The sequence below is a fragment of the Pogona vitticeps genome, chromosome 1 (genome assembly GCF_051106095.1).
Source record: "Pogona vitticeps strain Pit_001003342236 chromosome 1, PviZW2.1, whole genome shotgun sequence".
Classification (NCBI taxonomy): Eukaryota; Metazoa; Chordata; class Lepidosauria; order Squamata; family Agamidae; genus Pogona; species Pogona vitticeps.
Genome location: NC_135783.1, coordinates 357,277,617 through 357,348,756, shown reverse-complemented (window position 1 = coordinate 357,348,756; position 71,140 = coordinate 357,277,617). Strand labels below are relative to the sequence as shown.

General features: G+C 44.3%; 2 protein-coding genes and 1 long non-coding RNA gene across 3 annotated transcripts in view; 2 read left to right on the top strand and 1 right to left on the bottom strand.

Annotated features, from left to right (window-relative positions):
- Positions 1-19,660, top strand: part of LOC110071298 (cytochrome P450 2C18-like) — a 23,852-nt gene extending 4,192 nt beyond the window's left edge. The window contains exons 3-9 of the mRNA XM_078384617.1: positions 294-443; positions 9,956-10,116; positions 10,731-10,907; positions 15,540-15,681; positions 16,383-16,570; positions 17,844-17,985; positions 18,846-19,660. Of these exons, the coding sequence (XP_078240743.1) occupies positions 294-443; positions 9,956-10,116; positions 10,731-10,907; positions 15,540-15,681; positions 16,383-16,570; positions 17,844-17,985; positions 18,846-19,027 (1,142 nt within the window). The 3' untranslated portion in view covers positions 19,028-19,660. The remainder of the gene's footprint in view (positions 1-293; positions 444-9,955; positions 10,117-10,730; positions 10,908-15,539; positions 15,682-16,382; positions 16,571-17,843; positions 17,986-18,845) is intronic.
- On the bottom strand, positions 12,506-14,103 carry LOC144586421 (uncharacterized). The gene is made up of 2 exons (XR_013541242.1): positions 13,990-14,103; positions 12,506-13,878 (listed from the first exon to the last, which is right to left on the bottom strand). It is a non-coding gene; the product is annotated as an uncharacterized LOC144586421 (long non-coding RNA).
- A 21,334-nt stretch (positions 19,661-40,994) lies between the features above and the next one.
- LOC110071042 (cytochrome P450 2H2-like) lies at positions 40,995-69,382 on the top strand. The gene is made up of 9 exons (XM_072986975.2): positions 40,995-41,203; positions 45,579-45,741; positions 46,410-46,559; positions 50,582-50,742; positions 51,362-51,538; positions 54,267-54,408; positions 55,602-55,789; positions 61,459-61,600; positions 62,419-69,382. The coding sequence occupies exons 1-9, from the start codon at positions 41,021-41,023 to the stop codon at positions 62,598-62,600; spliced, it is 1,488 nt and encodes a 495-aa protein (XP_072843076.2). The 5' UTR covers positions 40,995-41,020; the 3' UTR covers positions 62,601-69,382.
- The last annotated feature ends 1,758 nt before the right edge of the window (positions 69,383-71,140 follow it).

Sequence of the window (71,140 nt, the reverse complement as noted above, 5' to 3'; positions counted from 1 at the left end):
TGTTAAGATGAAGTAAGAGGAATATATCCAGAAAAGCTAGTCTGTAAGGTGTCACTCTGTCTTATTTTTTGTTGTTGTTTGGTCTAGAGATGTTTGCATGATTAACGTGGTATTGTTTTTGATCATTCTGGAGACGTCTGGCACAGTAGGAGAGCAGGTTCTCCATAAAGCCAGTTTGGGGGAAATATGGCCTTCCAAGATAAAAGGAGTGACCGTATTGGCAGATAATACAGGAAATGGGACTCGGACATCCAGATCCGCATGCTTAGTGTGGTCTTTCTCCCTGGTTCCAGGGATTATCGCCAGCAATGGGGAAAGATGGAAGGTGCTCCGGCGCTTTGCCCTCACCACCCTGCGCAACTTTGGGATGGGAAAGAAGAGCATCGAGGAGAGGATCCAGGAGGAAGCCCAGTATCTGCTGGAAAAGTTCCAGGACACGAAAGGTAGGTCAGGACCGTTGACTCTTCCCCTCAGTCATTTTCTTGAGAAGGGGTCTGCCTAAAACCTAGGAGATCAGTGCTGCTTTGTTTGTTTTTTTCAAAAAAATTATTTTTTTAACATAAGGGATGACAGAAAGGAAAAAGGGAATTGGAATTGATGAGGAAGAGGGGAGACAATAACATACTTTCATCCATTCTATACCTATTGCCATATCAAGATTTTAAGTTATTCTATTTACTCTTTTCTGCCTTCTATTTTATTTATTTATTTATTTATTTATTTATTTATTTATTTATTTATTTATTTATTTATTTATTTATTTATTTATTTATTTAATTTATATGCCGCCCACTCTACCCAAAGGTCTCTAGATTGAGTTCTCATTTCAGTATACAGTGGTGCCCTGCGTAGCGAGGTTAATCCGTTCCGGATTAACCGTCGCTATGGGGAAACATCGCTATACGGAACGGAAAACGCCATAGAAACACATTAAACTTAGTTTAATGTGTTCCTATGGCTCCTAAACTCACCGTTCTGCAAAGTTTCTCCATAGCGCCGCCATTTTCGCACCCTCGGTAAGCGAGGGCAAGGCGCGAAAACAATGTGGGCGGCCATTTTGGGCGTCCAGCGGCCATTTTGGAACCGCTGAACAGCTGTTAAAAAACCAGCGCAATGCGAAAATCGGTAAGCGAAACGCTTACCGATCGTCGCAATGCGATGTTTGCCATATTCAAACATCGCAATGCGATCGCATTAGCGATCTGAAAAAACAGATCACTATGCGAATTCATCGTTAAATGGTGCACTCGTTAAGCGAGGCACCACTGTATGCTATTCACAAATTGCCTGTTGATTCAGTCCACTTGTTAAATAGATCCCATCTTTCTGTTGCCTTTTGCAAGGGATAGTCCTTCATGACTTCTGATAGAACGTCCATTTCGGCTATTTACCGTATTTTTTCAATAAGATCTTCTTGTTTCGGTACCGTTGGTCTTTTCCAATTTTTAGCCTATAGAATTCTGGCTGCCATAACTATGTATATAACTATATGTTCCTTTGACTTATCTATATTTTCAGGTATCAAACTCAATAAAAACAATTCTGGGGTTAATGGCACCTTACAGAGCAATATTTGTTCCAACATAACATGTACCCTTTTCCAATATTGTTTCGCTACTCCACATGACCACCACATATGATAATAGCTTCCCACTTGTGCTTCACATTTCCAACACTTATTTGATACATCTGTATACATCTTTGACAATTTTTCTGGGGTCATGTGCCACCTATAAAACATCTTATATATATTATCTTTAAAGTTCACCGATCTTGTAAGCTTTATGTTATTTTGCCATATTTTCAGCCATTGATCAATATCAATGTTATGCCCTATATTTTGTGCCCACTTAATCATACATTCCTTAACCATTTCATCTTGCATTTTAATTTCCAACATATAATTATACATTTTCTTAATAATTTGTTCTTTTGAACCTAACAAAAGTTTATCAAAAATTGTTTGCTCTGAGTAGAAACCTTCTATTTTATCTTTTGTATATCTAGATTATTTAAAATCTTAAAGGATGATGCTGTTAAGGTGCTACATTCAATACACCAGCAAGTTTGGAAAACTCAACAGTGGCCAGAGGACTGGAAAAGATCAGTCTACATCCCAATCCCAAAGAAAGGCAGTGCCAAAGAATGCTCCAACTACCGTACAATTGCACTCATTTCACACGCTAGCAAGGTTATGCTCAAAATCCTACAAGGTAGGCTTCAGCAGTATGTGGACCGAGAACTCCCAGAAGTACAAGCTGGATTCCGAAGAGGCAGAGGAACTCGAGACCAAATTGCTAACTTGCGCTGGATTATGGAGAAAGCCAGAGAGTTCCAGAAAAATATCTACTTCTGCTTCATTGACTATGCGAAAGCCTTTGACTGTGTGGACCACAGCAAACTATGGCAAGTTCTTAAAGAAATGGGAGTGCCTGACCACCTTATCCATCTCCTGAGAAACCTATATGTGGGACAGGAAGCAACAGTTAGAACTGGTCATGGAACAACTGAGTGGTTCAAAATTGGGAAAGGAGTACGGCAGGGCTGTATATTGTCCCCCAGCTTATTTAACTTATATGCAGAATACATCATGCGGAAGGCTGGACTGGAAGAAACCCAAGCCGGAATTAAGATTGCCGGAAGAAATATCAACAACCTCCGATATGCAGATGATACCACTCTGATGGCAGAAAGTGAGGAGGAATTAAAGAACCTTGTAATGAGAGTGAAAGAGGAGAGTGCAAAAAACGGTCTGAAACTCAACATCAAAAAAACTAAGATCATGGCCACTGGTCCCATCACCTCCTGGGAAATAGAAGGGGAAGATATGGAGGCAGTGTCAAATTTTATCTTCCTGGGCTCCATGATCACTGCAGATGGAGACAGCAGCCCTGAAATTAAAAGGCGCCTTCTTCTTGGGAGGAAAGCGATGACAAATCTTGATAGCATCTTAAAAAGCAGAGACATCACCTTGCCAACAAAAGTCCGAATAGTCAAAGCTATGGTTTTTCCTGTCATGATGTATGGAAGTGAGAGCTGGACCATAAAGAAAGCAGACCGCCGAAGAATTGATGCCTTTGAATTGTGGTGCTGGAGGAGGCTCTTGAGAATCCCCTGGACTGCAAGGAGAACAAACCTATCAGTTCTAAAGGAAATCAACCCTGAATGCTCACTTGAAGGACAGATCCTGAAGCTGAGGCTCCAGTACTTTGGCCATCTCATGAGAAGAAAAGAGTCCTTGGAAAAAACCTTGATGTTAGGAAGGTGTGATGGCAAGAGGAGAAGGGGACGACCGAGGATGAGATGGCTGGACAGTGTCTGCGAAGCAACCAACATGAACCTGACACAACTCCGGGAGGCAGTAGAAGACAGGAGGGCCTGGCGTGCTCTGGTCCATGGGGTCACGAAGAGTCGGACACGACTAAACGACTAAACACACACATATCTAGATTATAACTGTGCTCTAGGCCACTAATCAATATATACATTCTATGACCCCAGCTCTTCTTTAGACTTTAGTTCACCATCCTTTTTTTAATAAATCTTGATATCTTAAAAAGTTTGCTTTTGTCATAAGATTAGGTTGAGTAAACGCCTCTATTGGTGACACCCATACAGGTATTTTGTAATAATTTTGTTGTATAATCTTTCTCCACATTCCCAGTAAAGCTTTCCTTATCATATGTGAGTTAAAATTCTTTTGTTCTTTGTCCTTTTTATACCATAAATAGGCATGCCAGCCTAATTGCAAATCATGTCCCTCCGAGCTAAGTAATCTATCGTTTTCTAGAGTTATCCATTATTTTATCCAATCTAAAATACAAGATCTATAATACAGAACCCAATCTGGAAGGCCAAACCCGCCCCTCTGCTTAGCATCTTGCATTGCCTTAATTTTAATTCTTGTTTTTTTTCCTTGACATATAAATCTCATGATTATCCTATTAAATTATTTTAAAAAGGACTGTTTTAGCATGATAGGAATTGACTGAAATAAAAATAAGATTTTTGGCAAGATGCTCATTTTGATCGTCGCAATTCTCCCCAGCAACGAAAATTGTAATTTGTCCCATTTCTCCAAATTGTTCTGTATTTCCTTCATTAGTTTCATGTTTCGTTTTGTTTAGTCGTGTCCGACTCTTTGTGACCCCATGGACCAGAGCATGCCAGGCCCTCCTATCTTCCACTGCCTCTCGGAGTTGTGTCAAATCCATTCTGATAGCTTCGATGACATTGTCCAACCATCTCATCCTCTGTCGTCCCCTTCTCCTCTTGCCTTCACACTTTCCCAACATCAAGGTCTTTTCCAAGGAGTCTTCTCTTCTCATGAGATGGCCAAAGTACTGGAGCCTCAGCTTCAGGATCTGTCCTTCCAGGGAGCAGTCAGGGTTGATTTCCTTTAGAATTGATAGATTTTGTTCTCCTTGCAGTCCAGGGGACTCTCAAGAGTCTCCTCCAGCACCACAATTCAAAAGCATCCATTCTTCGGTGGTCAGCCTTCTTTATGGTCCAGCTCTCACTTCCATACATCACAACAGGAAAAACCATAGCTTTGACTATACGGACTTTCGTTGCCAATGTGATGTCTCTGCTTTTTAGGATACTGTCAAGGTTTGTAATCGCTTTCCTCCCAAGAAACAAGCATCTTTTAATTTCGTGGCTGCTGTCTCCATCTGCAGTGATTATGGAGCCCAAGAAAGTAAAATTTGTCACTGCCTCCATGTCTTCCCCTTCTATTTCCCAGGAGGTGATGGGACCAGTGGCCATGATCTTAGTTTTTCTGATGTTGAGCTTCAGACCATTTTTTGCACTCTCCTCTTTCACCCTCATTACAAGGTTCCTTAATTCCGCCTCACTTTCTGCCATCAGAGTGGTATCATCTGCATATCGGAGGTTGTTGATATTTCTTCCGGCAATCTTAATTCCATTTTGGGATTCCTCCAGTCCAGCCTTCCACATGATGTATTCCGCATATAAGTTGAATAAGCTGGGGGACAATATACAGCCTTGTTGTACTCCTTTCCCAATTTTGAACCAATCAATTGTTCCATATCCAGTTCTAACTGTTGCTTCCTGTCCCACGTATAGGTTTCTCAGGAGACAGATAAGGTGGTGAGGCACCCCCATTTCTTTAAGGACTTACCATAGTTTGTTGTGGTCCACACAGTCAAAGGCTTTTGCATAGTCAATGAAGCAGATGTAGATGTTTTTCTGGAACTCTCTGGCTTTCTCTATAATCCAGCGCATGTTAGCAATTTGGTCTGTAGTTCCTCTGCCCTTTGGAATCCAGCTTGTACCTCTGGGAGTTCTCGGTCCGCATACTGTTGAAGCCTACCTTGGAGGATTTTGAGCATAACCTTGCTAGCGTGTGAGATGAGTGCAATTGTGCGGTAGTTGGAGCATTCTTTGGCACTTCCCTTCTTTGGCATTGGGATGTAAACTGATCTTTTCCAGTCTTCTGGCCACTGTTGAGTTTTTCAAACTTGCTGGCATATTGAATGTAGCACCTTAACAGCATCATCTTTTAAGATTTTAAATAGTTCAACTGGAATGCCATCACCTCCACTGGCCTTGTTGTTAGCCAGGCTTTCTAAGGCCCACTTGACTTCACTCTCCAGGATGTCTGGCTCAAGGTCTACAACCACATTATCTGGGTTGTCTGGGATATCCAAATCTTTCTGGTATATTTCCTCTGTGTATTCTTGCCACCTCTTCTTGATGTCTTCTGCTTCTGTGAGGTCTCTCCCATTTTTGTCCTTTGTCATGTTCACCTTTGCACAAAACGTTCCTCTAATATCTCCAATTTTCCTGAACAGATCTCTGCTTTTTCCTTTTCTGTTATTTTCCTCTACTTCTTTACATTGTTCATTTAAGAAGGCCCTCTTGTCTTTCCTTGCTATTCTTTGGAAGCCTGCATTCAATTTTCTGTAACTTTCCCTATCTCCCTTGCATTTTGTTTCCCTTCTCTCTGCTATTTCTAAGGCCTCGTTGGACAGCCACTTTGCTTTCTTGCATTTCTATTTCTTTGGGATGGTTTTTGTTGCTGCCTCCTGTACAATGTTATGAGCCTCTATCTAAAGTTCTTCAGGCACTCTGTCCACCAAATCGAGTTCCTTAAATCTGTTCTTCACTTCCACTGTGTATTCATAAGGGATTTGGTTTAGATTATACCTGAGTGGCCCAGTGGTTCTTCCTACTCTCTTCAATTTAAGCTTGAATTTTGCTATGAGAAGCTGATGATCAGAGCCACAATCAGCTCCAGGCCTTGTTTTTGCTGACTGTATTGAGCTTCTCCATCTTTGGCTGCAGAGAAATGTAGTTTCATGTAGTTATCTTTAAACAATGTGCTTGTCTTCTTTGTAATTTGTATCCCTAGATATCGGATTTTCTTTTCCTCTGGAAGTTCGTCTTCTCTATTAACTCCTGTCGTTCTTGTTCTCTCATGTTTTTAGTAAGTATTTTGGTCTTCTTTTGATTTATTCTCATACCTGCCATGTCACCAAAGTTTTTTAACGTTGCCATCAAGGCTTCTATTGAATACGGTGGATCTTCCAGTATAATGACTGAATCATCTGCAAAAGCCTGCAGTTTATAGACTTGGCCTTTTACTTTTAATCCTTTCAATTCCTTTTTATCTCTAATTTGTTCATTTAGTAAATCTAGAGTCAAAATAAATAATAGTGGGGACAGTGGACACCCCTGTCTAGTACCTTTCTGTATTTGGATTTCTTTTGATAACTCGCCGTTAATTCTCACTTTTGCCTTTTGTTCAATATATATTGCTTTAATTAATTTCATAAATCTTTCTCCAACCTGTAGTGTTTCCAACGTATATATCAAAAAATTCCAATCAAGATTATCAAAGGCTTTCTCTGCATCCAAGAATATCATGGCCATCTGTTTCTCCGGGTGTGCTTTATAATATTCCAAGGAATTTAGAACTATCCTTATATTATTCTTCATCTGCCTTTTTGGAAGGAACCCAGATTGATCTTGATGTATCAAGTGGATTAAAATTCTGTTCATTCTAGTTGCCAAGATGGTCACATATATTTTGTAGTCCACATTCAACAATGAAATCGGCCTATAATTTTGTATTTGTTTACCTTCCGTGTTTTCCTTATGTATAAGAGAAATTATCGCTTCAGTCCATGTTGCTGGTATATTCCCTTCTTCGACACGTTCTAGCAGCTTCTTGAATGGCTGGAGTAGCACCTCTTCCAGTCCTTTGTAATATTTCGCTGGTAGCCCGTCCGGGCCTGGTGCTTTCCCATTTTTTTGTTTTTTAAGGGCTTCTATAATTTCTGCATATGTTATAGGCTCATTTAAGGACTGAATTTGTTCTTTAGTCGATTTCATTTTGTTACGCTTTAATATATATTCTTCCTGGGTTCCTCTATCCACTTCTTTTTTCTCGTATAGCTTCTGATAAAAATCTTCAGCAATTTTTTTATTTCTTCCTGTTTGAATTTGTCTATTCCCTTTTCATCTTTCAAAGTTCAGATTGTTGTCTTCTCCTTCTCTTTCCTTAATTTATATGCTAACCATCTTCCCGGTTTATTTGCATTTTCGAAAAATTTTTGCTTTGCATATTTAAACTTCTTTGCGGTTTCTTCGGTGAGCAATATATTTATCTGGTGTTGTATAAATTTTATCTTCTCTATCAGTTCTTTATTTGTTGGATTTTGTTTCAACTGCCTCTCCTATGTAACTAGTCTGCTTTCCAGAGTCTTGTATTTTTTCTGTCTTTCTCTTTTTTTGTTTTGCTGCAAATCTTATGGCTATTCCTCTAAAAAAAGCCTTACTTGCCTCCGAAACCATAAACATTGAGATGTCAGGTCTCATATTCTGTTTAAAGAAAAAGTCCATTTCTTCTTTTGCTTGTTTCTTAAATTTTTCTGCTGCTTTGAAAGGTTCTTTAAAGTCCTGTCAAAGCATCAGTGATGCGCTGTGTCAGTCAGCAACCACGAAAAAGAAATGGAGAGCTATGTCTCCCTTCCCATCCGAAGGAAAGCCGAGCAGATGTTTTTCATTTATGGTCAATGGAATCTCCAAAGAGCCAACTGGCTGGCCATCCACCCACTGAATGATCTTGACAAATCTTTACCTTTAGAAAGGAAAGAAGCTCTTGATTGTGCTAAGCAAAGTCTCTTGATGTGCAGTGTGCTTTTTGGACCTGAAACCACCCAGTCTCGGCTTGTGGGATCTAAGCGACTGTAAGGGACACTCTTCACACAGAATCAGCCAGCTCTAACTCAGCGATCTAGCCAAGCCCTTAGTTGCCAGGAAGGTTTATTACCGGTTGATCTCTCTTTCTTCAGTGGTGTGTTCTGTGACCGTAGTGGAATGTGCAACAATTCAGAGAATGCTGGCTGCCAAAGAGTAAACTGCTAAGGAAATTGAATGAATATTATTCCTATAATATACAGAGAATTGCTTACAAAACAATTTAGGTTTGAAATTATGCTATATGCATGCTTGCTTTGTTGTTGTTGTTGTTGTTTAGTCAGGGTTTCTTCCAAGGAAACATGCTTGCTAGTATTTATTTTAGGGGGGCAAGGTCTATGGATTGGGGAGGTTCCATCAAATTTTGCAAGGTTTCTGCAGAATACTGTTCTTGCTTTCTGCAAAAATTCCTTATTTTCTGTTGCTTCTGGTAGGTTGCCCGACACCTGTCAGGGATCTCTGCCCTTGACTTTGGGATGGTTTTTCTTCCTGTTCAAAAGACTGTCACAGTCTTCAGGGTCACGTTCATGGTCAAATAGACCTTTTCCAACTTACTTTTCTAAGCATTCTCTTCCCGATTATGTGACATCTCGGTTTCTCCATACAAGGTGTTTGTGGTCTGCTTTGTTTTGTTCTATCAAAGCATTCTTGATGCACATCTCTGGAAGCTGCACCTAAGCGTTTGTCTCCAGGCCTGTTTTTGGTTGTTGTTCTTTTGTTTTTTGACAGTTTGTTGCCCCCGCCTTACCTGCCCCCGAAGCGCCCACGTGCCCTCTGCTGTCAAGAGTTTTTTTAAAAAGCCTTGCCTCACTCGCTGGTTCTCTCCCAAGCTTTTCCCAGAGCGCCCGAGCCGCCACCCAGCAGAGCTCGCTCCCGGCCTGTCCTCAAAGAGAGCCTCCAAGCTGCCAACAGCAGCTGCCACCACTGATGCCTCTTCCAGAGAAGCAGCTCTCTGGCTCTCTTTCTCTCTCAGGGAGGAAAGACAGACAGACAGCCAGACAGCCAGACAGCCAGCCAGACAGACAGACAGACAAAGAAAGAAAGAAAGAAAGAAAGAAAGAAAGAAAGAAAGAAAGAAAGAAAGAAAGAAAGAAAGAAAGAAAGAAAGAAAGAAAGAAAGAAAGAAAGAAACTGTTATGTGTCCCCCCCCCCTTTTTTTGGAGCTCCTGGCTCTGAAAGGTCCGGATGGGTTGCTCACATCTCAGCTTGACTGCTGGTGGGGGCTTTCGTCTACAGTATGGCTGTGTTACGGTTCCGTGGCAATAGGCATTTCACAGGGAGAATGCAGCTGACCTTTTGCCCACGGGAAAAGGTCATCTTGGATGTGACCACCGAAGGGGTATTTGAAAAGTTAGCCATTGCTGTCAGTGGTCAGTCGGGGTTTTCCTTCCCTGAACCTTGGGGGACTCCACCGCCACCCACATGGCATGGAGTTCAAAGTGTGTGACTAGAATCAATTTTGGGCCATAAACTGGAAACCATGCAAGCAGCGTGCGCAGCCTCTCATGCGCAGGGGTGTCCTTGGACTGGGCAGTCAGTCACACCCTCAGCCACACACCTTGGCACAAGAGAGCCTGGAAAAAGCAAGCACCGCTTACACAGCTGCCCTTGTGTGCATGGCATTGTGTGTTAAGGTTCGGCCAGTTGTTTCACCCTTTCCAGGGAGGAGCTGGCTGTGGTTTCTGGCTGGCTGGGCGAGGAGGCTAGTGGAGTCTTTTTGTTCTTCCAGGGAAGCCCTTCGACCCCACCTTCCTGCTCAGCTGCGCTACGTCCAACATCATCTGCTCCATCGTCTTTGGTGCCCATTTTGATTATGATGATGAGAGGTTTCTAGCCCTCCTCAACACATTCAATGACAACTTCAAGATTTTTAGCTCTCCTTGGGTACAGGTAAGACCCCTTGTCTGCTTGGTCCATGAGAAGCACCACGTAAACTTTTATTGGCCTTACACCTAGAGGGCTCCCCTGTGGGCCAACACATAGGTGGTCCTGAGTGATGGGGAGGGGCTCCTGCCCCCAAAGGGTTGACAGTCTACCTGGACATCATGAGAAGAACGACAGAGAAGAAGACAGAAGGGTCTTCAGTTGGAGGCCAAGGGTCTTCTGTTGAGATCCGACATCTCCAGCTGCCAGGCCCCTCACAAAGGCCAGGCACGCGGGAAGAGGCTGGCAAGTTCCCTGTCACGCAGGATTTGCGTTTTCACCACCCGGTTTTTGAGTTCAACGTATATTGGGCAGATCTGTGTGCCTTCTCGCTGGACAAAGGAGACTTTGTGGAACTTCCTTCCCTGTCCCTTCCGTGAGACCTAGAAAAGACGTAGCCACGCTTAAGGGGGCCACCAAAATGGGCACAAAGCCACTGGACCTTGTTTGGCCTTGGGATGTTCCAGTCAGTTTCTCACTGAGCTGAAGCAGGTGCTCTCTTTGCCCGCAAGCATCCCGGAGGGGAAAAGGGACGGTTGACACCAGTGACCAGGACGGGTCTCTTCTGCCTTGCCTTTCAGATGGCCAATCTCTTCCCATCTCTCATGGACCTCATTCCTGGGCCTCACCAGAGAATAACCAAAAACGTTGAAAGATTAAAAGAGTTTGTTTCCAAAGCGGTGAAACAGCACAAGGAGACTCTGGATCCCAGTACCACCCGAGATTTTATCGACTGCTTCCTTATTAGAATGGAGCAGGTAAGTTTAAAGGCATAGCCCATGGTCCAAGGGAGTGAGAAGCTCGCCCGTGGGCTCACGCGTTGGAGGGGAGCTCCTTGGTCTGAGGGGAAGCTAAGAGGACTGGTCGTCAGTGGACCGAGTGCCCAGGCTGGGAGGCTGGCCCTGCAGCCTCGGTGGCACCACCAAACACTCGGAATGCAGCCCAGCAGCCTTGGCACCAGGGAGGGAAATGCCAGGGGCTGGTGGGCTAAATGCACCTCACACACACAGAAACCCAGCCTCCTCCTCCACCACCACCAGCATGGCTTGCCCTGACATCAGGAGGCCTGGAGAAGCTCCCCGAGGATCAGCTGGTGCCTGGAGAACCAGCCAACCCCATTTGCCAGCCTGGCACAGATCTCTACTCACCTGGCATCTTTGGGAGAAAGAAAAGGAGACATCCATTCTGTTCATAGATGGCCAGGATTTGTCTCCTTCCTCTCGCCTGAATCTGAGTGTAGCCCCAGATGCCATTTTCAGTCAGGAACACTTACATTTACTCTTGTGTGCACTCACTACATGAGGTGGAAGCATGAGAGGACATGCTGTGGTGGATCAGCGGGTGGGGAGTCTCTTGGGAAACAGGAACGGAAGTTGGAATGACAATGAGAATATACAGCCTTGTCATACTCCTTTCCCAATTTTGAACCAATCAGTTATTCCATATCCAGTTCTAACTGTTCTTTCTTTCCCACATATAGATTTCTAAGTAGATAGACAAGGTGGTCAGGCACTCCCGTTTCTTGAAGGACTTGCCATAGTTTGCTGTGGTCTACACAGTCAAAGACTTTTGTGTAGTCTTTTCTGGAACTCTCCGGCTTTCTCCATAATCCAGCCCATATTAGTAATTTGGTCCCTAGTTCCTCTGCCTCTTCGGAATCCAGCTTGTACTTCTGGGACTTCTCAGTCCACACACTGCTGAAGCCTGCCTTGGAGGATTTTGAGCATAACCTTGCTGTGTTTGTGTGTTTAGTCGTTTAGTCGTGTCCGACTCTTCGTGACCCCATGGACCAGAGCACGCCAGGCCCTCCTGTCTTCTACTGCCTCCCGGAGTTGTGTCAGGTTCATGTTGGTTGCTTCGCAGACACTGTCCAGCCATCTCATCTCATAACCTTGCTAGTGTGTGAAATGAGTGCAATTGTAGGTAGTTGGAGCATTCTTTGGCACTGCCTTTCTTTGGGATTGGGATGTAGACTGATCTTTTCCAGTCCTCTGGCCACTGCTGAGTTTTCCAAACTTGCTGGCATATTGAGTGTAGCACCTTAACAGCATAATCTTTTAAGATTTTAAATAGTTCGACTGGAATGCCATCACCTCCACTGGCCTTGTTGTTAGTCAGGCTTTCTAAGGCCCACTTGACTTCACTCTCCAGGATGTCTGGCTCTAGGTCAGCAACCACATGATCTCGGTTGTCCGGGATATCCAAATCTTTCTGATATAATTCCTCTGTGTATTCTTGCCACCTCTTCTTTACCATTTTTGTCCTTTATCATGTCCATATTTGCACAAAATGTTCCTTTAACATCTCCAATTTTCTTGAACAGATCTCTGGTTTTTCCCTATTATTTTCCTCTATATCTTTGCAGTGTTCATTTAAGAAGGCCCTCTTGTCTCTCCTTGCTATTCTTTCGAAGTCTGCTTTCCATTTTCTGTAACTTTCCCTTTCTCCCTTGCATTTTGTTTCTCTGACTAGCCCAGTGGTTTTTCCTACTCTCTTCAGTTTAAGCTTGAATTTTTCTATGAGAAGCTGATGATCAAAGTCACAATCAGCTCCACGTCTTGCTTTTGCTGACTGTACAGAGCTTCTCCATCTTTGGCTGCAAAGAATATAATCAATATGAATTCAGTATTGCCCATCTGGTGATGTTCATGTGTCGAGTCGCCTCTTGTGTTGTTGGAAAGGAGCATTTGTGATGACCAGCTTGTTCTCTTGACAAAACTCTGTTAGCCTTTGACCCGCTTCGTTTTGAAGTCCAAGGCCAAATTTACATGTGATTCCTTTTATCTCTTGACTCCCTACTTTAGCTTTCCAATCTCCTAGAATGACAAGAACATCTTTCTTTGGTGTCAGTTCTAGAACGTGTTGTAAGTCTTCATGGAAGTGGTCAATTTCAGCCTCTTCAGCATTGGTGGTTGGTGCATAAACTTGCATTACTGTACCTTAGGAAAATTTCAAAAAGCCAAACACATGAGCTTTGTAGTCCTTAGACTCAATATGCTCAACAGGTTAGGACTCAGTAGCAAAAAGTGGCCTAAATTCCCCCTCAGGTGACACTATGACAGTTTTACTGTTCAAGAGACCAATTGATTTTTATGGTTATTATTTTATTAAAGAAAATAGAAAATTCCATGAAGAAAAGTCAGTTTATGCATAAGCAAGCAAAAGATCATTTTCCAGGTTGGTTATAAAATAGCAATGAAGCAATAAATCCATAAAAACACAAAAACACTGAAAACACTAAAAATCCCAAAAATCCATGGAAATATATAAAAAGCTATTTAAGGGAAGGCAAAAAGGCAATAGCCCTCCTCCTTCTAGAATTCCCTACATTTTGCACTACATCTCTCCTCTGTCTTTCACCCGCACTGAGTAGCAAGCAAACAGACCTAGAAAAACTACATAGTCCAAAAAGGTAATCCACAGGAAAGAATTCAAGAATGAATCAAAGTATGTCCCAAAGTATGTCCATAGTAAAAATGAATAAATCCAAGCGAGAAAAAGAATGAATAATGAATCCTGAACCCCGAATCAATGAATCCCCCTCCATAGTAAAAAAGTTCCTTTTTCAAGCTTCGTTGGCACATCCCTTATCTCCCGTCTCTCATGCTGTCAACCAATCACGGCAGGCAGTCAGGTAAACAGTCCCTCTTTATCGTCTCTCTGCTCGGCTGTGTTCTCTTCCCATGGGTAACAGGTGTTGTTGTCATAGTCCGCCAAAGTATGATGTGGCTGCAAAAAAATAAAAAGGCACCTGCAATTTTAGGATGCATTAAGAGAACTGTACTCTCCAAATCCCATGAGATGTTCATTCCACTTTATTCAGCACTGGTGAGGCCTCACCTTGAATTCTGTTCTGGACACCACACTTCAAGAAGGATGCTGACAAACTGGAATAATTTCAGAGGAGGGCGACAAGGATGATCAGGAGACTGGAAACCAAAACCTAGGAGGAAAGAATAAATGAACTGGGCAGGTTTAGCCTTGAGAAAAGAAGACGGAGGGGAGACAGGACAGCACTTTTCAGATACTTAATAGGTAGTCCTACAAAAGAGGGGCAGAATCTGTCTTTCATCATTCCAGAGTGCAGGACACGCAGCCATGGGTCCAAGTTACGGGAAGCCAGATTCCGGTGGAATAGCAGGAAAAACTTCCTAACTGTTAAAGAAAGGAATTTAATTTATTTTTTAAAAGAGAATATTTTGACCTCAGTAATAAAAATTCTAAGCTACTAGCAAAAAATACTCAATTAAAAAAAAATTAAGGTAATATAGAAGTGATAGAGCACCAGGAGAAGGTGTAACAAAGTGAAATAAAAGTTTGAAGTAATCCAAGGCTTTTATTTAAAAGAGACAAACTATATACTAGTAAAAATCCATTTATAGATAAAATTTAAGAAACTGTTGGAAGATGATGGGGTAGAATGGAACAATTAATTACTGATGAGGAAATAGGGGGAATAATAAGTAAATTGAGGCAGGGAAAACACCTGGAACAGAATTAGGTTCACAATACTATGAAATATATTTTTGGTTGTTGTAGGTTTTTCGGGCTGTTTGGCTGTGTTCTGAAGGTTTTTCTTCCCCATTCTCTGTGGCCGGCACATCCTTCAGAGGATCCCACAGTTACAAATACTCAACAATCCCACCCACTATAGCAGAACACAGACAGAAATCTAGCTCCTATCCTCTGAAGATGCTGGCTCCCTGATTAGGCATCCTTCAGGCTTGAGAGACTAGGGTAACGTGCACTGTATCCATACTTGGAGTGTCCTCTCCAGGGCATGAAGCCTGGGTAAAATAATATGGAGGATAGGCTATTAGCTACCTGAGCAGCAGATCCCCCCTCTCCACATTGCTGAAATGGTCCAATGGAAAGGCAAGAGTCAATACAACTGGTTCTAGCAACGTCGCAGGAGTTGCCAGAATGACACAAACTCTTAAGGTTAGCTCCTGAAGCCTTTTCCATCAGTGGATATAGCCACAAGGCAGTGGAGGTTTGAAATCGGAGTTTTCCTTCTCCTAGATGGGCTTCTTTCCAAGGCTGACGAGCCCCACCTACCCACCTACAGAGACTGGCAAAATGTTAGAGAAAAACCTCCAAACAGCCCAAAACAACCTAAAACAACCATCAGATCCCGGCCGTGAAAGCCTTTGAGAATACAAATATATTTTTATTAGTTGAATTTTTTTTCTTATGTAAACACCATTTGATTCCTGGTTTTGTCTTCTGTTGTCTGCAAGCCAAGTGCTGGTACATATTTTATTTTATTTTATTATGGGCTTCATTTGAAAGTCTCTGTCCTCTCCTATTTATTAAATGGTTTCATATATTATATTTTTTATAAAGCTCAGTTAAGTTGGTGGCACTGATTATGCCTCATGTTTCTTCAGGAAAAAAAGAACGGTGCGTCAGAGTTCACCCCTGAAAACCTGGTGGCCTCCGTACTTGATTTGTTTGCAGCTGGAACAGAAACAACCAGCACGACCATCAGATACGGGCTCTTGATTCTCCAGAAATACCCGGAGGTAGAAGGTAAAACAGGCCCTTCAACTACCTGCCAGCATCTCAACTCCGTTCCCTCCCCTCCGTGGTCTCCCCTTTCAGGTTCTCCGTGTCTGATCACAGCCCCATGGAATTCCTGCCTTGCTCCCTTGGTGATTCCAGGCTGAACTGTACGGCAGGATTTTGGGTGATCATGGAAATTAGTATAGGTGCCAGAGGGTAAAGAAGGATAGTAAAAACGCAAGCCAAACCAGGAAGGATCCACCACAACCACCACCAAAAAAACAGGTGGGAACCTGGAAGCTGTTGTGTTTCGGGCAAAAGGCTTTCTTCACGGGAGCTAACTGTCCAGAAATAATCTTCCAGAATACTCATAGAGAGTTCTGCTTCCAGGATTCAAAAGCAGAGAGCATGTATCTGTTTTCCCCTTCAATAAAAGTAGGCACCCAACACCTCTGAAGAACACCTGTCATCTGAAATGTGTTGGGCCATGAATAAATAATGGCTTGGATCTCGGGGTGCAGCCTCCTTGTAGGGGGTGATCATGGAATAGAGCTGGAGAACAAAGACTAACCAGAAGAAGAATAAAGTCACATAGAGGAGGCCAAGCCACCCAATCCATCATCCAGCCTGTAGGTCAATCGGCCGCCGGGTCAACCATCCTGGCAAGATTTCAGGGCTTCCATAGCATGTCGGGGTACTGGTGCTGAGCCTTTCCCATCCCTTTCCAGAGAAAGTGCAGGAAGAGATTGATCGCGTGGTTGGCCGAGCCAGGGCGCCGTGCGTAGCTGACCGCGGGCAGATGCCTTACACGGACGCCGTCATCCACGAAATCCAGAGGTTCATCACCCTCGTACCACTGAGTGCCCCCCACTCAGTGGCCAAAGACACCCCCTTCCGACAATACGTCATCCCAAAGGTACCGGCTCTGCTTCTACTGCTTCTGTACTGCTAAGGCGACGGATGCAGCCCAGGGATACATGGATCTTGGCCGGGCTGAGGAGGGTCTTGGGGAGCTGAAGAGAGAGGGATGGGGCTGTAAAAGTTGGGGTACATTTCTGTTGCCCTCGTGGCTTCTATTGTAGCAGTGGCTACTTTTGTGTTTTTGGTCATTGACAAGTCAGTTTTTTAAAAAAAAAATAGGTTGTTTTTAACTGGAAATGTTCCCTTATGTCCTCTAGTGACCAAAAGTATCTTTAAATGTTTTTACCTCTCTTTTTTCTCTCCCTCAATATGGGGTGTGGGGCTCATGGCCCCCTAAAAAGTCCATAAAGAGCACCCTAAAGAGCCCCTCCTTCAAATCCAAGAGGAAATTTGGAATGGAAATGGAAACCCGAACATTTTTCCTACCTTCCAGTGGCTTGGATTGGGAATCATAAAGAGGCAGGGGCACACTTGGGTTTCGGTTTTCAAGCATATATGCATAAAATTTGGAAGCCTGGAAACCCTCTGAAAGGCAAGCCAGCCTGCTAGATTTCAGAGGATCTCCCCTGTGATGCAGTGGACAGAGTGACAGGCGAGGACTTCAGAGGACAGGGTTTGAATCCCTGCTCCACCGTGAAAAAACACATGGGGGGGGGAATGGAACTGGTAAAGCCACTCCTTAAACATTTCACTATGAAATGGGGGGGGATGGGAGGGTGAAGGAAGGAAGGAAGGAAGGAAGGAAGGAAGGAAGGAAGGAAGGAAGGAAGGAAGGAAGGATTGGAAGGAAGGGAGGGAGGGAGGAAGAACAGAAGGAAGGAAGGAAAGACTTTTCAGAGACTGAATACAAAATCAGACCCTAATAAAAAAATCTGGGGCCCAACCATTGAGGGCAGGGAGAGAGATGGGAAGAGCCACTGCCTGACACTGAATCAGGACTCAAAGTCCATACACTCATCCAAAGGAACGACAAACATAAAGGCTTGAATGCAACAGCGGGTCGCAGGGAGAGTAGATTCCTTGCACCAGAGGGGAAACGGATAAGTCCCAACTGAGCTCAGTTTCACTGATTTTAAGAGGTCCAAACTCATTTAAAACACTGGATTTGGACAGAAAAGCCAAGAGGAAAAGGAAAGGGGTTAAGAAGGGGGCCTGGAAACCTGGCTCCTGGTCGGGTGAAGGGATGGGAAGCAGAAGCTACATCAGAAGCATCTTAGCTCAAACACAGACAGCAAATGGTATAATCGACTTCTTTTTCCTCTCCTCAGGGCACCGTCATCTTCCCTGCCCTGAACTCTGCATTGTACAACAGCAAAGAGTTTCCAAACCCCACAGAATTTGACCCACAGCATTTCTTGAACAAAGACGGGACCTTCAGGAAGAGTGACCACTTCATGCCCTTCTCAGCAGGTAAAAGGGCTCTTCCCTCAATGGCCAGTCTCCCAGCCAACGGCGCTCTTGACCAGCTCTTTGGAGGCTCCCTCGTCTCCCACCACTCGGGCAGGGAGGGGTCACTGATAGGGGTCAACATCAAACCATTCCTGACTTATCCTTACCAATGAGGGCGAATAGTCACACAAAATGATGGTGGCGGCTGCTTCCTCATGTTGACTTCTAAGGATGTTGAACATCAGAGAGAGTGTTTAAACCTTCTTGTTTAATCCATTCCTTCTGGCCTCTCTCTCTCACTCTTTGTGTGTGTGTTTCCAACTGGTGGAGAGCTTGAGGGAAGTGCTCCATCTCCCCCTCTTGCTTGGAGGTGAGGCCACTCATTCCAAATAGAATGACAGCAGCATCTTCTTCTTAGTTTCTTAGCCCTTTAAGGTCTCAAAGCAGCGGATTGGGTGCTTGCATATTTTTCAACTATCAGCCCTTTCTGCTAGGCTTGCTACGAATGTGCATGCTACTGAAAGGGAAACGGGCATGAGATTGTGCAAATTAAGAAGAAAGAGTGGCTGTTTTCCTCCCTCTTGCCAAGAGGTCAGGCATGTATCAGGCCTGAGGGGTTTGCCGAGTCACATCAGCCTGAAATTTAGCTCCTCGTTGGGTGAGAATGAAGGAAAGCAAGCCCACAGTCTGGGTTTCACCTCTCCTACCCTGCCTTGCCCTTCCCCACCACAATGACCAGAAATGAGGCTGCAGATAATGTTCCCAGGAGGTGTTCCTGGAAGGCCACATTCCCCTTGACCTTGTTGTGAGGTTCCCCCCTCCCCCAGCTGTTGAGGAAGACTCTCTTCTTGCTTACCTTCCCGCCTTGGTTTCCCTTGCAGGTAAACGGATCTGCGCAGGGGAGGGCCTCGCCCGCATGGAGCTGTTCCTCTTCTTGGCCAGTATCCTGCAGCACTTCAAACTGAAACCCCTCAAGGATCCCAAGGAAATCGACATCAGTCCCCTCATGAGTGGCACCGTCACCTTCCCTCGGCCTTATCAGCTCTGCGTTCTCCCTCGCTGAAGAGAAGGAGGCCTCGGGCCCACCGGATGCCGTCTGGCGGTTGACCAGTTCAGACCTTGGGACTGAGCCTGTCTACATTTTCCAGCCTACCTTGTCTGAGCAGCAAAACTGTAAATTTTTAAACCCCTGAGAGCCCTTTGCTTAGATGCAGGGAATCTGTTTTCCTAGAAGAGGGGGCCTGGATTTTAGAACATGCAGCAGCCTGCTTGAATTTGATTTCATCAAATGACCGATATTTCAGTTTTATTCCTTCTTGTTCACCACCAGATGTTCTTTTTTTACTGCTATAAGCTTTTGTATTTTTGGACTGAGATAAGATTGAACTTCATGTTTGTAACCTTCCTAGCTAAAAATGTACAATTTATATATATTTGTCTGACTTATAAGTATTTACCTTTAACTTAAGTTCAGTCTTTATGCATTTTTAAGCATTGATATCTACCGCTTTACCTGCTTTATCTACTACGTTCCCATAGTCTCTCGAGACTGAAGGATGCCTACGTCATATCTACTGCTTTTGTTCACGGCTTTAAAAATTTTATATTGGATCATATGTCTTTGACCTTTTAGGTCTTCGTGTTTTTTTGGATTTTTTGTACATAGAAGTAATTAAAACTAGAAGATATAGACTAATGCTGCCAGGACTCATTTCTCTATTTATTTCACCATGAGTAGAAATCACGGTTTACTCTTATCCTCTGAAGTGGGACTTGCTTGGAAGGTACTTTTCTCATGAACCAGGCAGGAGCAAGTAAATAACGTATACCTTGATCACACATTAGAATGTTGATATGCTTGCCATGATTGTCTGGTTCCCAATGGTATTCAACCCTATCAGAGATAAATGTTCTGGTGCTACAGACCACGACAGACTCCAACTACTATTTAATAACCACGTGCCATGAAATAAATCCTGACTTATGGCAGCTCTATTCAGGCTTTTCCTTCCCTTCTTCTGGAGGCATCCCGGGACTATGCAGCTTGCCCAAGGCCACACGAGGTGGCTTTACTTGGAGGAAGGCCCAGCGGAGCGGGGGGGAATTGAAACCCCAGCCTCTGGTTCTGCAGTCAGATACCTAAACCACTGAGCTAGCCAGACAGCTCAAACAACTCAGAGGTGTTATAAAGTTCTGTAGCGCTCTGAGGGTTTTTCTTGAGTGTCTTCTACTTTTGACCATGACAAAACAGGGATATCAAATCGTCCATGACATGAAGAAAGGAGACAAGGAAGTTTTGTAGAAACGTCCAGTCACCATCAGAAGGAAGGAAGGAAGAGAAACAGCCTCCCTGTCTTGCAAACACCCTTTGGGGTTCCCTCCCGGGATGCTGAATTTGCAGGACTGCTAACCAGAAGGCTGCCGATGTGCCACAAGGGGAGCAGAGAGTTTGGGGAATCTCCAGAACTACAGTTTGGAGACTCTTTCTCAGCTCTTCTGAAGCAGCCCCTGTGGTGACCATCAGGCTCTCAATGCCATGTCCAGTTGCAGTGGGACAACCTAGCCAAGGCTGTCTCTCCTTAGATGTACGCACAAGACAAGCAGGAAAAGACCCCAGGCACTTGTGAAAGGGTCAAGCAGCTTCTTAAGGACAAAGAAGCACAAAGGAATAGCTGCCCAGCTTCACAAAACCAGGCATCTGCCTGAATGGTATGTGCTGTTTTGTGGTGATGATGATAAGTAGAGTTGTAGCTCTTCCCGTCTACGGGCATGTCCTTCAGGTTCATTTCGGAAAGAGAACTGGGAATAGTGTCCCCTTTCGAAAGGGATAAGCAGTGAACCAAAGGTACCCAAAGCAGCTCTGAAATCAAAGCAGGGCTCTCCGAACTCCGAAATACTGACTTGGCGATTCAGAGGGGTTAAATGAGCTGACTTTTTTTAAAAAGTTGGTAAACAGAAGTAATGCATAAGGTGACAAGAAAGTAGAGAGAGACTGACAGCTCAAGCACCAATGAAAAGTCCAGTCACTGAGCTGCTGGGAAGGAATTCTTCTGCCAGCTTGCCAGGTTCAGAATATTTATTTTATTTGTTAGTTTGTTTTATAGGCTTTCTTCCAATAAGGAGATCCAAGGCAGCTCGCAGTATTAAAAAGAATATAATCAAAAACTTAATAAGTGAAACATTTTTTAAAAAAATGTTTAAACTATATGCTAATTAAAATACAATTGAATAATTAAAAGGAAGTGAAGGATAAAAAATTCCTTAGCTGTCAGAAGGCATTTAGGGACTCAGTGATGGTTGTTAAGAGCCTGCCTGAAGAATTGAGTTTTCAGCTGCTGGTGGAAGTATAAAAGGGAGGGGGGCCTCTTGAACTCCCCAGGGAGAGCTTCCCATCCCCTGGGAGCTACAGTAAAGAAGGCCCTCTCCGGTGTCCCCATCAGCCTTGCCTGTGCTGGCCATGGGACTGACAGAGGGAAGTCCTCCAAGGATCCTAAGCACCGTGAAGACCCACATGGGGAGAGACGGTCCTTCAGTTCCCATTGCTTTCCCTTTCTGGGCAGAGGGAGAACTGGAGGATTTCTGCAGGTACACATCTCAGTCTAACCAGTTGGACGCTGGGGTTGCAGGAGCGTGAGGGTCAGGAGGACCGAGATTTCTGCCTCCTTGAGGACCACCAAGGGTTGATGGCAGTGAGTTTCAGCCCCAGCAAGTCAGAGCTTCCCCGTTTTCATCCCCACCCCCACATTCAGATGTATACAAGTATGTATGAATACTTTGCCCAATTAATTGTCACTCTTCTCCCCATCAAGGACAATTTTAGATCCTGCCATTTTTTGAGATCCTTCTGGATATCATCTAGTAGTTTCATGTAATTATCTTCTACTAATGTACTAGTTTTTTTTTGTAATTTTTATTCCTAAATGTTTAATCTTTTTCTCATATTAGAAATCTGTTTTTTCCATTAATTCCATTCGTGTCTCTTCTTTGATGTTCTTGATTATTATTCCCCCCTTTATTTACTTTAATCCCAGCTAACTCTCCAAAGGTTGCTAATATTTACATCAATGGTATTATTGATTTAGTTGGTTCTTCTAATATAAACACCAGGTCTTCCTCAAATGCTTGTAATTTGTATTCTTCCCTCTTATTTTTAATCATTTTATCAACTCATTACTTCTAATTTGATTGTTAATCACTTCCAACGTAAGAATGAAAAGCAGAGGAGATAGAGGGGGCATCCTTCTCTCGTTCCTTTTTGCAACTGTATTTCTTTAGTTAATTCCCCATTGACTTTTATTTTAGTGCTTTGTTGTGTATAAATGGCTCTTGCTAGTTTTGTAAATCTTTCCCCAGCTTCTATTACTTCTAGATGTTGTAGCATGAAGTTCCAATTGATGTTGTCGAAAGCTTTCTCGGCGTCAAGGAAGATCACAGCCATTTGTTTTTCCGTATGTGTTTCATAGTATTCTAAGGTGTTTAATATTATTCTTATATTGTTTCTCAACAGTCTTTTTGGTAAAAAAAAAAAACCCGATTGGTCTTAGTGCATTATTTGGATGAAGATTTTTTTCAATCTGGTTGCCAATATTGTTGCGTATATTTTATAATCTAAATTTAGAAGTGTGTCAGCCTCCTCACACGACACAAAGGAGCTGCCACGTCACTCTCTCTCACACACTTTAATCACGCTGCCACCAACCATTCCTTCAACTGAGACTTCAGGCAAATGTATGATTTTTAAAATAAAAACTTGTGTTTATTGAACATAACAAAAGGAATGGTAAATCACTGTATTAACTAAAATAATAAGGCAATCAATATAAAGTATCACACACACATACACTCTCTCACAGACCTTCAATATATATATATATATAGCACAGTACTACACAACAGGTACAAGCCCTAACTCCTATCCACCCTATCCAGTCCCTAACCAGACCCTATCTCAAACCCTATCTGACTCACACCTCATTCACTCCCCCTTAAATACCTTAGCTCCACCCTCTTAAGTCCCACCTCCCGTCACGCTATTGGCAGATGACATACAGCCGCAGCTATGACGGGCAGATGATGTCACCACTACTGTAACAAGAAGTGAGATTGGTCTATAATTCTTTATTTCTTTCTCATCTGGTTTTTCTTTTACCTATGAGAGTGGTCAACACCTCTGTCCATGTTGAAGATATTTCTCCTTTTTCTTCAATATTTTCCAATAGTCTCTTATATGGTTTTAGTAATGTAGTTTCTAATGATTTGTAGTGTTCTGCCGACAATCCATCTGGACTTGGCGTCTTCCCTGTTTTCTCTCTCTCTTTTAAAGGCTTCAACAATCTCTTTAGATGTCAATGATTTGTTCAATAGCTGATTTTGTTCTTTCGTTAATCTCATTTTACTGTGTTTTCCCAGGAATTTTTACTGTAGATCTTTAGCTATGTCTTTTTCGGTGTATAGATTTTGATAGAAATTTTCTATAATTTTTAAAATTTCCTCCTTGTGTTAATTTTCTATTCCTGTACCGTCTTCCTGGCGTGCACTGGTCCATAGGGTCATGAAGAGCCAGACACAACTTAACAACTAAACAACAGCAACAATCGTCTTTCAAGGTTTGTATTATTGATTTTTCTTTTTTTTCTTAATTTTTAAGCCCACCATTTCCCCGGTATATTTGCATTTTTTAAAAAATTGTTTCACACTTTTTATCTTCCTTGATAACTCTTCTGTATATTTATTTATTTATTTATTTATTTATTTATTTATTTACAATATTTTTTAGCCGCACCATTGCCAGTGGCTTCTGGGCGACGTACAACATTAAAACTTAAAAACATTAAAAACATTTTAAAAGACAATATAAAATAGCATATATTAAAATATTTCTTAAAACATTAAAATTAATAAATCCTGCTGCTCATATGGCCAGCTAGGGAATATTGTTTAATTAAAATGCTGGCTGAACAGAAAGGTCTTTGCCTGGCGCCGAAAAGCAAAGAGTGTTAGAGCCAGGCGGATCTCTCTAGGGAGGACATTCCAATGTTGGGGGGCAACAACCGAGAAGACCCTATTCCAACATGCCATCCCCCTCACCTCTTTCAGGGATGGCACCTTCAGAAGGGCCTCCTGGCCTGATCTTAGAGGACAGGCAGGCACATATGGAAGAAGGCAGTCCTTTAAGTAACCAGGTCCAAAGCCGTTTAGGGCTTTATATGTCAAAGTAAGTGTTACATACAGCACTGATGTTACCTGTCTGTCATGGGTTTGGAGGGAAAGTTCCATCCTATGGGGAGTGGAAGGCGGGACATCAGGAGGAGGGGCTGTACTGTATATATATGTGGAGTTTGTGTGGAGAGCTGGAGAAGAAGCTGAAGAAGAGCTGAGAGAAGAAGCTTGAGTGGGAGTCTGTGTGTCAGACAGGGTACTACTGTGTGTCAGTCAGTACCAACCTGATAGGTTCAGGTGTCTGTATGGTTAGCCAGAACTGATAGGTTCAGGGTCTGTGCTTCAAGTTAAGTGTTCTGTGTGAACCAAACTGTGTGTATGTATGATTGAGACTAAGCCACGTTACTGTATCTTATTCACCTGATCATTTTATTTTCCCTGTGTGTCATTTAAATAAACCTTGTTCTTTTATTTGTTAAAAATCCATCCCTGGTCTGTGTGACTTCTTATAGGGAATGGTTGGTGGCAGCTTAGTGAAACTGTGGCATATCCCAGTAGGTCTGGGTTTGTCACAGTAAGCACTTTGAATTGAGCCTGAGCAGCAACCGGCAGCCAGTGTAAATTTTTCAGAACCGGCGTGATATGAGTCCGTGCGGTGGCACCACTTACCAGCCGCGCAGCCTGGTTCTGTGCCAGTTGCAGTCGCCGGACCGTCTTCAAAGGCTGCCCCACGTATAGCGCATTGCAGTAGTCCAGTCTGGTTGTTACCAGTGCATGAGTGACTGCTGCCAGGCTCCGCTCATCCAGGTAAGGGCAAAGTTGATATATTCTCCGCAGCTGTAAGAAGGCACCCCTGGACACCGAGTCCACCTGGGCTTCCAAGGTCAGACTGGGGTCAAGGAGCACCCCCAAGCTGTGGACCCTGTCCTTTAGGGGGAGTGTAATCCCATCTAAGGTAGGGAAATGGCCCTTTAACCTATCTGGCAGGGCACCTACCAGCAGCACTTCAGACTTGTCTGGATTGAGTCTCAGTTTATTGACCCTCATCCGGACCATTATCGAGTCCAGGCACGAGTTCAGAACGGTGACTGCCACACCTGGATTGGTAGAGAATGAGAGGTAGAGCTGAGTGTCGTCAGCATATTGCTGACTCCTCAGCCCAAACCTCCTAACGACCTCCCCCAGCAGTTTCATGTAGATATTGAACAGCATGGGGGACAGTATAGAGCCCTGAGGAACCCCATGACGCAACCGCCATGGGTCAGAGCTACTGTCCCCCAGCACCACCTTCTGGACTCGATCAGCCAGGTAGGAACGGAACCACTGTAAAACAGTGCCTCCAATTCCCATCCCAGCCAGTCTGTCCAGAAGGACACCATGGTTGATGGTGTTGAAAGCCACTGAGAGGTCCAGGAGAATCAACCGGGGTGCATTACCCCTGTCTTTCTCCCAGCAAAGGTTGTCAAACAGGGCGACCAAGGCAGTTTCCATCCCATAACCTGGCCTGAAACGCGATTGAAATGGATCTAGATAATCCGTTTCATCCAGGAGAGCCTGGAGCTGCTCAGCCACCACACGTTCCAACACCTTGCCCAGAAAAGGGAGGTTTGCTATTGGACGATAGTTGTTCACTAGACCTGGATCCAGATTAGGTTTTTTTAGGAGTGGGCGAATCACTGCCTCCTTTAATGGGCAGGAACCACTCCCTCTCTTAATGAGGAGTTGATGACCTCCAGGATCCAGGTGCAAACTCCCCTGGCAGATTTCTTTATTAGCCATGATGGGCAAGGGTCGAGTTGTGTAGTGGTGGCATGAACCGATCCAAGCACCCTGTCCACATCCTCAGGTCGCAACAACTGAAACTCATCCAATAAATTATGACATAAGTCCGGAGCACTGGACACAACCATGGGCTCTGCATCAACAGTGGAGTCCATATCTTTGCAAATCTGAGCTCAATTTTTCCCTCAAAGTGTGTAACAAATTTGTTACAGTGAGCCACTGAGGAGTCCAGGACCTCCACCGAACCATTAGGTTGAAGAAGGTCCCGGACCACTCGAAATAGCTCTACTGGACAACACACCGAGGAAGCAATACAGCTGGAGAAATACTGGCGTTTCGCCAGCCGGATTGCCACAGAGTAGGCCCGATAATTGGCTCTAAGCTGTGTTTGGTCATAGTCGCAGCAATATTTCCTCCAGCTGCACTCAAGCCGTCTCCCCAACCCTTTCATGGCTAAAAGCTCCTCTGTGTACCATGGAGCCTTATAGGCTCTGCGGGCAGGGAGAGGGCACCTAGGTGCGATCGTGTCAACCGCGCAGGCCATTTCCTTGTACCACAAGGCGACCTGGGCTTCGACAGGAGCACCAACCATATCAGCTGGAAACTCCCCTAGAGCATTCAGGAATCCTTCAGGATCCATAAGTATCCGGGGGTGGATCATTTTAATTGATAGCCCACCACTGCAGAGGTAGTAGTGGCAGAGAGTCTAAACTTTACCAGGAAATGGTCCGACCATGACAACGGGGTCAAAGATAAATCCACCACATCCGGACCACCATCCCCCCGTCCCGTAGGGAATACTAGGTCAAGTGTATGGCCTTTCTCATGAGTCGGGCCGATGACATGTTGAGACAGCCCCATGGTTGTCATGGTGGTCATGAAGTCCTGAGCTGCCCCTGATAAAGTGGCCTCGGCATGGAGGTTGAGGTCCTCACCACCAGGTCCGAGATCACCTCCGTCAGCTCAGGTAGGGAGACTGTTGGTAAGCAGCAGGGTGGGCGGTACACCAGCAGAATCCCTAATCTGTCTCGCAGGCCCAAACATTCAGTTGAAGTTGTGCTGATTTTATTTTCGTTTTCAACTGTGTCATTGTTGGATTTTGTTTTAAGTGTGCTTTCGATGCCTTCAGGAAGTCTTCCAAATCTTTATATTTTCTTTCTCTTTCTCTTCTTTATTTTATTGTATATCTAATTGCCAATCCTTGGAAGGAGGCCTTCCCTGGCTCCCATACCATAGGTATTAGTGTTTCTTTTAGATATGGTCTAGATGGGCGGGGTATAAATTTAATAAATAAATAAATAAATAAATAAAATAAATAAAATAAATTCTACCATATCTTGTCTAAAGAACCAATCCATATATACTTTTGTATGTTTCATAAAGTCTTCATTTTTCAAGAGCAGTGTATTGAGTCTCCATTGGAAGGGTTTTGCTCTAGTTTCCAATTGTAACAACACCGTGCTGTGATCTACAAAAGTATTGGGTAGACTTTCTGTCTCAAGAACCTCTTTCATCAAAGCTGAGCATATCCAGCAGCCATCTATTCTTGACCATGATTTATGGCTATTTGAATAGAAGATGTAGTCTCTTGTCACTGGGTATCCTGCTCTCCAAGGATCTGTCTAGTTTTTCTGCCATTTGTAAAAAATGTTTTTGGGGATTTTTGTTCTTTTCTTTTTCATTGTTTTTTTTTCTGATTTTGTGTCTAAGTCATTATTGAAAACTGCACTGAAGTCTCCCATCACACAGTATTCTTCATCATTTCTATTTGTCAAGATTTGTTGAAGTTCCTTATAGAAATTCTGTTGATTTCCATTGGGTGCATACAAGTTTAGAATCAGCATTTTCTTTGGTTGTTGTGGGTTTTTTGGGCTTCTTGGCCATGTTCTGAAGGTGGTTCTTCCTAACATTTCGCCAGTCTCTGTGGCCGGCATCTTCGGAGGACAGCAAACTCAGCAGAGTTTGCTGTCCTCTGAAGATGCCCATGGCCACAGAGACTGGCGAAACGTTAGGAAGAACCACCTTCAGAACATGGCCAAGAAGCCCAAAAAACCCACAACAACCATTAGATCCCGGCCGTGAAAGCCTTCGCGAATACAGCATTTTCTTTGTTTCTCTGAATTTCTACCGTCACTATTCTCCCTTCTTTTGAGAATACAGTGGGGTCTCTACTTAAGAACTTAATCCGTATTGGAAGGTGGTTCTCAAGTGGAAAAGTTCTTATGTAGAATCTGCATTTCCCATAGGAATGCATTGAAAACCATTTAATCCGTATCTGCTCTTTTCCGTCCATAGAAACTAATGGGAAGCTGCTATTCGGCGTTTTACCACTAGAGGGGGATTTTTTTCTTTTTTCCCCCTTAGGTCAGGGAACAGTGTTAAAAGCACTTCTGACGAAGCTAATTTTGAAGCAATGGACTGAAAACCAATTAATCTGTTCTGGCTGTTTTTTTTATGTAGAGGTGCGTTCGTACATTGAAGCATTAGTTCCCATAGGAATTAATGCAAAGCTGGTTAATACGTACTCTACCACTAGGGGGAGAACTTTTTTTAACCTAAGATGACCTAAGGTTAAAAAAAGAGCAGGAAAGTTTTTTTTCCTGTTCTTATCTGGATTTTTGTTCTCAAGTAGAAGCAAAATTTAGCAAATGGAGCTGTTCTTAAGTGGAATTGTTCTTAAGTAGGGACGTTCTTAAGTAGAGACCCCACTGTACACATTTTGGGTGTACTTCTTTTCTTACAAATACAGCTACTCCTCTTTTTTTTAATTTTCATCTGCTGCCACAAATAATTTACCGAGTTTTGGATATTCTAATAAATGTTGATCTATCTTCCTCACATATGCTTCTTGTAGACAGATAATGTCTAGTTTTTGTTTTTGCAATTGTAGAAATATCCTTTTCCACTTCTGAGGTGAGTTTAATGTAATCCATTTACGTTAACTGAGATAATTTTAAGTTGTTTTTTCTTCATTTTATCCAACTTTATTATCACTCTGTTTTTCCCCCTAGTCCTTCTCATTTCCATAGGTAGTGATGCCAATGCTCCTTGTAATTCTTCTTCTGAATCTACACTCGATTTTGTTGTTGTTGCAATAGTTCCTTTCATTTGTTCTTCTTCTGTTGTCTCTATCTGATTATTTCCCTCTTGCAGACCCAACTCAAACAAGGACAAAGATAAGCACACTGGGTTGACCCTTGTTTTATCTTGATTTATCATTCCTCCTCCATTAATCAGGCAGGCTCCTCCCCTTGTGGAAATTGAACTCTGGTAAACAGAGTTGGCTTGTGTACCTGGAAGAGCAGTCAGGAGGCCCAGAGTGGCTGAACTCTGGTGAACTGCACAGAGGCTTTGATGACAAAGTTGCATTGCTGGGCTTTGTTTTATAATTAGTTATATAACAGAGGTTTTCTGAGTTTAGTATACAGTGGTGCCCTGCATAGCGATGATAATCCGTGCAGCAAAAATCGCTGCAAAGCGATTTCGTTGCTATGCGAAAATAAAAAGCCCATAGGAATGCATTAAAACCCATTTAATGCGTTCCTATGGGCTTAAAACTCACCTTAAAGGGAAACTCCTCCATACGGTGGCCATTTTCGCTGCCTGGCAAGCAGGGAATCCGGGCAAAAACACAGTGGGCGGCAATTTTTTTTACCCGGCGGCCATTTGGAACTGCTGATCAGCTGTTAAAAAATCATCGCTATGCGATAATCAGTGTGCGAAACAGCACACTGATCATCGCAAAAGCGATCGCAAAATCTTCATTGCTATGTGGATTCGTTGTTAAATGGGACGCCCATTAAGCGAGGCACCACTATATACAGTTGATGCATTGCCATCAGCTGGTCTTTGGAAGGCTGGCAGCAGCACGCAAAGACGAACCTGTGTCATTGGCCTGACGCATGAGATAGGCCATTCCTTGGACCTGGTTTTCTCAATGGGACTGGTGGTTTGGATGTGTAGGGGCTGGTTGTGACCCCATTGTCATGGTCAGACCACTTCCTGGTCAAGTTTAGTCTATTAGTTTTTCTTCCCTCTGCAAGGGTGGAGGATCCATTAAGATGATCTGCCCTTGGAGACTAATGGATCCAGATGGTTTCCTGAATGCTCTGGGGGATTATCCATCTGATATGGTCGGTGTTCCTGTCGAAGCTCAGGTCACCCTACAGGATAGGGTGATGACCCAGGCGGATGACACGATTGTGCCTAAGCGTCCTCTCCCTGCACGCAGAACCCAGACAGCTCCTTGGCATGCTTCTGAACTGAGGGCAATGATGTGAGAGGGGAGATGGCTGGAGCACAGGTGGAGGAAATCCCACTGGGAGTCTGATCGAATATGACTTAGAGCCCATTATCGGGCCTATTTTGTGGCAATACGGCTGGTGAAATGGCAAGATTTCTCCAGCCGTATTGCTTCCTCAGAATGTTGTCCAGCAGAGCTGTTTCAGGTGGTCCAGGATATTATTCAACCAGGAAATCCGGTGGAGGTCCCAGACTGCTCATCAGCTCGCTGTGATGAGTTTGCCATTCATTTTGAGGGGGAAATTGCTCAGATTCGCAGTGGGTTGGACTCCACTGATACTGAAGGATCAGAGGATGTGTCCAGTGTGTCATGCTTAGGTCAGGTATTAATGGATTAGTTTCAATTGTTGAGACCTGCGGATGTGGACAGGGTGCTTGGATCTGTCTGTTCTACCACCACTCTGCTTGATCCTTGCCCACCTCGGCTAATTGGGAAATCTGCTGAGGGTTTCATACATGGGTCCAGGAAGCCATCTATGCCTCCTTGAGAGAGGGAATGGTCTCTGCTGCCTTAAAAGAGGCGATGATTCAACCACTGCTTAAAAACCCTACTCTGTACCCACTGCCACTGGCTAACTATCGGTTTTGATGTCTAAAGCCCTAAACGGCTTGGGCCCTGGATACCTGAAGGACCGTCTCCTTCTATAGAAACCTACACGGCCGTTAAGATCCAGCCTTTTGAAAGAGCCATCCCTCAAGGAGGTAAGAGGGATGGCTTGTAGACAAAGGGCCTTTTCAGCAGCTGCCCCCAGACTATGGAATGCCTTCCCAACTGAGATTTGTCTGGTAGCCACACTGATGACATTTCGGCACCAGGTCAAAACCTTCCTGTTCCAGAAGGCTTTTAATTGAAATCACATCAACTGTGGGTCCTGATGGCAATTTTTAGAGTATATATTTGAAGTGTTGGATCTCCAGGGGACAGGACCTTCCCTAGAACTGGCTTGCTCACTCCCCCTCCTTTGGAACACCTGCAGAGACTCTCTGCCCCTGCACACGGTGGGGGTAGGGCCAGTGACTGAAACAGCTTGGCTCACCCTCATGATCAGGACTAAGAACTCTGAGTTAAACTCCACGAGTAACATTCTCACTCCACCTCAAGCATCAGTTTTTACAACACCTAAACTGACACTATTGAATGGACAAGGTTGTGTGGAGAAGAAGGAAGGACCAGGATTATATGTGGGGCTTTATCACGTGATTTGTCTAAAAATTAATTTTAATTTTATACACATGGGGTTTATAATTTTGGGATTCTTATTGTTTTTGTACTTCCTTTTATTTTTATAGGATATATTTGTTCTTATTAATTTAGGGATTGAATTTCTTTTCTTTCTCTTTTTCTTTCTTTTTTCTTTTCCTGGATATGGAGTGGAAGGCCTGTTCGCCCAGCCAGGGGCCTTTTAACATTCCTGTGATCGTGGGTAGAGGAAGATATGGTGTTGGTTCCATCCCTACTCGTGCCAGAAGAATGGTGGACAGATGTTTAAAGGCTGTTCATTGTTCTGAGATGGTGACTGTGACGGTAGCGATGATGTCATCTGCCTGTCATTGCTGTGGCTGGAGTTCATCTGCCTATAGCATGACGGGAGGTGGGACTTCAGAGGGTGGAGCCATGGTATTTAAGGGGGGAGTGAATGAGGTGTGAGTCAGATAGGGCTTAAATAGGGTCCAAGATAGGGACATGATATAAACCAGATAGGGACTTGGTTAGGGTCTGGTTAGGGACTTAGGGAGTTAGTGCTTATACCCGTCGTGTAGTACTGTGCTATATTTTGAGAGAAGGTCTGAAAGAGAGTGTGTGTGTGATACTTTATATTGATTACCTTATTATTTTGTTGATACAGTGATTTACCATTTCTTCTGTTATTATAAATAAACACAAGTTTTTATTTTTAAAATCATACATTTGTCTGAAGAGTCTTATGAAGGAGTGGTTGGTGGCAGCGTGATTATAGTGTGTGTGTGAGAGTGACGTGGCAGCTCCTCTGTGACGTGTGAGGAGGCTGTCACAATAAAACTGGTGTCCAGCGGTTGGGATACGAGTGTCCAGTAAAGCCTTGGCCAAAGTGACCAGAGCAAAAGGATTTCAGTTAGCGTCACATGAAGTGGAGAGCGTGGGTAACTCTCTAGGATTTGACTCACGGAGAGCAAATCTAGTGGAGAGGCGCTTAAGCTTCAGTGTGAGAGAACTGAGGTATGAGCTCTGTGGTGTCCATTTTGTGAGGGAGAGTGGCCCAAAAGCAGAGGCTTTGGTGGTTTGGTCAGCGTGTCCAGAGTTAGGAGAACTCTGTGGGGACACAGACCAAGGGCAGCAAAGCTGAGGGATCTCCCTTTTAAACAGCAGAACCTAAGTGTGTGGGTAGAGCTGTATTAAAATTAAAGTGGTGCCAAAGGCAGAAATATAAAATAAAGTAGCCTTAGTTTGGCAAGGGGCCCAGTGTAAGGGGAAAAGCCAAAGAAGCATAGTTACAGTTACAGCTAGCTGTGTGCTGCTGAAGGCTGCAACTAAATATCAGACCTTAGCACAGGAAAGAAAAAAAAAGTGATTTTAAACAGAAGCTTGAAATTAGAATCTTTTTTGTGAATAAAAATGCCCTTAACTCGCAGTAAGACATCTGAAATTGAGCCAAAATTTCCAGAGATGTCTGATAGTTCTGGAGATAAGTTAAATGGTGAACAGGAAAGATTTTCCTTAGCGCAAGAGGATGAGTCCTCTGGTGAACATATATACAGAATGAAACAAATAGAAATAGAAATGGAGAACTCAAAGGGGGAGGACTCTATTGAGTTTAGCAAATGGGATCAACAAATAGATCCAACCTTGCAGCAGTGCTTTAAGATGGTTAGCAATTGTCCAGTAACCCCTGAGAACCGTGAGAGATATTATTGTGAAGAAGAAGGCCTTTTATGTAGGGAGATCTTAATAAACTCCAAGAAGGAAAAAATGCTTGTAGTTCCTTCTAAATATAGAAAGAAAGTAATGGAAAAATGTCACACAGACACCCTATCGGGACATTTAGGGATGGCAAAGACTAAGCAGAAAATATCCCAGAAGTACTGCTGGCCAAAAATGGGAAAAGAAGTAGAAGAATTTTGTTAAAGCTGCACCACTTGCCAAATGAAAATAAATAGTGAGGAAAAATCCAATAGGGATGATGACTGGGATAGGTATATGGAAGATATGAAAAATCTTAGCAATTTATCTAAGCAAATAGAAAATAGATATATTGAACAACTGAAAGAGAAACAGAGGTCTGGGTTTACTCTATTAAGGCAAGTTTTTAAGGATGCATACGGCATAGATGAGTTTTCTGAGGGAAAAGATTCACAATCCAAAGTGGAAGTGGACAAGGTTTATGAGTGTGAAAGAAAGATAAAGCCACAAACTATTCCGAAACCAAAAGAAGGCACACAGGTTAAGGCACAACTTCAAAACCTGAATTATTCTGAAGAAAACATGAGGGAAACATGGGAAGACTACCCTAAGTATGCCAAAGGGCTAGTTCAGAGCCAGCAGAAAGTGGGCGGCCATTTTGTTGGAAAGCCTTCAGAACAGGGCCAAGCCAAGATCCACGTTTTGGAGGGAAAAGAAAATTTAGAAGAATTTGCTAGAAAAAGCTCACGGGAAGAAAAAATTTGCCTCAACTGCCAAGAGAGGGGCCATATTGATTCCCAGTGTCTTAAAACAAAACAAAATAAAGAAAATTTACCTCAGAAAGTGAATTTAAAAGAGGCAAAGTCTGTGTATTACATTCAGAGCAGCCAGATGACTCCCCCTAGAGAAGGCCCTGTAGCCATAGAAACGAAAGCAGAGGCAGCTAAGCTCTCTAAAATTGATACATTTAGAGGGAAGATCTCAAGTTATTATGAAAATATTCCTATTGCTGCTGCATCAGTTCTTATAGGCACTGATCTCTCAAAACATGTCAAGAGTGCCTTTGTGATTACACAATCACTACCAGAACATAATGAGGCAGCAGGAAAGATTACTGATTTTCAAGAGGGAGTTAGAAATCTACCCCAAGCTGAGGCAATTTCTCTGGAAATACCTCAGGAAAATATATTTGTCCAAAAGCAGCTAGCAGACTCCACTTTAAAAGGCTGTTTTGGAAAAGTGGCTGGCAAAGGATTATCCCTTAAACAAGGGTTGCTATACAGAGAAAAACAGTTAAATATTTTAAAAGGGGAACTTGAGATTAGAAGCCAGTTAATGATACCAGATAAGTATTCAGTCATAGTTGATGCACATTTGTGTATAAGTGAAATCAACCAGAGAATAACCCAGAAGTTTTATTGGCCTGAAATAGAAAAACAGGTTAGAAATTTTTGTCATAAAGTTGATATGTGCCAGAAACAGAGTTATAACAGTCACCAGACTGAGGTTAAGATGTGCCCTTTACCAGAAGTATCTACACCGGTTAAAAATATTGAAGCAGACATTATAGAACCATCTTTTACATCCAGGCTTATAACTAGAGTGTGGCAGATTTGTGGAGTAAAACACTTAGAGAATTCTCCCTATCATCCGGAAAGTGATGGGTTGCCAGAGAGATTCAATGGAACCCTCATGAGGATGATTAAAGCCTATTTAACTGAGAACCATACTAACTGGGACCAAAACCCACAGTTACTTTTATATGCCTACAGATCAGTTCCACAAGAGAGTACTTGTTTCAGCCCTTTTGAGCTATTATTTGGGAGACATGTGAGGGGTCCGCTTGATCTAATTAAGCAAAATTGGGATCAGATTGTTAAAAGAAACCCCCAAAATGTGATCACATGTGTAGACTCTGTGGTAAACAGCCTCGAAAGAAATCTAGATTTTGCTGCTGAGAATCTAACACCACAAAAAGTCAAACTGAAAATGTGGTATGACAAAAAGGCTAGGGAACTTCAGTTTATTCCTAGAGATGAGGTCTTTCTGGTGAGGCCCATCAAGGGGAACAAGTTACAACTGAACTGGAACAGTCCATATGGAGTTATTCATGAAATGAGTAACCTCAATGACATTCTTGAGGGAGTTGAACACCTAGACAAAAGGGTTGTTCATGTAAATGCCCTTAAGCCTTCTTATAGTGAAGAAAAAAAATGTGCTGTTTGAAATGAAAGCAGCTGATAAAAGAGAACATGAGTTACCTTTCTGGAAAGGGAGGGGTCAGCAAAAGTTCATCTCAGAGGAGGTGCAGATCAGCCCTGCTCTATCCATAGAACAGCAGAGTGATTTAACATTAGTTAATAAGTATCAGCAGGTTTTCTATAGCAAACCTAATGTAGCCAAAGGAATGTTACATCAGATTGATGCAGAGCTGATGAAGAAAAGGAGCAAGGACCTCGTTCCATGGTCCAATGACTGCAAGGTTGCTTTTGGAAAGCTAAAAGAAGCATTTACCAACCACCCTGTGTTGCATGCTCCAGACTTAAAACAAGAATTCATCGTCCACACTGATACTTCGAAGGCCGGGGTAGGAGCCGTGCTGTACCAATGTGATGACTACGGAGACCAGCATCCTGTGTCCTACCTGATCCAGAAACTTCGAAAGAGAGAAAAGCATGTGTCGACCATCGGAAAAGAGTGTTGGGCCATCGTTTACGTGATCCAGAGAGTGAGGGCCTACATCTGGAAAAGACACTTCATTTGGTGCGTGGACTATTCACCTTTTATATGGCCAAAGACTATGAAAGCCCAGAACTGTGAACTAATGAGGTGGGCTCTCCTTTTGCAGGACTACGACTTGGAGGGTAAGGTTGTCAAATGGACAATGAACTGTGTTACTGACACCTTATCCCGAAGACCTGAAGACGGCGGCTGAATAAACATGGACTCTTAAAATATAACTAAGTGTAAAGGTTGTAAAATGTGTTATTGTTGTTGCATTATTATTTGTGTACATAAATATGCAATTGCTTGTTTAAAAAGTAGGTATATTTGAAAAGATATGGTTATGCATAAAAGTGTTATATGGTTGTGCTAAGTGTTGTATTGGGGTATGCATTGTTTTATTTGTTGTGCAGTTGTTTTGGGGTGAAAAGCACCTTAGCTTTCCCCCCACAAAACAACTTTTATAAGGGGGGAGGTAATGTGACGGTAGCAATGATGTCATCTGCCTGTCATTGCTGTGGCTGGAGTTCATCTGCCTATAGCATGATGGGAGGTGGGACTTCACAGGGTGGAGCCATGGTATTTAAGGGGGGAGTGAATGAGGTGTGAGTCAGATAGGGCTTAGATAGGGTCCAAGATAAGGACATGATATGAACCAGATAGGGACTTGGTTAGGGTCTGGTTAGGGACTTAGGGAGTTAGGGCTTATACCCGTCGTGTAGTACTGTGCTATATTTTGAGAGAAGGTCTGAAAGAGAGAGTGTGTGTGATACTTTATATTGATTGCCTTATTATTTCATTGATACAGTGATTTACCATTTCTTCTGTTATTATAAATAAACACAAGTTTTTATTTTTAAAATCATACATTTGTCTGAAGAGTCTTATGAAGGAGTGGTTGGTGGCAGCGTGATCATAGTGTGTGTGAGAGAGTGATGTGGCAGCTCCTCTGTGACATGTGAGGAGGCTGTCACAGTGACCAACCCCCATGACCGAGGTAGCCAGACCAGTCGGCCCTCCACTCTACGCATGGTGTTGTTGAATGCCAGGTCTGTATCCAATAAGGCCCAGGTAATTTACAACCTTATCCTGGAGGAGGATGCAGACCTGGCATGCATAACCGAAATGTGGATTGGCGGGGAGGGAGGCCCTCCCCCAGCTCTCATCTGTCCGCCCAGTTGTGCCGTCCAACACCAGGGTAGACTGGAGGGGCGGGGAGGGGGAGTAGCCATTGTTTATAAATCCAACTTATAGGTTACTAGGCGCTCCTCGGTGGTAAAGCCAGGTCTAGAGGCACTCCACATGTCGATTGGGGCCAGGGATGGAATTGGGATTTTGCAGTGCTACCGTGCTCCCTGTAGTCCAGCGACTTCCCTTCCGGAGCTGGCCGACTTTGTCTCCGTGGCATTGTTGGGATCCCAGAGGCTTTTGGTCTTGGGTGATTTCAACGTGCATGCGGAGGCAGAGGTTACTGGGCCAGCTCTTGAGTTCCTGGAAACCATGGCTTCCTTGAACATGTCCCAACATGTTAACGGCCCCACCCACGTGGGTGGCCATACGTTGGACCTGGTCTTTTCCACCAATTGGAGCGAGTGTGGTCTGGTGGTGACCGACCTTGTGTCGCTCCCCTTGCCATGGTCAGATCACCATCTGGTAAAATGTAACGTTTCCGTGGCTCTTCCCCCTCGCAGGGAGCAGGGACCTATTTCTATGGTCCGACCTCGAAGGCTACTGGATCCAGTTGGATTCCAGGATGCCATGAGAGGGGTTACGGCTGACCTGGCTAGTGTTCCTGTTGACGCTCTGGTTGACAGCTGGACCATGGCTGTCACCAGGGCCGTAGACATGATCACGCCTAAACGCCCTCTCCGTTGCAGAATCCGCCCGACGCCCTGGTTTAACCAGGAGCTCCGAGCCCTGAAGTGACATAGGAGAAGGCTAGAGCGTAAGTGGAGGAAAGACCCGACAGATTATAATTTGATAGCTGTCAGGGTCGCAACTAACCTTTACCTGTCTAAGGTAAAGGCTGCCTGTCGAACTTACTTCGTTAACCGGATAAGCGAAGCCAGGCCGATAACAACAGAATGGGCCACTGTAATAATAAATGGGTCTTTCCTTGAGGGCAGGTTTCCTTCTGCCCTCAAGGAAACACTCATTAGGCCCATAAGAAAGAAACCTAGTTTGGCGGCGGACGAAATTGGCAATTATAGGCCCGTCATCAATGTTTCTTTCATGAGCAAAGTGGTCGAGAGGGTGGTGGCTGATCAGCTCCAAGCTCACCTGGACGAAACAGACACCCTGGATCCATTTCAGTTGGGCTTCAGGCCGCGCCATGGTACAGAGACGGCATTGGTCACCCTGTACGATGACCTGTTGAGGGAGGCCGACAGGGGCAAAGTGTCTCTGCTGGTCCTCCTCGACATCTCAGTGGCCTTTGATACCGTCGACCACGGTATCCTCCTGGGGAGGCTCTCCGAGCTGGGAATCAGTGGCCTGGCATTGGCCTGGCTCCGTTCCTTCTTGGGGGACCGTCCCCAGAGAGTGCAGCTCAGGGAGAATGTGTCGGCCCCATGGAGCCTCAATTGTGGGGTCCCACAGGGGTCGATCATCTCTCCAATGCTGTTTAACATATATATGAGACCACTGGGTGGGGTCATCAGGGGGTGTGGGGCTTCGTGTCATCAATATGCTGATGACACCCAGCTCTACATCTCCTTTTCACCAACTGCAGGTGATGCTGTCTTGTCCCTTCAGCGCTGCCTGGAGGCCATACTGAAATGGATGCAGGAGAATGGGCTGAGGCTGAACCCGGATAAGACGGAAGTTCTGAGGGTGGGTGCCCCTGCGGTAGGTGGCTTGGGTGACTCTCTCACGTTTGCGGGGTGCCACCTTGGCCGCGAAGAGTGGGGTTCGTAGCTTGGGCATACACTTGGACCCGACGCTCACCATGGAATCCCAGGTGGCATTGGTAGTCCGCACTGCCTTCTTCCATCTCTGGCGGATTGCCCGGCTGCGACCCTACCTTGACTCGGGGGCGCTCACCACCTTGGTACATGCGCTCGTAATCTCAAGATTAGACCACTGCAACGCGTTCTACGTGAGGCTGCCTTTGAGGCTGATGTGGAAACTTCAGGTGGTGCAGAATGCGGCGGCCAGACTCCTTACTGGAGTGAGAAAAACCACCATATTTCTCCTACGCTGGCCGCATAGCATTGGCTGCCCATCTGTTTCCGCGTCAACTTCAATGTTTTAATGCTTACTTATAAGGCCCTAAACGGTTTAGGACCTCGATACTTGGCGGAACGCCTTCACCCACCAAGTTCTACCCGGATCACCCGCGCGAGTCAGGAGGTGAGGCTGAGGAGCCTGACGCCGAGAGAGGCCTGGAAGGAGAAAACATGAAACCGGGCCTTCTCGGAGGTGGCTCCTCGCCTTTGGAACAATCTCCCTCCAGGAATTCGTGCGGCCCATATGCTGGGCATCTTCAAAACCCAATTAAAAACATGATTATTTGTTCAGGCCTTCCCTCCAGCCAATTCTTGATTTTCTTCTTTTTCTAAGTTATCCTGTTTTTTAGTTTCTCTAGTTGTTTTGTATTTGTTATGTACTGGTTGTGTTTTATTGTTTAATTTTATATTGGAAGCCTCCTAGAGTGGTCCATCGGTCCAGATAGGCGGGGTATAAAATCAAATAAATAAATAAATAAATAAATAAATAAATAAATAAATAAATAAATAAATAAATAAATAAATAAATAAATAAATAAATAAGTAAGTAAGTAAGTAAGTAAGTAAGTAAGTAAGTAAGTAAGTGCATTTTAATTGTTTTGCATTTTAATTGTATTTTAATTGTTGTAAGCCACCCAGAGACCTTTGGGTAAGTAGGCGGCATATAAGATAAATAAATAAATAAATAAATAAATAAATAAATAAATAAATAAATAAATAAATAAATAAATAAATTTCACACTAATGGGTATTTATTTTATACCAGTTGAGTCATCAGCACTTCCAACAAAGAATCCAGAGAAACAATCCAACCACTTGATGTCAGATGATGGTCTGTGGAGATGATTAGCAGTGCAGCAGTGTTTGGAGGGCTCAGTGGTTTAGGGATCTGGCTGCAGAGCCAGAGGTTGGGAGTTGGAGGGGAGGGGAGGGGACAACCCCTTGTTCCCCTTGACCCCACCCAGTTAAAAAAACCAGATTATGAGGATGCTCTGTACATGTCTAGGCCAGCTTTCCATCAAGACGTGCCCTTGGTGTTCATGAGCTGCCCCTGATATGGCTTTTGGGCAGACAACTAATGTCAGAAACCCCCAGCACAATCCGTTGGAGGAACTCAGCACCCCCTCTGGCCACTCAGGACGAGGAGATCATTGGGCGGCAGAGGGTGGTGGTGCACCAAGAGGACCCCGAGGCTCTCTCATCCTCCAGTCACGGGACAGGCACACTTGCACTTTGGAGATTGCTGGGCAGGGGACAGGATACATGACGGGTCAAGATGACTGTCAGATTATGCCAGCTGCAGCTCCCGGGCACCTGGTGGGCTCAGCTGGATATAAAACTGACACCCAAGCAGGCTTCGGTTACATCAGTCACAGCCTCTTCACCCCAGGGTCAAATTCTGGACCATCCAGCTGTTTCTGCCATTGAAAAGAGAATAAGCTGGGGTTTTGTGACTGGGCGGGGTCAAGAATGCCCTGGTCCCTGTGCCGGAAGGCTTTCCTTCTCTTTCCCTTCTATTCTTCTCCACTGCCTGCTTTTCTGCCACCATCCAGGGACCCTGAGGAAATGTCCCAAATTCTTAACAATGCTTTGCGTGGCGGATGACATGGACTTTTGTCCAGGGAAGGCGAAGCTACCATACGCAGGTTGATCTTTCCCTTTTCAAACATCTCAGCAAGAATCTCTCTTGGTTTTGCTGCCACAGAGGAACCCGGCTGCCCCTTTGGCAAAAGTCACAAGAAGACAGCCGCCTTCTTGCCTAATAAAATAATATTTTTAAGTTCAGAGAAGTTCATTTCCAGCTGATAACAACCAAGTCGGAGAACTGACTAGCTCACTGTAATTTGGCAATAAAACCTTTAATTCCTACTGATTAACTTGATGATGCCCCATAACATCAGATGTGCAAAGTTCAGGATGTGGAGCATAAATAAGGTTCCCCTCCTGGCCTCTGGAGATCCTGCTGCTCCCACTGCCAGCCAGCATGGAGCCTCTGGGCACGGTCACCCTTTTCCTGGGAGTTTGTCTCTCTTGCCTTCTCCTCTTGGCCACTGTGAGGAGCAGGACACAGGGCAAGGGAAGGCTTCCGCCGGGCCCAACGCCTTTGCCCCTTGTGGGGAACATCTTGCAGCTGAAGACCAACTTCCTCAGTAAGGCTCTCCAACAGGTGAGCTGCAGAAGGAAGAGCCTCCCACCGCCAGGCTCTCTCTAAGGGGTTGTGGTTTCATAGCTGGGTCTCCAGGTTTGTTTTGTTCAACAGCTGAAACAAGCCCGTGCGAAGTTAGTTTGCAGAAAGATTGTGACAGCAAGGGGCAAGATGATCTGAAGAGCACAAGAGAGTGTAGCATCCCTGCCTCAAGGAACATGCAGTCGGCCATTCAGTCCAGAACAGGATAAGGGAGAAAAGACATGGAAGGTGGGGGGCATAGAAAGGCTGGGTTTGAAGGAAGAGCCAGAAAATGCAAAATGATGCTAGAACAGTGCCTTTAAGACATCTTCCACATCTGGTTATTGCCCAGACAGTCCTGCATGAAAAATGCAGACTTATTGTGTCACTTGGGAGAAAAGGTTTGCCGAGAGGTCGCTGTGTTAGCCTCATTCAGCAAAAACAAGAAAGAGAGAGACAAAAGCCTTGGTGAACCTCTGAGCCCCCAAACTGTGTTCCTTCTGGATGAAAATCCACTACAGGAACATCGTAGTGAAGTCGTCATCAACCCAACGAACTCCTTGCCAAACGCTGAAACTATTTGTATCTCTCCATGAGTAGACAGGCGGGGCAGGCAGGGTCCCTGTGGCTCTTCTGATTTTAGACGCTGCAGCCGCAGCAAGGAAAAGGAAAAGCAAGAGAAGTGACTGCAACATAAGGAAATCAATGGCAAACACTGAAAACAGGGGAGAAAGTCAAAAAAACCACCAGCAGAGAAAGGGGAAGCACCTGTACAGAAGAAGAGACAAGCTACCAAACAGACCTCAAAGATTCTATTGTCATATAGACTCTCTCCACTCAATGGAAATTCGGAGATGATTACAACCAAAGTGGGCAGCAATGAAGTGGGAGGAAACAATAGCAGATAAATCCCAGTGGTGATACGAGACAGATATGCAATAGCTAAGAAAAGAAGGGGAATCTATAAGAGAGGCATATATGTGTATGGAAATACAAATTATTCTGCTAACTACACAGCAAATCTTAAGGCGGATCTGCAAATCTTAAGGCTAGACATAAAGATCTAAACCATTTTCGGTGGGATTATAGCAGCTACGAGGGTAGACCCGCCTGGAACTCTATGAATCTTTGAGGTCTCCCTAATGGCAAGGGAGGCCCGGAAAGAAAAAAAGACACTAGGCCTTCTTGGCAGTGGCTCCCAGGCTCTTGAATACGCTCCCCCCTGAGATTTGTTTGGCCCCCTTGCTGGGCATTTTCAAAACCCAACTCAAGACCTGGTTATATAGACAGGCCTTCCCTCTGGACACTATGTAATTCTCTCTGTTTATCTTTATCTATTCTGTTTTGTGTTAATGTTGGAAACTGTTATTTCATATTAATTGTTTTATTATGTGTTTTGTGAGCCACCCAGAATAGATTTTGCTTATTGGAAATCCTTTCATGGAACATAGCTGGTTGGGCCTCCAGACAGAGTGACCCAAGAATACTGGATTATTTAACATTACATGATATAATTACAGTACAGGAAACCTGGAGCACTGATAATATTGGTTTGAATGGCTATCTGGTGCTTAACAGCTATGAAGTCCCTAACAGTGGAAAGGATTGTCCAAAACCAAGGATGGCTCTAATGTTCTCTACTGCTTTGGAGGCTAGGGTTAAATGGCTGCCAGCTTGTGACAAAATTGCTATGGCCGCCTTACTTGTTATCAGGTCAAGCGCTTATTTAATTATCAATGCCCATATTCCTCTGTTGTCTTCCAAAAATCAAATAACTCAAATATGGAACTAATTAGAACTTTATATTACAAACTTAGAATCCATAGCCTCCAATGCACATGTGATACTTATGGGAGACCTGAATGCAAGAACTGGATCAAACAATGACATTCTTTACTCTTTCAATGTCTGGGGTAAAGACTCTGTAGAGAATCACAACCTGATGAATTATAGAACGTCAAAAGATCTCAAGATCAATTATAGTGGGATATGCCTGGCCCGGATGGTAGAACGTTTTATTCTTTATATTGTAAATGGCAATGAACTGTTTAATAATTGTGCAGAATTGACTTTTGTATCAGGGAGGGGTAGCAGTGTGGTAGACTATATGTTAATTTCTCCATCTTTAACCAGGTTGGTCAAGGAATTCTCTGTCGGACATAGAACAGATAGCGATCATTTACCCGTAATTTTAACCTTGTCACTTCTAAACCCAGTACATCTTCCCCCTGAACACCATTTAGGTGACAATGTCTTATCAGTATGATACAAACGTCTAATTTGTACTGATGAAGTTAATGTAAAAGTCTCCAGTTTCTTAAAATCTCATCTCAGTGAGAAATTAAGAAACTTAATAACAGCACCTACGGAATCTACTTTGGCTTCCACTGTGACAAACTAGAAGTCCCTAGTATTAACAATACAATCTGTTCTAAGCCCAAACAATCTCATACCCATAAACAACTGGAAAGGTACACTCCTAAATGGCTTGATAAGGAATGCTCCCATAAAAAACAACTTAGAGCAGGGGTCTCAAACATGTGGCCTGGGGACCATTTGTGCCCCCCCAGATGACAGTTTGTGGCCCTCGCCTTGCCTGCCCCCCCAAAGCACCCACACATCCTCTGCTGTCAAGAGTTAAAAAAAAACCTTGCCTCGCTCGCCGGCTCTCTCCCAAGACAGCACCTCTTGCACCCTCCATCCAGAACTGCAGCCTGCCAGCCAGCCCACCTGTCTGTCAGCTAAGGAAACTCCTGGGCAGCTTCCTCGGGCTCTTGCTCTGCTTGGCAGTAAATCTCATGCGGCCCAGCCTCACCCAGACTCTGCCTCTAGCGGCCCCAGGTAAATTGAGTTTAAAACCCCTGACGTAGAGAAATATACATGCAATATAGGAAGAAGAATCTGGCAGTTCTTCCCCAGGAGTGCTATGTAGATAAAAACCAATATAAAACCCTGATTGGCCAGAAAAAGAAACAATCAATTCAAAAACAATGGAACATCTTAATAGACTGTGTGCTAAACAAAGATTCTAAGCTATTCTGGGCCTTGGTCTCTGGAGCACTAGGCGCTCAAACAGGATCAGCTTGCTGTAGTATCCCAGCAAATATATGGGAACAGTACTTTACCAAAATATTCGAGGAAACTAAACCCTCCCAAACTGTTAACATCATATCCTTAGAGATAAACAAACTGCCAAACTGGGACCTAGTAACTGAAAATGAAATAAGGCCACTAATAGCTTGCCTAAAACCAGGGAAGGCACCGGCATCCAATCAAATACTAGCAGAGTCTTTAAAGACCAATGTAGAATGGTGGGCCCCCTTTTATCTCATCTATTTACATTCATTAATAACACTGGGCAAATTCCATACTCCTGGTTAGAGGCAATAGTGATACCAATCTATAAGAAGGGGAACAAAGATGAACGCTCAAATTATAAACCAATTAGCCTTCTGTCAATAGTAGGCAAGCTTTACACTAGATATCTTAATAACAGATTAATCATATGGATTGAGGAAGAGGATCTGTTAGGGAATGAACAGGTTAGGGAATGAACAGCTCCACTTTTTACCACTGTATAGTACTGAATCACCTTGCAGAGAAGTATATGGGCCTTTATGGGAATGACCTGTTTTAAAGTCTGCCTTCGACTCAATACCCAGAGAAATTTATAGGAAAAACTCTACTCTTCCTCGATTGATAAAAGGCTATTATATCTTATCAGAAGCATCTACCAACAGACCACAATTAGGGCGAGATGTGGAGTCGATGGGAATCCATCAAACCCCATTCAGGCAGACAGAAGGGTTTGCCAAGGTTGTATTCTGGCACCTACATTATTTAATCTGCACCTAAATGACCTCCCAAAAAGCTGCACAGCACCTGAATTTCAGCCCCTGAAACTGGCTAAAATCAATGTGCTCTTAGTACTATATGCAGATGACGCAGTTATCATATCACTATCAGAAATTGATCTTAAATGAATTCTATGTACATTTATGAGTTACTGCAGGAACAACTATTAACAATTAACTTCCAGAAAACCAAAATAATGGTTTTCTCTAGGCATAGTAAAGTTAAAGAATTGGTTATTGAGGGCCAGCATGTAGAACAGGTTAAAACATTTAAATACTTGGGAATTGTCTTCTCATGAACTGTCTCCTGGTCTCACCATAGACAAGCAGCAGTGCAGGTGGCTAACAATACAAGCAAAGTTCTTAGATGATACTATTGTGTCCAGGTTGGGCAGTTCATCCCTGCTGCTCTACAGATAGTTAAGTACAAAATTCTTGCGGACCACTTTCAAACTATTAAAACTGGTGCAATTTTTTGAGTTATTGCAAGTACAACTGGTCTTTCCCTGGTCTTTCTCCAGCTCAGTGAGAAGTACGGCCCTGTGTTCACGGTGCATTTCGGACGGTCACCTGCTGTGGTTCTCCATGGTTATGATGTCATAAAAGAAGCACTGATTGACCACGCAGATGAATTTGCACTCAGGGGACACCTACCGTTGGATGACAAAATCAGCAAAGGGGAAGGTAGGTTTTGCTGGTTGTTAGTCCTCATAGGGTTGGGCCGTGGTGGCGCTGCGAGTTAAACTGCAGAAGCCTCTGTGCTGCAAGGTCAGAAGACCAGCAGTCGTAAGATCGAATCCATGCAATGGAGTGAGCTCCTATTGCTTGCCCCAGGTCCTCAATATAGAAAAGGTGATTGCCCAGAATCTTTTCTAATTTCGTGGTTGTTCTGGGTTTTTTGGGCTCTTTGGCCGTGTTCTGAAGGTTGTTCTTCCTGACGTTCTGCCAATCTCTGTGGCCATGGGCATCTTCAGAGGACAGCATCTTCAGAGAACAGCACAGACATTTAATCGAGATTTGGAATGAATCTGGGGAACGAGATAACCCGTGTTCATTTAATTCCAGAGACGAAGTAAGAGGAATGTATCCAGAAAAGCTAGTCTGTAAGGTGCCATTCTGTCTTATTTATGTTGTTGTTTGGTCTAGAGATGTTTGCATGATTAACGTGTTTTTCTCTTTGATCATTTTGGAGAATTCTGGCACAGTAGGAGAGCAGGTCCTCCGTAAAGCCAGTTTTGGGGAAATATGGCCTTACAAGATAAAAGGAGTAACCATGTTGGGAAATAATATAGGAAATGGGTTTCCGACATCCAGATCTGCATGCTTAGTGTGGTCTTTCTCCCTGGTTCCAGGGATTATCTCCAGCAATGGGGAAAGATGGAAGGTGCTCCGGCGCTTTGCCCTCACCACCCTCCGCAACTTTGGGATGGGGAAGAAGAGCATCGAGGAGAGGATCCAGGAGGAAGCCCAGTATCTCCTGGAAAAGTTCCAGGACACGAAAGGTAGGTCAGGACCACTAACCCCTCCCCTCAGTCATTTTCTAGAGAAGGGGCCTGCCTAAAACCTAGGAGATCAGTGCTGCTTTGAAGGGTTCTTTAAAGTCCTGTCGAAGCATCATTGATGCGCTGTGTCAGTCAGCAACCATGAAAAAGAAATGGAGAGCTATATCTCCCTTCCCCTCCGAATGAAAGCCAAGTAGACATTTTTCATTTATGTTCAATGGAATCTCCAAAGGGCCAGCCAGCCGGCCACCCACCCATTGATCTTGACAAATCTTTACCTTTAGAAAGGAAAGAAGCTCTTAATTGTGCTAAGCAAAGTCTCTTGATGTGCAGCGTGGTTTTCGGAAATGAAATCTCTGCTTGTGGGATCTAAGCGACTCTAAGGGACCCTCTTCACACAGCATCAGCCAGCTCTAACTCAGTGATCTAGCCAAGCCCTTAGTTGCCATGAAGGTTTATTACCAGTCAATCTCGGTTTCTTCAGTGATGTATTCTATGACCGTAGTGGAGTGTGCAACAATTCAGAGAATGCTGGATGCCAAGGAGTAAACTGGTAAGGGAATTGAATGAATATTATTACTATAATATACAGAGAATTGCTCACAAAAGAAGTTAGGTTTGAAATTATGCTATATGCATGTTTGCTTTATTGTTATTGTTTAGTCGTTTAGTCATGTCCGACTATGACTCCATTGATCAGAGCACTCCAGGCCCTCCTGTCTTCCAGTGCCTCCCGGAGTTGGGTCAAATTCATGTTGGTAGCTTCGATGACACTGTCCAGCCATCTGGTCCACTGCCATCCCCTTCTCCTTCTCTTGCCTTCACACTTTCCCAACATCAGTGTCTTTTCCAGGGAATGCTTGCTAGCATTTATTTTAGGGAGACAAGGTCTATGGATTGGGGAGACACCATCAGTTTTTGCAAGGTTTCTGCAGAACATTGTTCTGGCTTTCTGCATAAATCCCTTTTTCTCTGTTGCTTCTGGTAGGTTGCCTGATATTTCTCAGGAATTTCTGCCCTTGACTTTGGGATGGTTTTCTTTCCTGTTCAACGGACTGTCACATTCTTCTGGGTCACATTCATGGTTAAATAGACCTTCTCCAAGTTCTTTTTCTAAGCATTCTCTTCCCGACTGTGTGACATCTCGGTTTCTCCATACAAGGTGTTTGTGGTCTGTTCTGTTTTGTTGTATCAAAGCGTTCTTGATGCACATCTCTGGAAGCTGCACCTAAGCGTTTGTCCCCAGGCCTGTTTTTGGTTGTTGTTGTTTTGTTTTTTGACAATTGTTAGAACATGCGCACAATCTCATCATGTATACATTTTTTCACCCTTTTTTTCTGCCCTGCTGTTTTCTTATGCATTTTAAAGAGCCCAGAGTGGCCTTGGAGCCAGATGGGCAGTATAGAAGTTGAAGGAAGGAAGGAAGGAAGGAAGGAAGGAAGGAAGGAAGGAAGGAAGGAAGGAAGGAAGGAAGGAAGGAAGGAAGGAAGGAAGGAAGGAAGGAAGGGAGGGAGGGAGGGAGGGAGGGAGGGAGGGAGGGAGGGAGGGAGGACTGTCAGTCATCAGTCGTGGTTTTCCTTCCCTGAACCTTGGGGGACTCCACCGCTACCCACAAGGCATGAGGGGGGCGTACACAGTTGACAGGGATGCGTCCTCGTCATGTCCGGGTGCCGACCCTGGGCCTATTGAGCTTTTCATGGGTAGCGCCCCACAGTGGCCCCATCCCTGCCGGCTTTGCTGCCTCGGTTTGGAGCAGCTGAAAAGTTCTGCCTGTCATTGCTGTGGGCCCGTACAAAGGCAGGCCATTCCGCTATTGACCTCCGGCAGGCGGTGGGTTTTTTTTCCATCCCAGCTTACTTTTATTCAGGAGCACTTGATGGGGCTTATGGTCATTGCAAGGGATAACAAAAGCAAGTACAAATAAGTCCCGCAATGGAATTGTTAAAAATGATGACAACAGCAGCAGCAGCAGCAACAACAACAACAACAACAAAAGTATTAACATTAGACTTCCGGCTTGACCTCGTGACAAGACAGCAGCAGGAGGACAGAGCTCTGTCTCCTAGGCTGCATTCTGACCTGTTTTGAGACATCGCAGGGTGTCGGAACCACCCTGGAGGGGTGGTGTACTGGGGGGAAACCTGTTGATCACGGGGGGCCGGCGGCCACCCCCGTTTGATCCAGGAAACTCCCTAATCAACCAACAGGCAGAAACAAGCAGCTTAGGCTCACTTGCAAGTCGTCGGCAGCCGGCTAAAAAAGGCAAGAATCAGCTTTTTGGCATAGTTGTTTACCATCGGGTGAGATATATTTTTACAACTAATTGCTTATGTACCCCTGGAGATTTCTATATATGGAAAAAAAAAACGCTATCTATCCCAGTAACTACAAAGCGGCAAAAAATCTGGTGAGAGGGATAGCTTAAAGATTATGGAACATATTCATTCAATACATTTAAAATATACTTCAAGAATATTACAGCTTGGCGTTATAAAGATTGAAAATTTCCTGTAAGCTATACTTGATAAATCTGGACCTTGTTTTGACTATTTGAAGTCCTTTGGCACGGAGCCCAGGAGGGGTGACCTTGAACACACTGCTGTTGCTTAAAGCCTCAGAATCTGTTTACTTCTTTTTGACTTTTTTTTTCTGTGCCTGGCTGGAAAATTAACCCTAAAGTGGACGATTAAAAAAAACTGTACCTTGGATACTCGTAAACCTGTGGAATTAGGCCATCAGGCCGCAGATACAAATATTTGGGGACCTTGAACCTTGCCCTGGACACTTGGACAGCTGGAGCAGAATGGCACAGCAAGGACAATTTTGGTATGAAATAAAGTCTACCCTTCAAACAATACTAGAAATAGTGAGATCCCATTATCAGGAGACAAAACTACCTAATCAATATCAGAAGAATTATAGCCCACAAGCAACAGGGAACAACGAAGAAGGAATTCAGAGTGTTCCAGATGATGTATGCCAATCAAAACAGGAGCTAGATGAAATTACTCTGAGAGAAACGTCTGTCTTGCATCAGAGGAAAAGCCTGGAAGATCCATTGAAGATAGACCAAGTACATAAGGAGTTAGTGGACATAAATCAGATGTATAAAATGGTTTCAGAGGATATGAAAGATGACAGAATGTTTAGAGACACAGAAATACTAAATGTAAAAAGAGAAATCAGAGAGGGAATTACCTAGAAAGATGGAAAAGGGGAAAACAATGAAGGACCCCTTAATACTGAAAATATGTATATATTTAACATCGGGAATCGTTAAAGGATATATTTTGTATATTAAAAAGGAAATTAAATTGAAATAAGGGAGCCCTAATCAGAGTAAAGAGGTAATGTAGTGGTTTTTTTATTTTAGGTAAACTGAATTAGATATAAAGCTGGGTCATGGATCAGGAACCACTTTCAATAATAATGTGATTAGAAGATCTTGAGAAGATTATACAATGTGAGAGTAATATTATGATAGTAGTCATATTACATACTAAAATCTGTACATGAATGGACTGAATGTTTGAATGATGTCTGGAATTTGGGGGGGACAACCGGGAAGATGCTGAGATGTAAAAAACAAATAATGGTAAGCAAAACATGTAACACAATGTTTGACAAGCACAGAACAATGTAGATAGATTGAAAACTAATAAAATGTTTAATAAAAAAAGCATTAACATTAATTCAGTCTGTAACTGATTCAAATTGTCAGAATAGTTCAAAGTGTGTGACCAGAATCGATTTTGGGGCATAAACTGGAAAGCATGCAAGCAGCGTGCGCAGCCTCTTGTGCGCAGGGGTGTCCTTGGGCTGGGCAGTCAGTTACAACCTCAGTCACACACCTTGGCACAGGTCAGCATGGAAAAAGCAAGCATCGCTTACACAGCTGCCCTTGTGTGCATGGCATTGTGTGTTAAGATTGTGCCAGTTGCTTCACCGTTTCCAGGAAGGAGCCGTCTGTGGTTTCTGGCTGGCTGGGCGAGGAGGCTAGTGGAGTCTTTTTGTTCTTCCAGGGAAGCCCTTCGACCCCACCTTCCTGCTTAGCTGTGCCACGTCCAACATCATCTGCTCCATTGTCTTTGGTGCCCACTTTGATTACGACGACGAGAGGTTTCTAGCCCTCCTGGACATGTTCAATGACAACTTCAAGACTGCAAGCTCTCCTTGGGGACTGGTAAGACCCTCATCCACTTGGTCCATGAGGTGCTGCCGTGTGACCTTTTATTGGCCTTACGCCTAGATGGCTCCCCTGTGGGCCCACACACAGGTGGTCCTGAGTGATGGGGAGGGGAGGGGCTCCTGCCCCCAAAGGGTTGACAGTCCACCTGGACATCATGAGAAGAACGGCAGAGAGGAAGATGGGAGGGTCTTCTGTCGGAGGCCAGGGGTCTTCTGTTGCGATCCTACATCTCCACCTGCCAGGCCCCTCAGAAAGGCCAGGCATGCGGGAAGAGGCTGGCAAGTTCCCTGTCGTGCAGGATTTGGGTTTTCACCACCAGGTTTTTGAGTTCAAGGTATATTGCGTAGATCTGTGTGCTTTCCCGCTGCCCAAAGGAGACTTTCTGGATCTTCCTCCCCTGTCCCTTCCATGAGACCTAGAAAAGTCATAGCCACGCTTACGGGGGCCACTGAAATGGCCACAAAGCCACTGGACCTTGTTTGGCCTTGGGATGTTCCAGTCAGTTTCTCACTGAGCTGAAGCAGGTGCTCTCTTTGCCCACAAGCACCCTGAAGGGGAAAAGGGATGGTTGACACCAATGACCGGGACGTTTCTCTTCTGCCTTGCCTTTCAGATGGCCAATCTCTTCCCGTCTTTCATGGACCTCATTCCTGGGCCTCACCAGAGAATAATCAAAAACTTTGAAACATTAAAAGAGTTCGTTTCCCAAGCGGTGAAACAGCACAAGGAGACTCTGGATCCGAGTGCCACCCGGGATTTTATCGACTGCTTCCTTATTAGAATGGAGCAGGTAAGTTTAAAGGCATAGCCCATGGTCCAAGGGAGTGAGAATCTCGGTCGTGGGCTCACGCGTTGGAGGGGAGCTCCTTGGTCTGGGGAGGGGGAAGCTAAGAGGACTGGTCGTCAGTGGACCGAGTGCCCAGGGTGGGAGGCTGGCCCTGCAGCCTCGGTGGCACCACCAAACACTCGGAATGCAGCCGAGCAGCCTTGGCACCAGGGAGGGAAATGCCAGGGACTGGTGGGCTAAACACACCTCACATACAGAAACTCCGCTGCCACCTCCTCCACCGGCATGGCTTGCCCTGACCTTCTAGAGGCCTGGAGAAGCTTCCCGAGGTATCAGCTGGTGCCTTGAGAACCAGCCAACCCCATTTGCCAGCCTGGCACACATCTCTACTCCCCTGGAGTTCCTGGGAGAAAGAAAAGGAGACATCCATTCCAGTTCATAGATGGCCAGTATTTGTCTGCTTCCTCTCACCTGAATCTGAGTGTAGCCCCAGATGCCATTTTCAGTCAGGAGCACATATGTTTACTCTTGTGCGCACTCACAACATGAGGAGGAAGCAGGAGAGTACATGCTGTGGTGTATCAGTGGGTGGGGAGTCTCTTGGGAAACAGGAACGGAAATTGGAATGATGGTGAGAATATACAGCCGTGTCATACTCCTTTCCCAATTTTGAACCAATCAGTTGTTTGCCAGATGGTGATGGGACCAGCAGCCATGATCTTAGTTTTTTTGATGTTCAGTTTCACACCATTTTTGCGCTATCCTCTTTCACCCTCATTAAGATGTTCTTTAATTCCTCCTCATTTTCTGTTATCAGAGTGGTATCATCTGCATATCGGAGGTTGTTGATATTTCTTCCGGCAATCTTAATTCCAGTTTGGGATTCCTCCAGTTCAACCTCTCTCGTGGCTGCTGTCTCCATCTTCAGTGATCATGGAGCCCAAGAAATAATATTTGTCACTACCTCCATGTCTTCCCCTTCTATTTCACAGGAGGTGATGGGACCAGTGGCCATGATCTTAGTTTTTTTGATGTTGAGCTTCAGACCGTTTTTTGCACTCTCCTCTTTCACCTTCATTACAAGGTTCCTTAATCCCTCCTCACTTTCTGCCATCAGAGTGGTATCATCTGCATATCGGAGGTTGTTGATATTTCTTCCGGCAATCTTGATTCCATCTTGGGATTCCTCCAGTCCAGCCTTTCACATGATGTATTTTGCAAGTTAAATAAGCAGGAGGACACTACACAGCCTTGTCGTACTCTTTTCCCAATTTTGAACCAATCACTTGTTCCATGACCAGTTCTAACTGTTGCTTCCTGTCCCACATATAGGTTTCTCAGGAGACAGATAAAGTGGTCAGGCACTCCCATTTCTTTAAGGACTTGCCATAGTTTGTTGTGGTCCACACAGTCAAAGGCTTTTGCATAGTCAATGAAGCAGAAGTAGATATTTTTGTGGAACTCTCTGGCTTTCTCCATAATCAGGCACATTTTAGCAATTTGGTCTCTAGTTCCTCTGCCTCTTCGGAATCCAGTTTGTACCTCTGGGAGTTCTCGGTCCACATACTGTTGAAGCCTACCTTGTAGGATTTTGAGCATAACCTTGCTAGCGCGTGAAATGAGTGCAATTGTACGGTAGTTGGAGCATTCTTTGGCACTGCCTTTCTTTGGGATTGGGATGTAGACTGATCTTTTCCAATCCTCTGGCCACTGTTGCGTTTTCCAAACTTGCTGGCATATTGAATGTAGCACCTTAACGGCATTATCTTTCAAGATTTTAAATAGTTCAACTGGAATGCCATCACCTCCACTGGCCTTGTTGTTAGACAAGCTTTCTAAGGCCCACTTGACTTCACTCTCCAGGATGTCTGGCTCAAGGTCAGCAACCACACTTTCAGGGTTGTCTGGGACTTCCAGATCTTTCTGTTATAATTCCTCTGTGTATTATTGCCACCTCTTCTTGATGTCTTCTGCTTTCGTGAGGCTGTCACGTTCCCAGGGGGTTTCAACAGACAACTGTCCAATAAACTAGTCCAATATCTGAAGTCCAGAAGATGAAAAGCAGATACCAAAATGCCAAAGCCAAAACACAAACCGTAGTCAGCAGTCAGAGTCCAAACCCAGGGGTCCAGAGAACAAGGTCCAGGATAAGCAGGAATGTGGATGCAAGCCAAAGTATTTGACTTGTTGCTTCCACAAACTTCCAAGCCTCTGGGTACAAATTTTACAGCAGCAGTCATATAAACACTTCATCCTGCTAAAACCCAGGGCTGGTTGACCTGTTGTTCCTATTGGAAGCATTCATGCGATCTTCTGCCCTTCGTGTCATGAGTCTTTGCCGAAGCTTAGCCCTCACCCTGGCTAATGGGGGAGGAGAATCTGGTGGTGATTCAGCTGTCTCTCCTATTTGTTAGATGGTTTCATATATATAATGAGCCTCGTGGCGCAGTGGTTAAAACGCTGTACTGCAGCTAAAACTGTGCTCACGGCCTGGGGTTCAAATCCCAGGTAGCCGGCTCAAGGTTGACTCAGCCTTCCATCTTTCCGAGGGCGGTAAAATGAGTACCCAGCTTGCTGGGGGGGCAACATGTAGCCTGTATAATGAAATTGTAAACCGCCTGGAGAGTGCTTGTAGCACTATGGGGCGGTATATAAGTAAAAAAAAAAATATAAATTTTTTTATCAAGTTGAGTTAAGTTGGTGGCACTGATTATGCCTCATGTTTCTTCAGGAAAAAAAGAACGGCGCGTCAGAGTTCACCCCTGAAAACCTGGTGACCTCCGTACTTGATTTATTTGTAGCCGGAACAGAAACAACCAGCACCACTCTCAGATATGGGCTCTTGATTCTCCAGAAATACCCGGAAGTAGAAGGTAAAACAGACCCTTCAACTACCTGCTGGAATCTCAACTACATTCCCTCCCCTTGGTGGTCTCCCTTTTCAGGTTCTCCATGTCTCATCACAGCCCCATGGAATTCCTGCCAGGGTGACTAAAGGCCAAATTCTACCACTGGATTTTGGGCGATCATGGAAGTTAGCTTGGGTGACAGTAGGTAAAGAATCACAGTAAAAACGAAAGCCAAACCGGGAAGAATCCACCAGAACCACCACCAGAAAAAGAGGTGGGAACTAGGAAGCTGTTGTGTTTCAGGCAAAAGGCTTTCTTCAGGGAAGCTAAATATTCAGAGATACTCATCCAGAATAGAGCTCTGCTTCTAGGATTCAAAAGCACAGTGTATATTTTTACCATATACACTCGAACATAAGCCTAGTTTTTAGCACTATGTTTTTTGCTGAAAAAGCACCCCCTCGGGTGATATTCGAGTCAGTGTCAAAATGACATGTTCTCCCCTGCGGTGTGGGTGTTCTCTGGAATCCCCCCTCATCTACGGGTCCCTGCAGCCTCTGCGGGTGTTCCAATGACCCAGGTCAAGTACACTGCATTTTTCAGACTCTGCACGCAGACACCGTGCTGGGAGGATAATAGCAGTCTAGGTCTAAATGTAGGAGCTGTAGATGAAAACTTTTTTCCAGGCAGCAGCCTGTCCCTACACATTTCAAGGACCACTCTGAACAGAGGTCACAGTGAGGGCATCCTTCTTTAAAAGCCCAGGAAATACCATTAACCCCCTTTCTTCCCTACTTTACCAGTAGCTGCTGCTTTTTCCACCCTCGGCTTATACTCGAGTCAATAAGTTTTCCCAGTTTTTGTGGCAAAATTGGGTGCCTCGGCTTATATCTGGGTCAGCTTATACTCGAGTATATATGGTATTTCTGCCTACAATAAAAGCAGGCACCCAACTCCTCTGAAGAACACCTGTCATCTGAAATATATTGTTGGGCCATGAAGAAATAATGGCCTGCATCTCGGGGTGATCAGGGAATAGAGCTGGAGAATGGAGACTCATCAGAAGAAGAAAAAAGTCACAAAGAGGAGGCCAAGCCACCCAATCCATCATCCAGCCTGTAGGGCAATCGGCCACCAGGTCAACCCTCCTGGCCAGATTCCAGGGCTTCAGTGTCATGTTGGGGCACTGGTGCTGAGCCTTTCCCATCCCTTTCCAGAGAAAGTGCATGAAGAGATTGACCGCGTGGTCGGCCGAGCCAGGGCGCCGTGCGTAGCTGACCGCGGGCAGATGCCTTACACAGATGCCGTCATCCACGAAATCCAGAGGTTCATCTCTCTTGTCCCACTGAGTGTCCCCCACTCAGTGGCCAAAGACACCCCCTTCAGACAATACGTCATCCCAAAGGTACCGGCTCTGCTTCTACTGCTTTTGTACTGCTAAGGGGATGGATGCAGCCCAGGGATACATGGATCTCGGCTGGGCTGAGGAGGGCCTTATCTCAGAGTTGGCACAAGCCCAAGGGCTGTGCTGCTGAGGCGGGGGTGCTGAAGAGAGAGGGATGGGGCTGTAAAAGTTGGGGTGCATTTATTTATTTATTTATTTATTTATTTATTTATTTATTTATTTATTTATTTATTTATTTATTTATTTATTTATAGAGTAGACTATGTCTAGATGGGCGGCATATAAATGCAATAAATAAATAAATAAATAAATAAATAAATAAATAAATAAATAAATAAATAAATAAATAAATAGACAGACAGACAGACAGACAGACAGACAGACAGACAGACAGATAGATAGATAGATAGATAGATAGATAGATAGATAGATAGATAGATAGATAGATAGATAGATAGATAGATAGATAGATAGATAGATAGATAGATAGATAGATAGTATCTTTAAATGTTTTTATCTCTCTCTTTTCTGTCCTTCCAAATGGGGAACCAAGGGGGTCTGGGGGTCCCCACACAATTGGGGGAAATTCCCTCAAATGGCACGAAGGACCTTTGCTGAGGAAGAAACATCTTTCTTTTCTTTTCTTGCTTCCTTCCTTCCTTCCTTCCTCCATTCCTCCCTTCCTTCTTTCCTTCCTTCCAATCCTTTCTTTTTTCCTTCCTTCCTTCTGTTCTTCCTCCTTCCCTCCCTTCCTTCCAATCCTTCCTTCCAATCCTTCCTTCCTTCCTTCCTTCCTTCCTTCCTTCCTTCCTTTGTTTCTTTCTTTCTTTCTTTCTTTCTTTCTTTCCTTCCTTCTAATCCTGCCTTCCTTCCTTCCTTTTGAATGCAAATAGTGCAAGGGTGCCTCTCCTTGGAGGCTACAGGCTGCCCGTGTTTAGTCGTTTAGTCGTGTCCGACTCTTCGTGACCCCATGGACCAGAGCACGCCAGGCCCTCCTGTCTTCTACTGCCTCCCGGAGTTGTGTCAGGTTCATGTTGGTTGCTTCGCAGACACTGTCCAGCCATCTCATCCTCGGTCGTCCCCTTCTCCTCTTGCCATCACACCTTCCTAACATCAAGGTTTTTTCCAAGGACTCTTTTCTTCTCATGAGATGGCCAAAGTACTGGAGCCTCAGCTTCAGGATCTGTCCTTCAAGTGAGCATTCAGGGTTGATTTCCTTTAGAACTGATAGGTTTGTTCTCCTTGCAGTCCAGAGGATTCTCAAGAGCCTCCTCCAGCACCACAATTCAAAGGCATCAATTCTTCGGCGGTCTGCTTTCTTTATGGTCCAGCTCTCACTTCCATACATCACGACAGGAAAAACCATAGCTTTGAATATTCGGACTTTTGTTGGCAAGGTGATGTCTCTGCTTTTCAAGATGCTGTCAAGATTTGTCATCGCTTTCCTCCCAAGAAGAAGGCGCCTTTTAATTTCAGGGCTGCTGTCTCCATCTGCAGTGATCATGGAGCCCAGGAAGATAAAATTTGACACTGCCTCCATATCTTCCCCTTCTATTTCCCAGGAGGTGATGGGACCAGTGGCCATGATCTTAGTTTTTTTGATGTTGAGTTTCAGACCGTTTTTTGCACTCTCCTCTTTCACTCTCATTACAAGGTTCTTTAATTCCTCCTCACTTTCTGCCATCAGAGTGGTATCATCTGCATATCGGAGGTTGTTGATATTTCTTCCGGCAATCTTAATTCCGGCTTGGGTTTCTTCCAGTCCAGCCTTCCGCATGATGTATTCTGCATATAAGTTAAATAAGCTGGGGGACAATATACAGCCTTGCCGTACTCCTTTCCCAATTTTGAACCACTCAGTTGTTCCATGACCAGTTCTAACTGTTGCTTCCTGTCCCACATATAGGTTTCTCAGGAGACAGATAAAGTGGTCAGGCACTCCCATTTCTTTAAGAACTTGCCATAGTTTGCTGTGGTCCACACAGTCAAAGGCTTTCGCATAGTCAATGAAGCAGAAGTAGATATTTTTCTGGAACTCTCTGGCTTTCTCCATAATCCAGCGCAAGTTAGCAATTTGGTCTCGAGTTCCTCTGCCTCTTCGGAATCCAGCTTGTACTTCTGGGAGTTCTCGGTCCACATACTGCTGAAGCCTACCTTGTAGGACTTTGAGCATAACCTTGCTAGCGTGTGAAATGAGTGCAATTGTACGGTAGTTGGAGCATTCTTTGGCACTGCCTTTCTTTGGGATTGGGATGTAGACTGATCTTTTCCAATCCTCTGGCCACTGTTGAGTTTTCCAAACTTGCTGGCATATTGAATGTAGCACCTTAACAGCATCATCTTTCAAGATTTTAAATAGTTCAACTGGAATGCCATCACCTCCACTGGCCTTGTTGTTAGCCAGGCTTTCTAAGGCCCACTTGACTTCGCTCTCCAGGATGTCTGGCTCAAGGTCAGCAACTACATTGTCTGGGTTGTCCGGGATATCCAAATCTTTCTGATATAATTCCTCTGTGTATTCTTGCCACCTCGTCTTGACGTCTTCTGCTTCTGTTAGGTCCTTCCCATTTTTGTCTTTTATCATGTTCATCTTTGTGCAAAATGTTCCTCTAATATGTCCAATTTTCCTGAACAGATCTCTGGTCTTTCCTTTTCTGTTATCTTCCTCTATTTCTTTGCATTGTTCATTTAAGAAGGCCCTCTTGTCTCTCCTTGCTATTCTTTGGAAGTCTGCATTCAAGTTTCTGTAACTTTCCCTATCTCCCTTGCATTTTGCTTCCCTTCTCCTCTCTGCTATTTCTAAGGCCTCGTTGGACAGCCACTTTGCTTTCTTGCATTTCCTTTTCTTTGGGAAGGTTTTCGTTGCTGCCTCCTGGACAATGTTACGAGCCTCTATCCAAAGTTCTTCAGGCACTCTGTCCACCAAATCTAGTTCCTTAAATCTGTTCTTTACTTCCACTGTGTATTCATAAGGGATTTGGTTTAGATTATACCTGAGTGGCCCAGTGGTTTTTCCTAATCTCTTCAGTCTAAGCTTGAATTTTGCTATGAGAAGCTGATGATCAGAACCGCAGTCAGCTCCAGGTCTTGTTTTTGCTGACTGTATAGAGCTTCTCCATCTTTGGCTGCAGAGAATATAATCAATCTGATTTCGATATTGCCCATCTGGTGATTTCCATGTATAGAGTCGCCTCTTGTGTTGTTGGAAAAGAGTGTTTCTGATGACCAGCTTATTCTCTTGACAAAACTCTATTAGCCTTTGTCCTGCTTCATTCTGAACTCCAAGGCCAAACTTCCCTGTTGTTCCTTTTATCTCTTGGCTCCCTACTTTAGCATTCCAGTCCCCTAGAATGAGAAGAACATCTTTCTTTGGTGTCAGTTCTAGAAGGTGTTGTAAATCTTCATAGAATTGTTCAATTTCAGTCTCCTCAGCAATGCTGGTTGGTGCATAAACTTGGATTATTGTGATGTTGAATGGTCTGCCTTGGATTCGTATTGACATCATTCTATCATTTTTGAGATTGTATCCCATTACAGCTTTTCCCACTCTTTTGTTGACTATGAGGGCTACTCCATTCCTTCTACGGGATTCTTGCCCACAATAGTAGATATGATAATCATCTGAGCTGAATTCGCCCATTCCTGTCCATTTTAGTTCACTGATGCCCAGGATGTCGATGTTTATTCTTGCCATCTCCTGTTTGACCACCTCCAGCTTCCCAACGTTCATAGATCTTACATTCCAGGTTCCTATGCAGTATTCTTCTTTGCAGCATTGGATTTTCCTTTCACTTCCAGGCACGTCCACAGCTGAGCGTCCTTTCGGCTTTGGCCCAACCACTTCATTAGCTCTGGAGCTACTTGTACTTGTCCTCCACTCTTCCTCAGTAGCATTTTGGACGCCTTCCGACCTGAGGGGCCCATCTTCCAGCGTCATATCTTTTAGCCTTTTGTTTCTGATCATGGGGCGTTCTTGGCAAAGATACTGGAGTGGCTTGCCATTTCCTACTCCAGGTGGATTGCGTTTAGTCGGAACTCTCCACTATGTCCTGTCCGTCTTGGGTGTCCCTGCACGGCATAGCCCATAGCTTCTCTGAGTTACTCAAGCCCCTTCGCCACGACAAGGCAGCAATCCATGAAGGAGGCTGCCCACTCCTGGCTTAACTCACCTTTCTCGCTCATCCCCTTTTCCTTATTTGCCTGCATAGGTGACCCTCTAGATTTTTGGTGTCCCCCCCCCCACTTTTGCACAGTGTCAGAAGGAGGAAGCGGGTTTCTAAAGACTAGCAGAGGGCCTTGAAGAGCAGTGTTTAAAAAAAGAGAGAAAGAGGAGACCTCCATGCTACTCCCCTTTCTTTACAGTTGAGAGCAGCAAATGTCTCTCTGTGGAGCCCTCTTCCACCCAGAAGAGAACAGAGAAGTCTCTCTCCTCCAAGCTGTCTTCTTCTGAGCAATGTAGTCATGTTTTTTTCAATAGTTGCAGTGGCTACGAGTAGCGATTCACTGATAGCCCTTTAATTATTTTTAAGTGTAGTGTACAAGTCTAGTGGCCATGGAGTTGGCCAGAGCACCAAAAACATCAGACCCCTTTCGTAAAGGAAATAAATTTACAGCAACATTCACACAAGCTGAAATGCTAAAGAATGAAGTGATTCCTCATCAGCACAATTTAACCCTCCTGGTATGAGGGAAATAAATGAATATCCAAGGCAAATGAATTGAGCATGCATCATGTGACTTGAAAATTTTGAAAAGATCTTTAAAAATGGCCAGATCGGTATCACGGGAGTTCCTTCGGTAGGTGTGCTTGAGCCCCAAATCAGGCTCCACCGTCACCTCCAGCAGAACAGTTTGGGTTCTTCTCTGTTCGGGTTCACGCAGGGCATCTCTGATTTGCTTCGGAGCCAATGGCGTGATTGGAGTTGAGCTCCACTTCAAATCCAAGTGGAAATTTGGAAGGGAAATGGAAACCTGAACATTTTTCCTACCTTCCACTGGCTTGGTTTGGGAATCGTAAAGAGGCAGGGGCACACTTGGGTTTCAGTGTGGAATCCTATACACATAACATGAGCCAAAACGTTTTTAGATAGGTCCAAGCATGGTTGCGTTTTATGATAACAAACCTTTTCGAATCTCAGATAGCTGAATCAAAGGGTGGGATAGCCGGATATCAATATAACATTTACTGACTGATGTGTTTGGTCTGTGAACTGAGTCTTTTCAGAGACTGAAAACAAAATCAGACCTAACCAAAAAATGTGGGGCCCAACCGATAAGGGCAGGGAGAGGGATGGGAAGGGCCACTGCCTGATAGAACGACAACGAATCAGGACTCAGGCCAATGTGCGTGCACTCGTCCAAAGGAACATAAAGGCTTGAATGCCACCATTGGCCCTGGGAGGTTAGATTACTTGCACCAGATGAGAAACTGATAAGTTCTGACTGAGCTCAATTTCACTGATTTTAAGAGGTCCACCTTTGTTGAAAACATTGGATATGGACAGAAAAGCCAAGAGGAACGAGAAGGAAAGGGAAACAGGCTAAGAAGGGGGCTTAGAAACCTGGCTCCTGGTCAGGTGAAGGGAGGAGAAGCACAAGTGACATCAGAAGCATCTCTGCTCAAACACGGACAGCAAACGGCATAACCTGCTTCTTTTGTCTCTCCTCAGGGCACCATCATCTTCCCTGTCCTGACCTCTGTGCTGTATGACAGCAAAGAGTTTCCAAACCCCACAGAATTTGACCCACAGCATTTCTTGAAGAAAGATGGCACCTTCCGCAAGAGTGACTACTTCATGCCCTTCTCGGCAGGTAAAAGGGTTCTTCCCTCAATGGCCAGTCTCCCAGCCAACGGTGCTCCTGACTGGCTCTTTGGGGGCTTCTTCGTCTCCCACCACTGGGGCAGGGAGGGGGTCAACGTCAAACTCTTCCTGACTTATCCTTAACAGTGAGGACAAACAGTTACGTAAAATGAGGGGGGGGGACTGCTTCCTAATGTTGACTTCTAAGGATGTTGAGAATCAGAGAGAGTGTTTAAACCTTCTTGTTTAAGCCATTCCTTCTGGTCTCTCTCTCTCTCTCTCTGCTCCATCTCCCCCTCTTGCTTTGAGGTGAGGCCTCTCATTCCAAAGAGAAGGAAAGAAGCACCTTCTTCTTAATTTCTTCACCCTTTAAATTCTCAAAGCAGTGGATTGGGTGCTTGCATATTTTTCAAGTATCAGCCCTTTCTGCTAGGCTTGCTAGGAATGTGCGTGCTTCTGAAAGGGAAACGGGCATGAGATCATGCAAATTAAGAAGAAAGAGTGGCTGTTTTCCTCCCTCTTGCCAAGAGGTCAGGCTTGTATCAGGCCTGAGGGTTTTGCCAAGTCACATCAGCCTGAAATTTAGCTCCTCGTTGGGCAAGAAGGAAGGAAAGCAAGCCCACAGTCTGGGTTTCACCTCTCCTGCCCTGCCTTGCCCTTCCCCACCACAACGACCAGAAATGAGGCTGCAGATAATGTTCCCAGGAGGTGTTCCTGGAGGGCCACATTTCCTGCATTTGAGCCCCTTGACCTTGTCATGAAGTTTCCCCCCAGCTGTTGAGGAAGACCATCCTCGTGCTTCCCTTCCCGCCTTGGTTTCCCTTGCAGGTAAACGGATCTGCGCAGGGGAGGGCCTCGCCCGCATGGAGCTGTTCCTATTCTTGACCACCATCCTGCAGCACTTCAAACTGAAACCCCTCAAGGATCCCAAGGACATCGACATCTCCCCTCTCCTGAGTGGCGCTGTCACCTTCCCTCGGCCTTATCAGCTCTGCGTTCTCCCTCGCTGAGGAGAAGGAGGACTCTGGCCCATCAGATACCATCTGGCGGTTGACCAGTTCAGACCTTGGGACTGAGTCTGTCTATATTTTCCAGCCTACCTTGTCTGGGCAGCAAAACTGTACATTTGCAAACCCCTTAGAGCCCTTTGCTTAGAGTCAGAGAATCTGTTTTCCTAGAAGGAGTGCCTGGACTTCAGATCATGCAGCAGCCTGCTCGAATTTGTTTTTCCTCAAACAACCAATATTTCAATTTTGTTCCTTCTTTCTTGTTCACCCCCAGATGTTCTTTTTTTACTGCTATAAGCTTTTGTATTTTTGGACTGAGATAAGATTGAATTTCATGTCTGTAACCTTCCTAGCTAAAAACATATAATTGATATATATTTGTCTGACTTATACATTTTGACTTATAACTTAAGTTCAGACTTTATGCATTTTAAGTTTTGGTATCTACTGCTTTACCTGCTTTATCTACTACAGTAAAAAAAAAATAGAATGAAGATTTCATGCGCCTTTTTTTTTTTACTCTAATCTGCTAAATAGGATAGCCAAATAGTATTTCATACACCTGGGGGCAGGAATGTTTCAGGAGTAGGATCATACTTCCGCACTATTAGGGAGCAGGCCGGGTAGGTGGGACTCATCAGCCATCTAAGGCAGCCCATCTAGGAGAAGGAAAACTCTGATTTCAAACCTCCACTGCCTTGTGGCTATATCCACTCATGGAAAAGGCTTCAGGAGATAACCTCGAGGCAAAATCCGGAGCCGGAGTCCCGTAGACAGTTCGTGTTGTTCTGCCAACTCCTGCGACGTCGCTGGAACCAGTTGTATTGGCTCTTGCCTCTCCATTGGACTATTTCTGTGACGTGGAGAGGGGGGATTTGCTGCTTGGGTAACAGCCTATCCTCCATATTATTCTACCCAAGCTTCGTGCTCTGGAGAGGACACTCCAGCTTTGCATACAGTGTCGAAATAACACAGGAACTAGCAGTTACTGGTTATACGTTTTGCTCGATTGGCATAGAGCATGATGCCAGGGGCTACTTCTGATGGTGGGAGACCTGAAAAGCAGATCAATAACCCTGCACCATGCAACAATCGGAAGAAAACATCTGCCCTAAAGTTTGGCACCTGGAATGTTCGGACAATGACCCCTGGCTTTTCTGACAACCTGCAGGAAATAGACGACGTGTGCAAGACAGCTGTTATCGACATTGAACTGAGTAGACTGCGGATGGACATTGTTGCCCTGCAAGAGACGAGATTGCCAGAAATGGGATCTGCCAAAGAAAAAAAACTTCTCATTCTTCTGGCAGGGAAAACCATTGAACGAGACCAGGGAATATGGTGTTGGCTTTGCGGTCAGAAATACTCTGCTGAGATCCATTGTTCCACCTACTGTGAGGAGTGAAAGAATCCTGTCTCTGCAGCTCCACTCATCAGCGGGACTGGTCACCCTCATCAGTGCATATGCACCAACACTGTCATCCACAACAGAAGTCAAAGAAAAATTCTATGACGATTTGGCAGCTACTATCAAAAAAGTCCCTGAGAGAGAGCCGCTGTTCATTCTCGGAGACTTTAACGCTAGAGTTGGTGCTGATCACAACTCTTGGCCCACCTGTCTAGGCTGTTTTGGCATTGGGAAGATGAATGAAAATGGCCAACGCTTGCTGGAGTTTTGCTGTTATTATGGTCTTTGTGTCACCAACACGTTCTTTAATACAAAGCCTCAACACAAAGTTTCCTGGAGACATCCAAGATCGAAGCATTGGCATCAGCTCGATTTGATCCTCACTAGACGTTCTAGCCTATCTAGTATTACGATCACACGCAGTTACCAGAGTGCTGATTGTGATACTGATCATTCCCTGGTGTGTAGCAGAATAAAACTGCGAACAAAGAGATTGTATCACACTAAAAAGGAAGGAAGACCACGTATAAATATCAACAAGATTCGCAATCAAAGAAAAGTGGAGGAATTTGCCCAAGCACTTCAGGAAACCCTTCCAGGCCCGGCTGATGCGAATGCACCTGAACGATGGGAACACTTCAAGAATGCTGTTTATAACACTGCCTTGGCCACATTTGGCAAGAAGACGAAAAAGACAGCTGACTGGTTTGAAGCCCATTCGGAGAAGCTGATTCCAGCCATCGAGGATAAGAGGAGAGCTCTAGCAGCATACAAAGCCTGTCCTAGTGAGTACAACTTGCAGGCTCTTCGAGCTGCTCGTAGCCAAGCCCAACAGACTGCCAGGAGATGTTCCAATGATTATTGGCTTCAGCTTTGCTCTCAAATACAGATAGCAGCGGACACAGGTAACATCAAGGGAATGTATGACGGTATCAAGCAGGCTTTAGGTCCAATACAGAGGAAATCTGCTCCCTTGAAGTCTACTACAGGCGTGATCATCCAGGACCGAGCACAGCAGATGGAACGCTGGGTGCAACACTACTCTGAGCTATATTCTAAAAAGAATGTAGTAACGGAAGAGGCACTAAATAGCATTGAGTGCCTGCCTCTCTTGGAAGAGCTGGACAGTGAACCAACTTTAGCAGAAATAAAGGCGGCCTTGGATCCCCTTGCCTCTGGCAAGGCACCTGGAAAGGTCAACATCCCCGTTGAAGTTTTGAAGTGCTGTAAAGAGATCATCACCACTGAGCTGTATGAAGTCTTTTGTCTTTGCTGGAGAGAAGGTGGAGTACCACAGGACATGAAGGACGCAAACATCGTCACATTGTATAAGAACAAAGGCGACAGGGGCGACTGCAATAACTACCGTGGTATCTCTCTTCTCAGTGTTGTAGGGAAGCTGCTGGCCCGTGTTGTGCTGAAGAGACTTCAGGTGCTTGCAGACAGAGTCTATCCAGAATCACCGTGTGCTTTTCGAGCTAATAGATCCACCACCGACATGGTATTTTCCCTCAGACAGTTGCAGGAGAAATGCAGGGAACAACAACAGCCACTCTTTGTGGCCTTCATAGATCTCACAAAGGCCTTTGAGTTGGTTAGCAGGGATGGACTTTTTAAAATACTTCCCAAGATTGGATGTCCACCTCAACTCCTTAATATCATCAGGTCCTTCATGAGGAAATAAAGGGCACTGTAGTTTTTGATGGCTCAACATCAGATCCCTTTGACATCCGAAGCGGAGTAAAACAAGGCTGTGTCCTTGCGCCGGCCCAGTTTGGGATCTTCTTTGCTGTCATGCTGAAGCAGGCCTTTGGAACTGCAACAGAAGGTGTCTATCTCCGGACTAGATCAGATGGAAAGCTCTTTAATCTCACTAGATTGAGAGCGAAGACCAAAGCCAACTGAAATGCATGTGGGACTTCCTCTTTGCTGATGATGCAGCCATTGTTGCCCACTCTGCTAAAGACCTCCAACAACTCATAAATCATTTTAGCAAGGCCTGCCAAGACTTTGGATTAACTATCAGCCTGAAGAAAACACAAGTCGAGGCGGGGCTTTGTTGCGGTGCTGCCAGCAACTCCAGAGAGGAGCTCTCTGGAAAAAACTGGAACCTTCCGGTCCAGGATCCCCCTTTTGAAATGGGGATCAAAGGAGAGTCTAGAAGAAGTCTCTCTGAAGCAGATGGTGAGCAGCAGAAGGAGAAGAAAGGGAGGCAGACCCGGACTTTTTTCTTCTGAAGAAATCACCGTGCACGGACTGGAGCGGGCGCCATTTTTTGGCACTGAGCCGCGAGGAACCCTTTACCGGGGGAGAGGAGAGCAATCAATATAAACTAATAATATAAAACAAGTAAGTAAGCCGAAGCCTCTGATTTATGAAACAGCCTCATTAAGCTGAAATAAGAATGAAAATATTTGGCTGAAAGAATAAATGCAGCGGCGGGTTTATCTTATCAGTCTGACTCAAAAGCGAAACTAAGCTTCTCCAAGTGAACTCTTAAAACACCAGGCTGATTCTAAAGCCGAGAGTCTGAGATGGAAAAATAAATCTTATGTTTCTGGAAAAGAATCCCAGACAGCAACACCGTCTGACTGGATTTAAGAGACTTCGGTGGATGTAGTGTGGCTGGGATACGTTACTCTTTGCCTTCTCTGGACTTTGTGAACTATAAATAATAGAATCTGGTGGTTTTTGGGAGAAGGAGCTGACGTGGCCAACTGGACTAAGGAGCATTAAGGGGTTAATGAAGATCACAAGACGAGCTCCAAGGACAATCTACTGGACAGTTTGAGACTTTATGATTGTTGTTTTGTTTGTCGGACTGCAGACCACGTGTGTCTAATAACAGAAGCTTGCTGAACCCAGGAGAAGAAGAAATAACTGCGTCACGGTTCTATTTGATATTGTATTTGCTGAGCTAAAAGTTGATTTTTATATTACAATATTTGGATAAAGATTGGAGGGAGATCTAAGGGGAGGATTATGATAAGGGGTTTGAATTGTTGATAAAATTGTGGAAACTGTGGAAGGATTTCTAGGGGGTGATTATTGTGGTATTTATACAAACCCCAAAGCCTGAGATGGACCCCAAAAATTCAAAAGAACAAATTGAGACTTGGTCTGTTCAATCCCAAAGTTCTGGAATAGTGGTGCAAGAAATAGAAAAGGAATGGCAGATTAATATACAAAGGCTAATATTAACAGGGTTCCAGCGAGTGAATGCAGGTCTTAGCAAAATAGAAGATTTGATGAAAGGGACGAAAGAGGGGACAGTAGATGCCAAACAAAACTTAAATGAAGTTGTACAAACTTTAGAATCGTCTGTATTAGATATGACACCAGGTAATATGAATGCAGTAGAGAGTTATCCAGTGACCCATGCAGCTTCTAAAATTAAAAAGCATTATGACAAAAATCTTAAGGAGGCAGAGATACTGAAACCAGACAATCTTATGGTGAAAATATGGGAAGTGAAAAAAATGGATATTCTGTCAGATGGGCTGAAAGACTGTTCAATTCAAAAAGAAAACAAACGATGGGATGTATTGTATAAATGGCAGCAGCTACCAGACAATGTTGGAATAACATAGAATAAAATTAAAATTAAATGATAAGATAAAAGCAGGAGGGTAATCAAACTGTGAAAAAGCAAAAAGTTGATATGTATTAGTAATATGAATTGATTGGATGATGTTATACTTTATGCTCTCCTATCCCCCAAAACCATTTTCCCTTCTCTATCCCCTCTTTCTTTTTGTACCCTTTATCCCTGTTCCTAAATAAATATATAAAAAAGGGGGAAAAAAAGAAAGAAAAGAAAACACAAGTCATGTGCCAGGGCGTGGACTCACCTCCCTCTATTACTATCTCCATGCAAGAACTGGAGGTTGTTCATGAATTTGTGTACCTTGGCTCAACAATCTCTGACACTCTCTCCCTAGATGTCGAGCTGGATAAACGCATTGGCAAAGCAGTTACCATGTTATCAAGACTCACAAAAAGAGTATGGCTTAATAAAAAGTTGACAGCATACACCAAAATCCAGGTCTATAGAGCCTGTGTCCTGAGCACACTCCTATACTGCAGCGAGTCCTGGACCCTTTGTGCACGGCAGGAGAGGAAGCGGAACACCTTCCATATGCGTTGTCTCCGACGCATTTTTGGTATCACCTGGCAGGACAAAGTTCCAAATAGAGTAGTCCTAGAACGAGCTGGAATTTTCAGCATGTATACAATATTGAAACAGCGCCGTCTACATTGGCTTGGGCACGTCATGAGAATGGCTGATGGTCGGATTCCAAAAGATCTCCTGTATGGAGAATTAGCGCAGGGAAGCCGCCCCCGAGGGAGACCACAGCTGCGTTACAAGGACATCTGCAAGCGGGATCTGAAGGCCTTAGGAATGGACCTCAACAGATGGGAAACCTTGACATCTGAGCATTCAGCCTGGAGGCAGGCGGTGCATTATGGCCTCTCCCAATTTGAAGAGACACTTGTACAGCAGACCAAGGCAAAGAGGCAGTCCCAAAACAAGCAAAACCAGGGAGCTGGACAGGGGACAGATTGTATTTGTCTCCAGTGTGGAAGGGATTGTCACTCTCGAATTGGCCTTCTCAGCCACACAAGACACTGTTCCAAGACCTCCATACAGAGCACGATACCATAGTCTCTCGAGACTGAAGGATGCCTACAGAAGCTACTACAGTACCATATTCTCTTGAAACTGAAGGATGCCTACGTAATGCCTACTGCTGTTGTTCACAGCTGTAAAAATATTTTGGATCATATGTCCTTGACTTCTAAAAGGTCTTCATGTGTTCAGTAGTTTCTGGATTTTTAAAGTAATTAAAACTTGAAGATATAGATAATATAATGCTGCCAGAACTCATTTTTCTCTGTTTACTTCACAATGAGTGGAAATCATGGTTTATTCTTATCCTCTGAAGTGAGTCCTGTATGGACTCACCCCCCCCTCCAAGGAGATTCAGGGGTGCCAGAGATGGAGAGATTTCAGAGGTTAGCCAGTCCTTTTGAGCTAAGATGAGCCCACTTTCTTAGTCAGGCCCTGAACTAACCCTCCTTCCTCAAGTCCATCCCCTTTGTTAAGAAAAAGCAAGAAACACAGACAATCCATGAGTTAACACTCAGGCAAATCTGGGCTCTATATGGAAGCGAAATATTCAATTATGTGGCCAATTAGCTAGGCTAGTCTGTTCAAGAAACCAATGCATGCAATTCCAAATCATTACTGCTTTATTAAGAAATATAGATCTAAATAAAATTCAGATTATAGCAAAGCAAATCAGTTAGTTACATTTCCATGCCAAGTCAGTTAAACCACCTCGCAACCTCCAGCTAGAAAAATAAAATAAGAAAAGCATACTAAGATAGATTAATGTATAGGCGTAGTCATTCTTACGTTCCTGTGAGTCCATAATCCATAGTCCACAAGGAAAGGTAGAATTCAGTTGTAATCCAAAAGTCCAAGTTGGCAAAGAGGCATCATTCAGATGTTATAATCAATTTGGAGAAAAACAGCATGGCTATGTCTTTCTCAGTCAAACGCCATTTTTCAACTTTCACACCTTCTTCTTCTCCCCAGAATGCCTCAGGAGGAACACCCCTCTGGTGTCTTGTCCCGCCTATTTTTCCCATGGGAGTCTAGCAGAGCTAAAGTTTTATTATGACTACCAGGAATGTAGCTCTCCTTAGCAACTAGATGAGTTTAGAGAACGAAGCTTCTTTGAAACAGCAGTAAAATGCCTGCTACAGACACAAACCTAAACTCAATATGGATGCTATTCTGACAATCTTATGACTACAAAACCCATCTAACAACCATAAAAACCACAGATCATTACAGCTACTTTTCTCAAGAACCAGGCAGATAACACATTAGAATTTTGATATGATGGCCATGATTGTCTGGTTCACACTGGTATTCAACCCTATCAGGGATAAATGTTCAGGTGCTATAGACCACGACAGACTCCAACTACTAATTAATAACCATGTGTCATGAAATTAATCCTGGCTTATGGCGACCCTTTTCAGGCTTTTCCTTCCCTTCTTCTGGAGGCATCCTGGGACTATGCAGCTTGCCCAGGCCACACAAGGTGGCTTTACTTAGAGGAAGGCCCAGCAGGGGAATTGAATGCCCAGCCTTTATTCTGCAGTCAGATACCTAAACCACTGAGCTATCCAGAGAGTTCAAACAACTCAGAGGTGTTATAAAGTTCTGTAGCGCTCTGAGGGTTTTTCTTGAGTGTCTTCTACTTTTGACCATGACAAAACAGGGATATCAAATCATCCATGACATGAAGAAAGGAGACAAGAAAGTTTTGTAGAAACATACAATCAGCATCGGAAGGAAGGAAGGAAGAGAAACGGCTTCCCTCTCTTGCAACCACCCTTTGCAGTTCCCTCCCGGGATGCTGAATTTGCAGGACGGCTAAGCAGAAGGCTGCCAATGTGCCACAAGGGGAGCAGAGCAGAGGTGGGATTCAGCAGGTTCGCACCGGTTCCATCGAACCGTTTCCTAAATCTGATAATAGTTCGCCGAACCGTTTCCTAAAGGCCAGGTGACCAGCGAGGAGCGGGGGGGAGGGGGGCTATGTTTTTTTTCCCAAGTTAAACGTAACTAAGGCTGTTGCTCTGACAATTTGTGGAGACAAATGGCACACATTGATCGCTCACTCAAAAACAGGAAGACAGCTATCAGCTTTTTAACACTAGTAAGATTTACCACCAGGCCAGGGTTAAAGCAGAGCAGATCAACATATCAAAGGGAAATCTGAACTATCCAGACCTTCAGGCTGGGGGTGGGGGTGGGGGCCGGAGGGACTGAGAGGAAGAGGAGGAAAGGGCACACAGAGCATGTTAATTCAAGCATGCATGCTGCATTTGTCTCTGTGACCAGCATCTTCAGAGGACTGTTCAAACTGGCTTTCACAAGCTTTCATTTTTAAGATTATTCAAGTAAGTAGCTAAGTATAATACATAAAGCAGACTATGTTTGAGCATAAAGCCGCTTTTTATTAAATATTTCCCTGCCTTAGCTGTTTGCCATGCAGTCTTGAGAAATGGAAGGAGGAAAATGAAATGATATTTTATCATGTAAAATATATTTTGAAAA

What these genes read in the sequence shown, in the direction of transcription:
- LOC110071042 (XM_072986975.2), top strand. Translation starts at nt 41,021, where the DNA reads ATGGAGCCTCTGGGCACGGTCACCCTTTTCCTGGGAGTTTGTCTCTCT. An exon ending in AAAGTTCCAGGACACGAAAG is followed by an intron (nt 46,560 to 50,581) that starts GTAGGTCAGGAC and finishes TTGTTCTTCCAG; the next exon opens with GGAAGCCCTTCGACCCCACC. An exon ending in TCCTTATTAGAATGGAGCAG is followed by an intron (nt 51,539 to 54,266) that starts GTAAGTTTAAAG and finishes ATGTTTCTTCAG; the next exon opens with GAAAAAAAGAACGGCGCGTC.